Source organism: Castor canadensis, chromosome 1, assembly GCF_047511655.1.
Source record: "Castor canadensis chromosome 1, mCasCan1.hap1v2, whole genome shotgun sequence".
Taxonomy (NCBI): domain Eukaryota; kingdom Metazoa; phylum Chordata; class Mammalia; order Rodentia; family Castoridae; genus Castor; species Castor canadensis.
The window spans coordinates 118,401,221-118,473,309 of record NC_133386.1 but is presented as its reverse complement, the minus strand read 5'-3'; positions in this window follow the sequence as shown (position 1 = coordinate 118,473,309).

The window sequence follows — 72,089 nt, the reverse complement described above, 5'->3', positions numbered from 1 at the left end:
AAAATTATGTTTCATAAAGAATGCAGAGAAAGAAAAATTAACCACACATCCAGTATATCACCAACTTCTAACAATAAAACTACAGAGGTGTAAAATATAAACAAATTGAACAACACACAAATTTATCAGTCCTGAAAGAAAAATTACAGGCCAGCAGTCATTCTTTGAAGAACTAAAATTATTAAAGAAAATACATATTTACTACAAAGCTGACTATGAGTGTACTGGTATGTAAAATATGAAGCAGTAATTCTACATTAACAAGTTTTTCCACAATATACAGTAATCTCTAATCCTGCCTAGTATGAATTTACTGACTTTAATAACTGGCAGCCTAATTTCTGGCCTATAATGTGAAATGACATATAATTTCCTTAAATTCAAAGCATTATAAATAGTCAATTTTAAACTATCTACTAAAAGTGTATGCAAAAGCCTTTTAAAAGACACAGGCTATGTGAATATAATAAAACTAGTTTTCCAAGATTCAGTAATAAAATGGTCATATAAATGCACACACAGAACTTCCTAAGTAAAATCCATCAAGACAAAGATCACAAGATATCACCAAAAATGTCATATTTTTCCACCACTCATATTTGTCCCTAGTCATCATTACAGTCATCTAATTCAGTGAGGTCACTTTTTGATTCAAGGCCATACCTCTAAGTAGCTTGCTTTCTCTGAATGATATTATCCTACATATCTTCAAAGAAGTGGGTTTTCAATCAGGAAATTGGAACTGCAGAGGCCACTCTAAGTAAGTGTGCAGGTCTTGCCTAGACTTGCAGGAGCAGATTCTGGGGTGAGGGGTGGGGGCTCTAAACTAGGCCCAAAATATGGAAAGATACAAAAAGGTAACAGGGAAAATTGTGTAAGATCTCTTCATTTATGGCCTGCCTCCCTTGGGTCTGTATGAGTTCTGTAACAAATTAATTATGTAAAGGAGAATGATGAAGGGGTGAATTCAACTATGATACATTGTAAGAACTTTTGTAAATATCACAGTGTACCCCCAGTGCAACAATAAAGAAATTTTTTAAAAACCACATTAAATTATCTCTGTGATTCTTGTACTAGAAACATTTAACCACAGGGTAATTAAGTAGCTCCCTCCAGGAACATCTACCTTCACTAAAGATTTGGGGATGGAATACTCCTTTAAAATTAAAATAATCCGTATGGTGATTTAAAATCTCATGAGAAGAAGAATCAACATGATTTTCAAAGGGAAACTTTGTTTAACTTTGTTAATTTTCTGATTGTATCTTTGCTTTCTATTTCACTGTTGTGTTAATCAACTTTTCATTACTGTAACAAAATACCCAAGACAATAAAGATAAAAAATAAGAAAGGTTTATTTTAGCTCACAGTTTTAGAGATTTCAGCCCATGGTCAGGTATACTCATTGCTATGGGCCTGTGGCCATATTACACTGAGGAATAAGCTGCTTACATTATAGTGATCCAGAAACAAAAAGAAAGAGAGAAGGGAAGACAAGATCCCAATATCTCCTTCAAAGGCATGCCCTCATAGGACCTGAACACTTCCAACTAAGCCCCACCTTTTAAAGGTTTCACCAACCATCTTTCCATAGCACCACAGGCTAGGGACCAAACCTTTAACACAAGGGCCTTTGGGGAACACTAACTGACATCATAGCAACTGTTTTCTTTTATGGTTTTCTAAAATCTTTGAGTTTACTCTGTTGTTTTTCTAATTTCTTAAGAGAGACATATAGTTTATTAACTTGGAGACTTCTGGTGTAAGTATTTAAGGCTTATATTAGCAAAACCACATTTGCTATGTCCTGTAAGTTTTGATTTGCATTATTTTTATTTTCACTTAGTTTTAGTTATTTCTATTTTTCATAGTAATTTCTTTTTAAATTTTAGAGTTATTTAACAAGGAATTAAGATTTATCATTTTGGCCATCATTTCTGCTTTATTGAGTACCTGTTCTTCAAAGTTTGTTGGTGCTTTCTTCACAGCCTCATATGTGATCATGTCCCATGTGTGCCACAGAAAAACGTGTATTCTCTTTCTGGATGTTCGTTTGGCCAGGTTTCTTCATTGTTAATGTTTGTTCAGATTTCTCATATATATTCTTGCTAAAATTTTGTCTGTTTAGCCTATAAGAGAGTATGTTAAATCTGTGCTATGGTTTGAATATGGTTTAAGTTTGCAGTTTAAGAGGTGGAAAGCTAGGGAGCGTGGCTCAAGTGGTAGAGTGCTTGCCTAGCAAGCAAGAGGCCCTGAGTTCAATCCTCAACTCTGAAGAAAAAAATAAATAAAAAGGTGGGAGGTGAAGTCACTGAGGCCCTTGGAAGGAATTAATGTACTTCTTATTAGTCTGTTCCTATTCAGTCTCTCTCTGGCTTTCTGTTTCACCTTGTTATCCTATATTTATTTATTTATTTATTTATTTGTGGTACTGAGGTTTGAACTCATTGACTAATACTTGCTGCACTGGGCCCGTACCTGCACACCATTTTTGCTTTTAGTTATTTTTCAAATATGGTCTCACATTTTTTACTCAGGCAAGCCTAGGACCATAATCCTCCTACCTATTCCTCTACCTAACTGGGATGGCAGAGTTCCACCTTACCTTGCTTATTGGTTGAGATGGGTCTTGCTAACTATTTGCCTGGGCTGGCTTTGAACCCCTGACCTCTCACTTTTGCATGACTTCAACTGTGATACTATGTTCCATGAGTTAAAACAATTCTTTTGATGGCACTGGGCCTCATGCTTGCTACACAGGTGATCTTAACACTTGAGCCATACTCTGCTAGCTGCATTTTGTGTTGACTTTTTTCAAGATAGGGTCTTATGATCTATTTGCCCAGGATTATAGGTGTGAGCTACTGTCACCCAGTGGCAGGTCAGGTCTTGCTAAGGCCAGTATCATGCTGTTTGGACTTGCAGCCTCCAAAATTATGAGATAAATAAACCTCTTTTTTTTTTTAACAGATTAACCATCCTCAGGTAGTTCATTATACTAATGGAAAATGGACCATATGCTCTCTCACAATAATGGTGAATTTATCAGATTTTCCCTGTCATTCTAATCATTTTTGCTTCATCTATTCTAAGAGTACTTTATAACATGCACATGGTTCAAGTTGCTATGTCTTATCTAGCTTGGTAATTAAACCTTTTATCATTGTACTGTGACCCACACACTAACAATGTCCCAGCTTTCTTTAGTTCCTTCCTTCCTTCTTTCCTTCCTTCATTACCTTGTTCTTTCCTTCCTTCCTTCCTTCCTTCTTTTCCTTCCTTCCTTCCTTCCTTCTTTCCTTCCTTCCTTCTTTTTTTCTCAGTACTGGTGTTTGAATGAGGGTTCTGCACTTGCTAGGCATGTGCTCTACCACTTTCCATGTCTACAGCCCAACTGCAGCTTTCTTTTGGCATTTACTTGCTATAGTATATACTATCCTCCCTCCCCCTACATTCTTTATAAGATTGTGCTTTGGAACTATATCTTATGAACAGCATATATCTAGATTTTAAAAATTAAGCTAATGCCAGTGGTTTACAACTGTAATCCTGGCTACTCAGCTGGCAAGAGATTAGGCAGATGGTGGTTCAAGGCCAGCCCCAGGCAAATAGTTCAAGAGACCCTATCTTTAAAAAGCCCATCACTAAAAGGGGCTGGCTGAGTGGCTCAAGTCATAGAGCACCTGCCTAGCAAGCCTGAATCCCTGAGTTCAAAATAGTAGTTTGCTAACATTTATAATTACCATATTCATTAATATGAAACTTTTTCTGTCAGCTTAATTTGTAATTTTAGTTTGCTATTTATTTTTCTTACTGCTTGAGCCATTCTGCCAGCCCTTTTTTGTGATGGGTTTTTTTTTTTTTTTTTTTTTTTGAGATAAGTTCTCCTTAACTATTTTCCTGGGGCTAGCTTAGAACTGTGGTCCTCCTGATTTCTGCCTCCTGAGGAGCTAGGATTATAGGCATGAGCCACTGGTGCCTGGCTATGTTTTCTATGTTCATATGGTGATGTAGTGTGTGTGCATGTGTGTGTGTGTGTGTGTGTGTGTGTGTGCATTTGTGTGTGTGCATGTGCGTGTGTGTGGATTGGGAGCCATGAGCCACAATCTGACAAGGTCATTGTGGCTTAGCAGGATCCTGACAAGGTCAGAGACTGCAGTGCACTGTGTCTCTCACTGGGGTTTTGAGGGAAGGTGGAGTGGCTCTCTTTGTCTGGAGAAAAAAAACAGTAACCTGAGGTATTTGTTTATGACAGGTTAGGAACAGGGTAATATGTCCTTGACATCCAGGCCTAGGTTTTGTGTATATGAAACTAGATGAAAGGCATTGTTTCCTAGGCATAGAAGTTCTCCTTGCATTGTATAACTTCCTGCTTTGTATTGCTTATAAGCCTGATGTAAAAATAAAAAATTTGCCAGTTGGTCATCAGCCTTCTGTTCTTCTTGATTTGTGTCTTGTCTGTTCATTCCTTTCCTGAGCCTTTTCAGGTCAAGAACCTCTGCAATCCTGGTGTGTGTGTGTGTGTGTGTGTGTGTGTGTGTGTGTGTGACTGGTGTTTGAACTTAGGGCTTCATTCTTGCAAACAAGGCACTCTACCATTTGGGCCACATTTCTTGTTTTCTATTTTTAGAAAATTATATGTAAAAGTATCTAATTAAATAAGAATTTTTGTACATCCTATCCCTTTGCTTTCTAGTCCCATGAGATTATCTAACTCTCACTGACTCCAGGTTTTTAAGAATATATGTTCTCTTTAACCTTTGGGCTTAGCATTTTTTTAAACCACCTTAAACATTGCAAAGGTGTTTGCTCCCCTTCAAATATGGAACAGGAAGATTGTCTCAAAGCAAGCTGTAGAACACAAGAAATTGCTAGTTAAGCCATAAAATGAATTCAGGGCCAAGACAAAAGTTCCACATGGAGGAGATGACTGCCCATTCCAGCCTTCCTTTGTCTCCTTCTGTAAACAGACTTTTTGAAACAGGCCTCCCCTGCTGCTCCTATCTAAACAACCATGGGTCCCTAACCCCACTGCAAGCTCATCCATTAGTTACCAGCACATTCCCTGTAACCTGATATCCTACACTGCCCTTTAAGAATCCTGTGATTTCACTGCTGGAGGCCCAGAATTTTGAGTATGAGCTCATCTGAGATTGTTGGCATAAAATAAAATCTGAGTTCTCCTACTTCTCTGAGTGTCACTTAGTTTCTTGTCTGAAAATATTTCCACAACATTTCTGGAGGCCCCAGTGAGATACCAACCATTCTGGCCCCTTGAGCTGGCAGCTGGGCTGTGCCGGAGTAGAGAAGGACTTGGGACAAAATGAGGCAGCTTGCCACCCGATGGTATTCCAGGTCATCCTTCACCCTGGAGTTCCAACCCTCTAAGTAGTCTTCCCCAACTGGACTCCAAAGAGAAGTGGACCAACTCACCTGGCAATTTAGTCTGAATTCAGTAAGCCCCCGGGGGAAAGTCAGCCCTCAGTCAGGTCCCATCCCACTGGTGGAAGGGGAGTCTGATCAGCTCCCAGGAATCTCTGAGAGAAATTCCACAGGTCAGAGACTTCCCCAACTGTGGGGAGGGAAAACTGTAATAACTTCTGGTGGGAATGTGTGTGTGAATGAGCGACCTGATTCATCCTTGCTTCAGGCTCGAGTTTGTGGCTCCACGTTTAAAAGTCTGAGAGTGGGTCTGTCCTGTGGTTCTGTTGTGATCCTCATATGGCTTAGGGAGACATGAGGGAAACCGATCTAGAGTCACAAGGCTGACCCCACCATTGATGCTAAGAAGCACCTAAGTTCCTTTGGGATGTGGCCAGGCAGACACCTGACTGGTCTCTTCTCTTGAAGAGGCACCCACCCTTGTTTGTATTTGCACGACCAATGTGGGGGATGCGTATACATAGGGTGCATATAGAAGACACCTCTAACTGCCATGGATGGAAGTTCCTCAAAACCCACAGTCCTAGACTGTATGCTTAAACATTTTAAGAAGGGATTCTCGGGAGATTATGAGATCAAAATATCTCCCAGAAGGCCACACACACTGTGTGAATTAGAATGGCCCATTTTTGGGGTCAACTGGCCCCCTGAAGTTATCCTAGATTTGCCCACTGTCAGGGCCATTTATCAGATCATAATAGGAACACCCAGACACCCTGATTAGTTCCCCTATATTGACTCTTGGCTTCAGGTAGCTCAGCCCATGCCCCCTTGGATCCCATTCTGCTCCAACAAAAAGGGGTAGAGCAGAGTTTTTGTGGCTCAGGTAATGAAGCTTAAAGACCAGAAGCCAACTAAGCCTGTTCTGCAAGGGGACCCAGAAGATGAACCACCTGTGCCCCCACCATTCATTCCCACCACATCGCCACCATCAGAGCAGCCAGTGCCACCTCCCCCAGACAGTCCTCCACCTTGCTGTTTGCCCCGTAACTTGGCATTGGTTTTTTTCCTTTTGTTGCTCCTCTGAAGTTGAACTTGTAGGTGACATCTGGTAATTTTACTATGTCAGCATTTTAGTAGGAAGAACTAGAAATAATTATCTCATTTAACCCTCCTGATAATCCTAAAGTGTGGATAAGGAAATGGAGATGGAGAAAACTTACCCAATAAAATGGTGACTTCAAGCCACATTGATTTGACTCCATAGCCTATGCTATTTTCCGGTCTCAAATCAGCATGGAAACAGTCATGTTTCCAGCTAGGAGATTTAAAGACTTGAATTTGCCTTCTGGCTCTGATACATTTTTTTTAATGTGGAGTGGAATTTGAACTTAGGGCTTTGTTCTTGGTAGGTAGGCACTCTACTGCTTGAGTCACACTTCCAGCCATGGCTCTGCTACTTCATTGTCTGTGGAATCTTAAACAACTCATTAATCCTCAGAGTGCTTTCCATCACTAAAACTCATATTCCTCAATTATTCTGTTTCAGTAAATCCCAGTGAAGCTTTAATCCATTGTGGTGTGGTTTCTGCCACTATCACTCAGCTGCAGTTGTTCTCAGCAAGGCTAATATCTTCTTCCCATATATAATACATATGGGAAGGTTTTGGGGTTTTTGTTTTTATTTTATATTTCTTAATAGGATCATTATTATAGTTTGTTAACTGAGACAACTATCTGAAGGTTTACTTACAGCCACACAAACCAGTTTCATTTCTATGTGGTGGTGCTGCAGAATGTGTTAAAAGAAAAAAAATTGAGAGAGAGCCAGGAACCAGTGGCTTGCACCTGTAATCCTGGCTATTTGGGAGGACAAAATCAGGAAGATTGAGATTCAAGGCCAGTTCAAGCCTCTATCTTGAGACACTATCTCAAGACCCTATCTTAAAAGTACCCAACACCAAAAAAGGATTGTCTGAGTGGTTCAAATCCCAGTATTATATAAAAAAAGTGGTAACTTCCAATTTTAAAAATATTTTAAAAAATAAAACAGGCCTCAGTAGTAGAGTGCTTTTGCCTACTTTGTGCCAGGCTCTGAGTTAGAGACCCAGTACTGCAAAACAAAAAAATAGTCAATAAGCACATGAGAAAAATATCATTAGTCACTGTGAAACTGTAAGATTAAATGGAGATACCATTTTACATCTTCTTGAAGGATTAACAGTAAGACTGACCACCCCAAATGTGGGAAAGCACATGGAACAACTGGAGATTTTATACATTGCTGACAGGAATGTAAAAGGTTGTGATTTTGGAATACTGGCAATTTTTTTCAAGCCAGACCTACCTGGAATGACCCAGACATTCCACACCTAGAGTCCCCTCAAGAGAAAAAAAATATGCCCATAAAAACTTGTGTAGCTGTTTATAGGAACTTTTTTGTAACAGTCAAAAACGGAAATTGTCTGGGCACAATGGTTCATACCTATAATCCCATGTACTTGGGAGGTGGATAGGAGGATTACAGTTAAGACCAACCTGGGCAAAAAAAAAAGTTAGTGAGACTGTCTCAAAGAACAAGGCAGGTGTGGCACTTCACACATGCAACCCCAGCTATGCAGGAGGAATGGTAGGAGGATCTTGGAGGCATAGGTAGGCGGCTCCTGGTCTGAAGCCAGCTCAGATCAGAAGCAGGAGACCCTATCTGAGAAATAACTAATGCAAAAGAGGCTAGAGGCCTAGAGGCTGTAGTGAAGTTTGCTAGCCCTGAGTTCAACCCCCATTATCACCGCCACCCAAAAAAAAAAAAAAGAAATATAACCCAAATGTCCATCAAGATGTAAATGGACACAGCATTGAGTGGAATACTAACTGCAACAGTATGGGTGACTCCTGAAAACATCATGTTGAGAGAAGACCGACTCCAAAGAGGACCCATCATCTTCATTTTATGGAGACAGACAGACTGAGGGAAGGCTTCCTGGGTTGTGGGATTCTCTACATCTAATTGGATGACGTTTACACACTTGCTCACATTTACCAACACTCATCAAAACGTCCCCTTAACAGCCTTAGATTGTCACTGTATGAAAATGTTACTAAACAAAAAACGGACTTTAAAAATGAGTATGGAGATTTTGAAAACACTAGACAATGTTAGGAGGAGTTTGTGCTAGCCTTTTCATTAAATGTTAAGGAAACAAAACAAAACTCGTGCTGTGGGCATGGCTCAAGTGGTAGAGCACCTGCCAGCTTAGCAAACGGGAGGCTCTGAGTTTAAACTCCAGAATAGCCTAATAAGAACAACAACAATAATAGTAATAATAACTACTACTAATAATTACTATTCCAGTAAGGTCTGTGGATTTGGTGACTAAACAGCACATTAACAACTGCTGCAAACGGGAACCCTGAGGCACCGAGCCTCCATGGCTCCCCTGCCAGGACTAGGTCTTCTTGGGGACCTGGAGAGGCTCTGAGAGCCCAAGGTCACCCTGTGCCGAATCCAGCCTGCCACCCGTGCCCCTGGGTGGGCCCAAGTGCCCCTAGCACTCCACTCTTCCCCAGTGAGGACCCCGACTATCTTCCCCATCCTGGGAGCCATCCCTTTGCCTTTCAATCAATTCAAATGTAGCCCAGACAAAGCCTATCACAGGTCACGGGAGGGGAAGGGGCAGAGGCTTGCCCCGGAAGTGTTTGCTAAAGTCCTCCAATCAGAGGCCTGCTGTGGGAAGTCTGAATTTTGCCCCTGCGTAGATGGAAGGCGTTCCTGCGTAGGAGGTGACCCAGGTCGTCCAGGCCCAGAGAATTCCCCTCCCGTTACTTTTACTGAGGTTTCACATGAGAAGGTTCACTAGGTAGGTGAGTGCTCGGGCCCGGGGTAGAGACTGTGGCGTGCTTCGGTGGGCTAGAAAGGTCTGGGGACCTTGGCTGCGAGCAGGTGACCTTGTCACCTGTCCACTCCATGTTGACGGCACGATCCTATGGAAGAGCAAATGCTTGTTGCCATGATCTGTGGAGCAGCCAGCATTTCACCACCAGGGCATAAATGGGCTCTGGGGTGGCACAATGCCTCACGTGCGGGATTTTTAGCATCCCTGGACCTCACATAAGATTCCAGTAGCTCCTCTAAGATCCTGGAATACCTCAAAACGCCCCGGTTGAGAAAGTGCTCAAGCAAGACCGACGCCTTCTAGACTTTCAAGCTGGAAGAAACTCCAGGCAGCCAAAGAAAACCTTCTGTGTGTAAAAGCCAGGCTGCCTGATTTGGGATCCCCTAGCTTTTAGCAGTGCTAATGTTGGGAGTTAATTTACCTTATTTGTACAAAGGTGAAATGGTAACTAGTAACTACCTTGTGATAATTAAATGTGCCCTTAATGTTATCCCGCTCTCTTTGCCCAGTATTTAGATGAGTTTTAGCTTTTCTTTAATATTTAGCAAATGGATACCTGCAGGAGGTAACACAATAGAGAACTTCATGAAAAGCACAATGCATTGCCACTTCCCCAGGGTTCTTTAGGAAGGTGTTATTAGCATTCACTTTACATGAGTTTTTATTTATTTTGTAGCCCAGGTTGGCCTCCAACTCCTTTGCTTATACCTCCTAGTGCTGGGATTAAGGCATGTACCACCATGCCTGGATTCAATTTTTCTTTTATCTGGAAATTTTGTTTTGTTTTTGGTGTCACTAGAGTTTAAAAACAGGGCTTCAGGCTTGCGAAGTTCTATTGTTTGAGCCACACCTCCAGCCCATTTTGCTCTGGTTAACTATCTGAAAAACTATCTCCTTCTCCCCTCACCCCAGCACCCAGAACCTCCATACTCCCTGTGTCAGCTTCCCAAGAAGCAAAGTGATATTATCAAGTATATATATTTGGTCTTTGTCCTTGTTTTTGGCATACAACTCCTGAAGTCCTGGGGCTTACACTCTTTCTTTTTGTGTTACTGGAGTTTGAACTCTGGGCATCATGCTTGATAGAGCTGCCGAAGTAATAAGTCCTTTTTATGCTAATGAATTGACTGATGTCTGGCAGCCCCTAGGTAGCTTTACTTGTGGCTAGGTTACAGAAAAGACCAAAGTTATTTTAGAGGGTTTTTAAACCCCACCCTCACCTTCCAGAGTGGAGAGAGAGGCTGGAGATTTGAGTTACTTTACTTTGGCTAATGATTTAATGACTCATAACTATGTAATGAAGCCTTCATAACAACCCAAAGATCAGAGTTTTGAGAGACTTCAGATAGAAACTTCTGAGGTTCATGGAGGATGGTGTGCTGGAATTGGGCATGGAAGCTCCATGCTACTTTACACATGGCTTGACTTATGTATCTCTTTATCTATGTGCTTTATAATATCCTTTATAACAAACCAGTAGATGTAAGTAAGCATTTCCCTGAGTTTTGTGAGGTGCTTTAGCAAATTAGAACAACCTGAGGGGGTATGTCATAGGAACCCAGATACTGATACATAGCTGGTAAGTAAGTAGCACAGGTCACACTATCTGGGGCTTGTGATTAGCATTGGGCCTGGAGGCCAGTCTTGTGGGACTGAACCCTTAATCCGTGGGATCTGATGCTATCTCCAGGTAGACAGAATCAGCATTGGATTGACTTAAGAAGACATGCAGTTGGTGTTCACTGCAAAATCAATTACTTGTTTGACTGAGGTCAAGTGTGTTACTAGCATATAATGGTAGAAAGTGAAATTGTTTATTTCTATGTTCTTAGAGTGCCTGTAACTTTTTAAACTTGATCACAGAGTTTATTCTTTCATTTATTATTATTATTATTATTATTATTATTATTAATTTTTGGGTGATATGGGGTTTGAACTCAGGGACTCATGCTTTCTAAGTAAGCGCTCTACCACTTGAGCCTCTTCACCAGCCCTGTTTTGTGTTGGGTGTTTTTAGAGATGCTGGGGCTGACGTAGATCCTCCTGATCTCTGCCTCCTAGGTAGCTAGGATTATAGGCATGAGCCACTGGTGCCTGGCTTATTTATTTTTTAAACTGCCGAGCCTTTTATTCTGGAGAACCAGTCTTCTCACTGGTCTGGGTTCACTGTATCAGCTGTGTAGGTGAGCCATTCATACTTCTCATCCCATTTATTCTCCTCGGCTGGACACATTGTTAGGCTCTTGCCACTGTCTTTCTTGTCCTCCTTTGTTTTAAATGCATCCTCACAGATCTGTCTTTAAAAAGGCTGATGACAAGTAAGCTATATGATTCCTTGCTTATCTTTCTGGGTTTTCCTGAAAACCCTTTATTTCCATCATGTATATCCAATTCAATTGCCTGTTTATTATCTTACATGTCTAATAGGCATCTTGTGTTTTGTTTTGTTTTATTTTGGAGACAGAATTTCACTGTGTAGCCCAGGGTGGCCTTGGACTTACCATCCTGCTTCAGCTTTCTGAATGCTGGGATTGCAAGCTATAGGCTTGTGCCACTATATCCAGCTGTTTTTGTTATTTTGAATTGAGAAGAAATGATTTGGTACCATCATAAAGGAAATAGCCAAATTAAGAAAAAGAAACAGTCTCAGAAAAGGATGAAAATAGAGTGTTTTAGAAGGCAAAGGATGTTACAGGGAAGGAGGAAGAGAACTGAGAAATGACTTTCACATTTTAGCAGGAGACACTGAGTTCTGTGTTTTGCAGGCATTAGGAACTGGATGGGAGTAAAATAAAGCAAGGGTAAATACAGAATTATGGAAAGAGTCTTTTTTTAAAGTTTTATGAAGAAATGAGATGTCAAGTTATTTATCTGTTCACTGCTTCAGTTTTATCATTTTCCAAGACCAGTATGGCACATACAAAAACACCCAGTGTATTTGAACTTAATTGATTCTGTAAAGAGTGATATTGGGCTAATAGATTTCTGTCAGATTTATCATTTTGTGATTCTGAATGAATGTGAGGGGAAAAGAATCAGACAAAACAGTGTATGGTTTATGGGAGGTTTTTGTTGTTGTTGGGGGAGGGGTGGTTGTTTCTTGCTTTTGTTTTTTGAGACCATCTTAGCCCAGACTGTGCTTCCCAAACTGGCCTTGAACTCTAAAGTCTCTTGTCTTAGCTTCCCAAGTGCTGAGATTACAGTGTAGTGGAGGTGGGAGGCAGGCAACGTAGCAGGGAGATAAATTTTAAAGAGTCTGAAAGTGAGGAAGGTCACATAGCACTGAGGGCGAAGTAGCCAATAGAGATGTATACAACATATATGGGTTAAACTTTGCTTCTTGCTTCTGTAACCTAGTTGCAAGAGTGTACAAGGCAAAGCCCCTTTGTTCTTGAAGCTCAGCTTTTGGATGGAAATCCTCTGAGCCCCTGCGAGTACACTAATAAATATTGCTTTCTGAAAAGCCTTGGTGTTCCATTTCACTGCCTGAATATCCCATAACATTTCTGGGGGCTTAGTCCAGGATTTGGAGATGGTGTTTTCACCTCTTTGTTGCTGGGACTTGGCATCCCTGGCCCTTTGGGAGAGCATCCCACCAGGTGCCAGCAGACCTGTTGATCCAACAGAGGGACTCACCTTGACTGGTGCACTGGAGAGCAAGTCTTGGTTGCACAAAGGAGCCTGGAGAAGGCTTGGGAACCAATTGGGATCCCCACCTATCAGACTGGTAAGAACCTGGGTTCAAACAATAAGCTTGCCCTTAGGAGGCAGAAGGGGAGCTTGATCACCTCCCAGAGACACCTGAGTAGGCCTGCCTAGGGTGAAACCATGTCTCTCAGGTTCAGGTAGTGGGGCAAAAATGTGTGAGCATATATGTGTATGTGTGTGAGGGTGTGGCCTAGCTATGAAACAAGTGTGGAGTCCTGATCCACAGGTCTGTGATTAACTCATATGGTCTAGGGTGAGGCATAACAAGACTTCTGGTGCTGGGATTAATGGACTCACTATGGCTAAGAGATGCCTAAGTCCCCATGAGGGGAGCAGCCAGAAAAGGTGACCTAGGACCCTGTGTAGGTGCAGTTCCTGGCTGGGTGACCAAGTCCAGTCACTGATAAGTGGCACAAATTGTTCTTCCCTGTGTGTCGGAGAAGAGAACCCCTTACCTCTCTTCCAAACCCTCTACCCCTCCATGTCTGTTTTGATGTCTTGTAAGAGGAGGAAATGGGTGGAAATCAGAGTAAGAACACCCCCTTGGAGTGTATGGTTAAACACTTTAAAAGGGGATATAATGGAGACTATGGAGCTAACTCCTAACAACCTTAGGCCCTTTGTGAAGTAGATTAGCCTGCTTTGGGTATAGGGTGGCCCCCAGAATGGTCACTAGACAAAACTGTGGTTAGTGAAATTTATAGAGTAATTGTAGGGAAGCCTGGGCACCCAGATCAGTTTCACCATATTGATTGCTGGCAATATGCTGTCCTCAGCCGACCCACATAGCTAAGGTCCTGCCTGGAAAAGACCTCTGTAGGATTATGGTGGCTAGGGTGGCTGCAACTTCCAAGTGTAGAGAGAAAACAAGGAAGCCTATACTGGTTGAGGAGCCCTCAGAAGTGCCATCGCCCTATGTGCCATTTTACCCACCCCTGTCACTGGCACCCAGTTCCACACCCTTCAACATTGGATGGGGAAGCTTGAGGGACATTCACACTGTACAGTCTGGCCTGGAAGCTCTGGAGCCTCAATTCCCTTGACCTGCTTGAGTCCTTTGGACCTCATATGCACTCTCAGTCTGCTAGTTCTCACCCCATATTCCCCATCCCATCGGGGGGCATCCAACCAGTCTCCACAAGGACCCCTGCCCTCCTCAGACTCCCACTGCCCTGCAGATGCCCCTGAGGGAAGCCCAGGGCCCAATGTATTATGACCAGGGTGGCCAAATACAAAGAGGAAGGCAGACATTCGCCTATCAGCCCTTTACTACAACATACCTCCTAAAGTGGAAACATCATACTCCCTCCTTCATGGAAAAACTTCAGGCTCTGATTAATTTAAGGCAGTCCATCATCCAAACTCATAAACCCACCTGGATGGACTGTTGATAGTTCCTTCTGACTCTATTCAATATTGAAGAGTGACACTATATAATGTTGGTGACTCTAAAATGACTGGAAGATCATGTCCCTGATGGCACATTAAATGCCCAAGCCTATGCCCAGGCTCAGTTTCCCAAGGAAGACCCTTACCAGGACCCTAACGAGGTCAAGGGTACCAGTGGCTTAAATAGTACTAGGAGGCAGTATTCAGAGGCATGAAGGAAGGAAGGAAAAAGGCCATGAACATGAGCAAAACATCAGAGGTGCTTCAAGGGCCAGATGAGAGTCACAGCCAGTTCTATGAGTGTTTGTGTGAGGCCTTCTGCTTGTACACCCCTTTTGACCCAGAAACCACTGAAAACCAGCAGATGATAAATGTTGCTTTTGTTGGCCAGGCTCAAGGGGACATAAGGCAAAAATTACAGAAATTAGGAATTTGAGGAATGAACACCAGCCAGCTTCTGGAGGTGGCCACAAAGGTTTTTGTCAATCAAAATCAGGAGGCAAAATGGGAGGCCAATAGGAAGATGAAAAGGAAAATAGACTTCCTTACAGCAGCCCTTGTTGAACAGTCAGGCAGGCCCTGGCTGGCTAATCTGGGCAGAGGCAGGGGTACTCACCGTGGATGGTAACCAATTCCCCCAGGATGCCCTTACCCTAGGGAGAGACTAGGATGAAATCAATGTGCCTATTTTTGATGGGCACTGGAAGAATGAATGTTCTGAATGGACCAGGACTCCAGGAAGGACCCCAGACCAGAGGCAGAGGCCACATTGTCAAGGGAAAGTATAAGCCCACCTATGGGGAAATTGGCCCCTGGAGAACTATGAGGAACACTAGAACAGGCCAAGCTCCATTCTACTAGGCTCCCAGGAGCCTATGGTCTGAATGAGGATAGGGGCCATCCCATTCACTTCATGGTGACAGAGACCAAAACAGTTGTGACTTAACAGGTGGGTCCCCTTTCACAAAAGCATACAAATATTATTGGGGCTACAGGGGAGTAGGCCCACTGCCCCTTCCTAGTATCTAGACAATACAGTCTTGGGAGTCATGAAGTAAGAAATGAATTCTTTGATCTCCCTAATTATCCTGTGAGCCTGATAGGCAGGGACTTATTATGCAAGCTTATTTTGATTCTGATGGCATGGCAGCCTTAAAACCGAGAGGGCCTAAGGCAAAGGCTCTAAGCCTTGTGGTTGTTCAAGAGGAATGGCAGCTCTGTGCCCCTGAGCGAAGGCCTCTTGAGTTTTCTGAGCTTCCCTTCAAGATTCCAGGTGTATGGGCTGAAGATAACCTCCCAGGACTGGCTCGGAATGTGTTTCCAGTAGTCATGGAACTAAAGCTGGGAGACATCCCCATCAGCCAAAAGTAGCACTTCTTTTTCCACAAAGCCCAGGTCAGAATTCAAAAATTCTTTGATAGACTCCTAAAATATGGGGATCCTCTAACATTGCCAGCCATCCTGGAATACCTCCAGAAACTGGGGATTGAGGATTTCAGGGCAGTTCAAGACCTCTGGGCAGTAAATTCAGCAACTGTCACTTTGTACCCCATAGTCCCAAATCCTTACATGCTTTTAGTCCTTGTCCTAGCTGAGACAAAGTTTTTTACCTGCCTAGATCTTAAGGATGCATTTTTCTGCATCTGCCTAGCCCCACAGAACCAGCCTATTTTTACATTCCAGTGGGAAAATCCCAATACTGGAGAAAAGGGCAACTAACCTTACTCAGTTGCCACAAGGTTTCCATTCTAGCCCCAAAGACCTGTGGCAAATCAGAGAGTTCTGGGAGTTGCTGAATCTGTATCCCTAACTACTCCCGCTTGGCCAAACCCTTCTATGAAGCCACAAAGGGGGGAGAACAGGAACCCATAATATGGGAAGAGGAACAATAGAAAGCCTTTATAGAAATCAAATGGGCACTCTGAAATGTCCCTGCTCTAGGCCTGCCAGATGTGATGAAGCCCTTTCTCCTGTATGTCTGTGAACTAAAGGGGACAGCTGACAGGGTCCTGATTCAGTTACTAGGCTCCTGGAACTGTCTGGTGGCTTATTGTCAAAACAATTTGATGCTGTTTCCCGAGGCTGGCTGCCTTGCTTGTGTGCTCTAGCACCACCACTGCTCCAGTGGTGGAGGCAGACAAGCTTGCCCTGGGACAAGAACTCACTGTCTGAGTTCCCCATTCCATTCTAACTCTCATGGAGTATAATGGAAATTATTGCCTGATTAACTCTCAGATGATTAAATACCAGAGTCTGTTATGTGAAGACCCACTCATCCAGCTAGAGGTTGTTAGGACTCTAAACCTGGCCACCCTATTGCCAGTTGACCGAGGCCTCTTGGAGCATGACTGCTTAGAGGTTATGGATGAGGTTTTCTTGAGCTGGCTGGGTCTAACCAGTCAGCCTGTCATCCATCCGGATGTTGAATATTTCACAGATAGCAGCAGCTTTATCTGGGATGGCACATGTTTTGCTGGGTATGCAATAGTGACTATGGACTGAGGCATTGAGGCTCACCCACTGCTGGTTGGGACTTCTGCACAAAAGGCTGAACTTGTCGCCCTCACGTGGGCACTCCAGCTCACTGCAGGAGTATGGGTAAACATCCACACTGACTCTAAATATGTCTTTACAACCATTCATGCCCATGGGGCCCTATATAAGGAGAGGGGCCTCACTAATTCAGGAGGAAAATGTATCAATTATGGGCAGGAAATCCTTGAACTGCTGGATGACATATAAGCCCCTAAATGGGTGGCAGTTATACATTGCCGAGGGCACCAGAAGGAAGATACAACAATTGCCTGGGGAAACTGGAAAGCTGATAACGAAGCCAAACAAGCAATCCTCATGAAGGTACCAGCCCCAACTCTCTGACAGCTGTGTTGTTCCCATGTCCTTTAGCTGAATAGGACCCATGTTACACACCACAAAAGTAGGCTTGGTTTAAGACTGAGGAGGGAAATTTTCTACCAAATGGATGATGGAAGTTTGTCAATGGGCACATTGCCATTCCTGAGTCACTGTCCCCTACATTCGTCAAGCAGTTCCATGATGGACCTCATTCAGGGTGAAAAGCCCTTGAGACCACCCTGGCCTAGATCTTTTATGTCCCCAAGCTTTCCAGCATAAGTAAAGCAGTATGTGAAAGACGTAGCCTATGTGCCAAAAACAACCCCCAGAAGGGGCCAAGGGCATCTGCCCAGATGCAGAGCATTGGAGGAACTCCTCTTGAAAACTTGACCACGGACTTCTTTGAAATGCTCCGTGCTCAAGGTTACAAATATCTATTGGAATTCATCTGCACTCTCTCAGGATGGATGGAAGCCTTCCTTTCAGGCCCAGAAGGTGGCCAGATGTCTGCTAAAGGAAATCACCCCTCAGCTTGGAATACTTGTCTCTTGGGTTGACTGAAGGCTTAGGAATCACTTGGAAGGTGCACTTCCTCCAGAGTTCAGGAAAAGTGGAACATATGACTAGAACCCTAAAATCACAGTTGGGAATACTATGTCAGGAGACCCATCTGCTATGGGATAAATTACTACCCATATTGTTACTGAGGATTATGTCTAGTCCCACAAAGCAGACAGGGCTTTCACCTTTTGAAGTCCTTTATGGACGCCCACACCCCCTAAATCAAGGGTATGGAGAGACCTCAAAGAAATAGGGGACCTCCCTTTGAGACAGCAGATGCAGCCCTCAGGTTGATTCTCTTGAAAATCAATGACTGGGTCTGGGAGAGACTTCCTGTTAGCCTGACAATTCTTATACACCCTGACAGGCCACGGTATGTTGTCTGGGTAAAGGGATGGAATGTCTAACCATTAAAACCCCATTGGAAGGGCCCTTTCATTGTTTTTCTCTACCTGAACCACAGTTAAGGTAGCAGAGATTGCTCCCTGGATCCACCACAGTCTAGTGAAACCAGCTTCTACTGAGCAGGAGTGTATCCTTGATCCATCTCACCATGCAAGATCACCCTCCAGAATGCCTGTGTCCTTCCTTGGCAGGACTCTGCCTCCCGGAGGCAACAGAGGATTACAAAGGATGGAACAGCCCTGATCTAGTCACTCCAGAAGCTGACTATGCATGGTGAAAGGTTGAGGAGTCATCTTCTTCCCTCTCCAGGCATGGGTCTTTTCCATGTTTTCCTTTTGTTAAATTTAATCAGTCCCTTGCTTGGGACCCCAGATCTCAAACTGTGATGTATGTATATATAATACCCAGGCAGGAAATGTCACCAGGACTTTGCTTTTCCATACTTACTATTCCTGTGCAGGCACTGTCATCGGGTCATGCACTCACAACCATACCATCTATTCGGTGTGCTCCCATGGTAATCAGCATATCTGCCTGCTTCAACCCCACCTACAGCCCTCAGGAGCAATGACTGGAAGTCTAAAGCTTTCACAACAACTCATTAACCATATCAGGGTTAGCGACTCTAACAAACCTGTGCCCATAAACTTTGATGTGTGTGCTACAATAGCTAAAAACACCACTATGTGGGGCCACTGTGGAAGCTTAGCCTGGGAAAGGACCTAAAGGCTAAATGACAAATATATGTCCAGAGACCACCAGTTGGGTGTCTGGCTGTGCATCCTATGAGAGGCTATACTGCCCTTATTGGAGCTATGTGGTATGGGCGATTTGGCAGAGGAATGGGGCTACCACCCTTCTCCTCTGGAGAGGGAAAACAACCTTTAACTGTGCTCTTGGCCCTTGTAACCCAGTAAATTTTATCATTTTCAATCAGTGAGCCAATTGAGGAATTGGGCAGGAAATTAGCATTTTAACTGATGGAAAAGGCCTTGACTCCAGTACTCCAGTACTTCAGGCTCATCACAATTACCCTAAGAGTTCTTAGCAAGTCTTTCATTCCTTTTATGAGGTAATGAAAAGTGAGATCCCTATATCTGTCAAGACCAAAAATTTCTTCCTCTCACCAGCTGAGTCTACAGCCCAGACACTGAATGTCACTTTATGCTATGTTTGTTTGGGAACCAACATAAGAGACCATTGGCCATGGGAAGCAAAGGAGATGAACCCACAGGAGCCCTTTAATGAGACTGCTTTCCTGAAACACAGGAAAGGCATTTGGCTCCTAAAAACTTCCATCATTGGAAATTACTGTATCTTCTGACTAAAAGGCCAGTTCTCCACCCCAGTGGGTGATTTAACTTGTTTAGGCCAAATGTTTTGCAGTGATACCGTCCCAAAGACCCAATGGTGTGGAGCTCCAAACCACACAGAACCCCAGCCCCACCCACTGGCCAACTTCTCTGGGAAGTTTGGAACAACCCTACCATGAACATAGATTGGTGGGCACATGGGGAGCTATATTGGATCTGTGGGAAGTAAGCTTATCGGCGCTACCCGGCAGCTGGTTTAGGTATGGTGTATTGGGCACAGTCAGGCCATTCTTCTTCTTGCTCCCCCTCAGACAAGGTGAAAAGCTGGGAGTTCCCATATATGAAGAGAAGTTAAGTAGATGGAAGCAGGGTGCTTTACAAATTGGCAATTAGAAAGACAATGGATGGCCTCCCTAGTGAATCATCCAGTATTATGGTCCTGCCACTTGAGCAGAAGATGGATCCTGGGGCTATCATACCCCAAATTATATGCTTACTCACATCATCAAGCTACAGTCTGTTGTTGAAATCATTAACTAATGAAACCTCAAGAGCCCTCAATTTGCTGGTGAAAAAAAGCACTAAAATGAGCAAAGCTATCTATAAATACCACTTAGCTCTAGACTACCTGCTTGCTTCTGAGGGAGTAGTTTGTGGAAAATTTAACCTAAGCAACTGCTGCTTATAGACTGATGATGAAGGAAAGGCCATAGAAGAAATCACAGACAGAATGAGAAAGATTACCCATGTCCCCATCCAAACTCGGAAAGGATGGAATCCCAGTGACCTGATAGGGATTCAAGACCCTGATAGGGACAATGATTCTTGTCTTGGGACTATGTTTAATAGTGCACTGCTTGGTTCCCTTGGTATTGCGGTCTATCAAGACCATTAGGGGGGCCCTATAGAAAGGAAAACAGCCCCCATGTAATGATGCTGTGGAAATACAGACCCCTAAATCAAGATGATGTTCTTTGATCCTAGAAGGGTCTGAACATCAAAGGAGGAAATAATGTAGCAGTCGGGGGGGCGGGGCAACATAGCAGGGAGATAAAACTTAAAGAATCTGAACATAGCACTGAGAGTGAAGTAGCCAATAGAGATGCATACAGCATATATGGGTTAAACTTTGATTTTTGCTTCTGTAACCCAGTTGCAAGTGTATTTAAGGCAAAACTCCTTTGTTCTCAGGGCTCAGTCTTTGCATGGGAATCCACTGAGCCACCATCAACATGGTAATAAATATTGCTTTCTGAAAAGCCTTGGTGTCCCATTTCCCTGCTTGAATATCTCATAACAACAGATATGCACCACCATGCCCAGCTCATTTTTGTTTTTGAAATTTCTTTTGTTGATGAAGGAAAGGTCATAGAAGAAATCACAGACAGAATGAGAAAGATTGCCCATGTCCCCATCCAAACTTGGAAAGGATGGAATCCCAATGACCTACTTGGTCATTTCTTTTGAATTTTTTTTGGGGGGATGATGATGGTACTGGGGTTTGAACTGGGTCTGGCACTTGCTAGACATAGCTCTACTACTGGAGCAACATCCTCTTCCTTGCTTTTGTTTTTGATGTGAGATCAGTATTTTTTTGACAGTCAAAGGAAATGAGCTGGTGGTCTCCTGGGAGAAAGAAAAGCATAACATCTTTTAGGAGTTGGAAGAAAATGAAAACAGAGACATACAGGAAGGCCTTGAAAAATCTAAGCATTTCTTTGTCTGATAACTGAAAGTGTGGAGTGGCTAATAATTGGTAAAGATTGAGGAATAGTTTTAGGGTGAATAGTGTAATTAACTCAAACTTGGACATATTACATTTGTCATAAATATTAGTCATGTAAGGGAGATGATAAAAAGTTATTTGAGCATACAAAGTGAGTTAGGGGATAGTCTGAGCTGGAAATATAAACTCAAGAGTTTTTAACATTTATGTGGTGTTTTGAAGCTGTAAGACTGGGTGTGATTATACAGAGTTCTGTGTGGAAACAGGAGAGGAAAGAAGTAAGCACTCCAACTTTTATAGGACAAAGATATGAGGAGAAATTATTACAAAAACTGAGAAGAGCAAAATAAAGTAAAAAGATGCCCAAAAGAGTGCAATACCCTAGAAACCAAGTGGAAAAAATGCATGTCAAGGAGGAGACACTGATTTAACTGTCAGTAGTGCTATAATATCAGCAGTATGACTTTGAACTTTTGCCACTGTTGGAAAGCACTGGTGATCTTGATGAGTAGTATGGGTGGAATGAAATTCTAAGAGTAAAAGCCAATCTTGCCCCAAAAAGTTGAAATTGAGCCCAATTAAATGCTTAGATATGATTTCCAGTTTATACAAAAACATAAAAGCTAGAGGAATGAGTAAAACACACATGGAAAAAAAGGTGTGTGTGTGGTTATTTTTTCTTGGAGGTTATGGGGTACGAACACAGGGCCTCATACTTGGTAGGCAGGTGCTGTACTGCTTGTGCCACTCTATTTGAGAAAGCAAATCTGGTATACAAATAGAGGACAAGAGCACATCTACATGCTACCCCTGCCCCCAGGTCTTAGGTGGACTTTTTGGCTGGATTTAATAAATTAATTAATAAAAGCTGATACAAGAAAGGCATGAAGTTCTATAAAATTGACATATACATGCGGATGTTCATAAGACAGTAAAGTCCAAAAAATGACAAAACATGATTTTTTTAGGCCAAAGGACAATAAATTTGTAGAGGAATGACAGGACAAATGGTAATAAATCATAGGGATGCTGCTAGGGGGCAGAGGTGTAGAAGTTAGTGGAAGAGAATTTGTTTATTCAGATTCATTGCAGCCTTAGTCCCTGGTGACAAAGGCTATTTCCTAGCCTCTGTATGTGAAGGACATCTATTCCAAAAGAATTTGTGTGTGGCTGGGGATTGAACCTAGGGCCTCAGGCATGCTAGGCAAATGCTTTACCATTGTGCTACACTAGCAACTTCCCAAAGAATCTTGTTCATTTTGTGCTTCTGAGGATCAAAGTCAGGGCTTTGCTCATGTTAGGTAAGTGCTCTACAACTGATCTTCATCCCCAGCCCCCAAAAGAATCTATAGGGCATGTTGCATGTAGAAAGCACAGGACACATGGCCCTCTCTGATGTTAGGGCCTATAAGGTAGGGAGGAAGTTCTGTTTTAGATGAAAGATTTAAAAGGCAACCAAATACATGTGTAGATCTTGCTCAGATCCTGATGAACAAACTGATGGTTTTAAAAAAGATCTCTTTGAAAAACAAATAGGAAGATTAAATCTGGGCTGTAATAATGAGGAATGACGGGTAGTTTTGTTAGGTGTAACTTTATTGTTGTTATGAATGGAAATGTCTTTAGTTTGGGTGAAGCATGAGATCTTGTAAGTAGAATTTGTCTACCCCCCAAAATGTAGCTGAAATCTTCATAATTAGTTACTGAATCTGGGTGATGGGTACATAGGGATTATTAATTTCTGCTTGTGTGACTATCTGAAAATTTTCATAATTTTTGAAAAATTAATGGGTAATTGTAAGGGGTATAACTGATTCTCTTGAAGAATTTTGCCATAAGCAAGACTAGAGAAATGAAGCAAATAGCTACATGAGGACGAGGGTGTGGATTGAGAGAAATTGCTCCATGTTTATTTCATGATGGCAAAATTCAATAGAGAGGAAAACAATACATGAGTGATTGGGTACATTGCTGGAAGGCTGCTCTTGAGTAGCTGATGAGGAATGGAACACATCTATTATAGTGAATAACACCAAAAATTATAATGGTTACCTCAAAACTTAGTTGCTTAAAGCAACAGCAAACACTTATTATTTCATCTAATTTTTGTGGGTCAAGAATTAGACTGCATCTCAGCTAAGTGGTTCTGAGATGCACTTCAAGGCTTGACTGAGACTGGAGGTTCTGCTTCCATGATGACTGGCTCACATGACCTGCAAGTTGATACTGGCTTTAGGCAAGAGGTCTTAGTTCTTTGTCATACGAACATCTCCAAAGGGCTATCTGAACCTCCTTCATGGCCATTGGCTGTTCCCCCTCCATCATTTTCATAATGCTATTCTTCATCACACAGGCCAGCCCTATTCAGTATGGAAGGGAAAACACAAGGCATTACTACCAGGAGGTAAAAAAACACTAGAAGCCAGCTTGGAGGCCAGCTATTATATAAGTTAGTTAATTTAAAAATAAAGTAATACATGCCTAGTACATAACAGCAGTTGGTATTTGAACAAATGAAGGTACAAACAAGGAATAGAAATTTTAACAAGATTAGGGGTTGAAATAACTTGCGATTCGAGTGTTAAGGAATTAACAAGAAGTTATTTTTAAAAGTTTCTTTTTATTTTTTTTGCAGTACTGAGGTTTGAACTCAGGGCCTGCACCTTTGCAGCCACTCCACCAGCCCCCCACCGCCTTTTTTTTTTTTTGATGGGCAATTTTGAAATAGGGTCTCTCAAACTATTTGCCTGGGCTGACTCCAAACTACAATCCTCCTCATCTTTGACTGCTGAGTAGCTAGAATTACAGGGGTGAGCCACTGGCACCTGGCTTAAAGATTTCTTCTATTTTTTTTCTTTTTTGGTGGGACTAGGGTTCAAACTCATGGCTTCATGCTTCCAAAGCAGGCACTCTACCAATTGAACCACATCTCCAATCCAGAAAACATTTCTTAGCAGCAGTTAAAGTTAGACAAAACGGTTTTTTACACATTTGCCATACTTTTTATCTGAAATGTTTTATATACTGTGTTTTGATGATTTTCTTTCTGCTTAGAGTCAAAACTATTGAAAGTGATCAATGAAAACTAATGCTCCAAAAATACAAAGAAGAAAAGCAATTTTAAAAACTGAAAGAACACAGAAAAAGCTAAACAACATGTATTTAAAACAGGTATTGATAGACCTGATACACCTCACTTTCTTTTAACAAATCAGAATGCTATGGAACTTGAGCAGAAGGTAAACTTACAATCCTAACCAGAAATAGAGGAATAGTTCCTTTTTTTTTTCTTTTCTCCTTTTATTTTATCATTTTTACATTTACTTACATGTGTATACATTGTTTGTGCCACCTCCCCCCTCATCTCTCTCCTCTGCCAAACAGTTTCTGTGAAATGGAATATTGTTTGTGAGATTAAATGAGTAAAACTACCCCTTTCCACTCAGTCCCCTTATTCATTTAACTAGTTGGTAGGAAGTGGGAATGACAGACTAGTAACTCAGGAGAATGAAAATCGGGTTTCTTGATATACAACTAGAGTAAGGATAAAACTAAAGAGAGCAGGCAGAGCCAGACCAAACAATGCCATGCCAAAAGATTTGGCATTTATCCTGTAAGTTATGGAGAGTCAAGGGAAGCTTACAAATGACATAGTGCCATTATTGAATTAATAATAAATATTACACTGGCTTTGAAGATTATAGTCTGGAAAGTAAGCACTTACAGATAAGAAGATGATTCAAGAGACTGTTACAATAGAAGAGGTGAGCTAAGTGGATTTACAAAGCAAACAGTATGTATTTGATAGGAACTGTGACCAAGATGGTGGTAAAGGGTGAAGTCAGAGATATGATCATGCTGAATCTATTAGTTTGAATGACCATGTAAATTATGCTGCTGCCAAAAAGAGATGAGGAAAACAAGAAAATGAACAGGCTTGAGTGGGTGCATGTCTATAAGTTTTAAAAACTTATTTGGCCATGTAGTATCAGGCAACTGGGACTGAAAATTTAGAAAGCAGGATGAAGATGGATATTAAGATGTGCATTTAGGATATGATATAAAGAGTATAGGTGGAGTTTAATCTGTGAAACTACTTCAATAAAAATATTTAAAATTATGCAAAAGTATGAAGTCTACAGAGCACCTTCAGGTGAGCAGAAGTCAAGCACCAGTGTGGAAGGACTGATCAAAGTAGCAGAAATAGTGAATCATGATAGAAGATAAAGGAGGAGTATTCTAAAGAGGAGCACGATCAGTCAGTCCAGAAAGATGAAGGTTGAACAGAAGCATTTGGATAGTACATTACATGGACGCTGGCGATTGACTAAAGACATGTAACAGATCTCATTGAAAATAATTCATTTAAAGGGACTGGAGGAGTAGCTTCAGTGGTAGAGGGCTTTTGCCTAGCAAGTGAAAGACCCTAGATTCAATCTTTAGTAAAATAAAATAAAATAATTTATTTAAAAGAGCTCACTGTATATGCATTCACAATTTAAATAAGACTTGAATAAGATAAATTTCCAAAGTATTGTCTATTTTTCTGAACCTCATGAATCTCAATAATTCACCTAACAAATCTTTGGTTATTTATTTCATGTGCAGAATGGCCATAGGATAATATGGGAGAAATCAAAACTAATACATATACTTCAATGTAGAAAGATATAGATGAATATATTCTATATATATTAGAGAAAGGGAGGTTAGATTTAGAAGAAGAATAAGACCTCTTGGAAGAGATTAGATTTAAGTTGACTTTTAAAAATTTATAGTATAAATTAATTGTACAAAGGGGTTTCATTGTGATATTTACATCCATGAATATAATGTACTTTGATAAAATTCACCCCATCCACATTATTACTTTCTTAATGTCCCTCCCTCCTCCTGAGGCTGACTTTTGAAGAATATGTAGGATGCCAGTCATCTAAACCATAAACAGCTACTTAAAAAGTGTTTCGTGTAGGGGGAAAAAGAGGCACATCATTGCGTAAATAACAAGATTCACTAATAATTTTTATTGTTCTTAAACAATGGCATTTGCTGAGTTTGGCATCCTTTATATACATTTTAAAGGAAAGCCTAGGCTTTCACTGAGATTTGGAGAAATAAAATGGCCTCTAACCTAGAGAAGTCTGAAACTTTGGAGTTGACAATACACATTTGTTGCTTAACAAATGTGAAGCCCTGAGTTCAAACCTCAGTATCACTTGGGGACTTTACTGGCACTTTACACATCACTTCAGTTCACTGTTGCATGGTGTTGTCCTTGGTAAAATGGCGGCTCTTACACAGAGGGCTGGCTGTGCACTTCCCCACTCACCAATCCTCTGGATATTGCTGAGTCATCCCTATGCTTACCTTCAACCCCATTTTCACTCACTTCCTGTATGTGCCCACCAGCAGAGGACTGAGAAGTCCGTCACCCCACATACTTGTCAGTTCTCATCAGACTTCTAAATTTTGCTTTTCTGGAGTGTGTAAGTGTAACTTGTTGCTGTTTTAATTTTTAGCTCCTTAGGAGCTACTGAGGTTTCCTTTCTGGAATTGCTTGTTCACATCTTTTCTCGTTTTTTTCCATAGGGTTGTTTGTCTTAATTTTATTCAGGATCATAATTACTTACAATAATGTGAGTTAGTCCTTTTTCACTTATAGGAATTGCAGACATATTCTCCCTCTTTGTAACTTATCTTTTTTACTTTCTCTGTGGTATTAACAACAATGAAATCAAAATGATCAAGTCTGTCCTTTGTTATTTGTGTTTGATTTCTTTTTGTTTTTTTTTAGTGTGTATATTAATGGCACAAAATGGTTCAAAATAATGTGTTTCATACCAACATTTTCATGCATGTATATAATGTACTTTAATCATATTCACTCCTGTATTTTATTTCTTAAGAATTGCCTCTCTACAAGATGGTCTACCAAGTTTTCTTCTAAAAGTTTTACAGTATTTCATGCAAGTCTGTACTGTATCCATAATTAATGTCTGTGCATGAAGATAGAAAATTCCTTTTTCTTCATGGGTAGCCAATTGCCTTAGCTCAGTTTCTTGACCACCCTTGTGTTTCCTGTTAGTGTAATGAGACTTCTGTCAAATGGCAAGTTTTCACAATGGGCCTTTTCTAAATCAGTGTTCTGTCCCATTGGGCTGTGTCTACCCCTCACTTAGGTCTGTCGTTTTTTTTTACCATCAGGCTTTTTTATCTACATGAAAAATATTTATTGTTTATTAGTAATAAATCTTGGTATCTGATGAAACATCTCTGCCCACACCCCTTATTAATCTTCCATAATACTGCCTTGGTATCTTGGGCCTTCTCTGTTTCACCATAATAATTTTTTTAAATTTCTTTTATTCATATGTGCATACAATGTTTGGGTTATTTCTCCCCCCTTCCCCCACCCCCTCCTTCTCCTTCCCTACCCCCTCGCTACCAGGCAGAAACTATTTTGCCCTTATCTCTGATTTTGTTGAAGAGAGAGTATAAGCAATAATAGGAAGGAACAAGGGTTTTTGCTAGTTGAGATAAGGATGGCTATACAGGGAGTTGACTCGCATTGTTACCTTCTAAATTAATTCTTCTCAAATTAACCTTTTCTCTAGTTCCTGGTCCCCTTCTCCTATTGGCCTCTGTTGCTTTAAAGTATCTACTTTAGTTTCTCTGCACTGAGGGCTATCTAGTTTTTTGGGTGTCTTACCTATCCTCATACCTCCTTTGTGTGCTCACATCTTATCATGTGATCAAAGTCCAATCCCCTTGTTGTGTTTACCCTTGATCTAATGTCCACATATGAGGGAGAACACAAGATTTTTTGTCTTTTGGGCCAGGCTAATCTCACTCAGAATGATGTTCTCCAGTTCCATCCATTTACTTGCGAATGAGAAGATTTCATTCTTCTTCATGGTTGCATAAAATTCCATTGTGTATGAATACCACATTTTCTTAATCCATTCATCAGTAGTGGGGCATCTTGGCTGTTTCCATAATTGGCTATTGTGAATAGTGCTGCAATAAACATGGGTGTGCAAGTGCCTCTGGAGTAACCAGTGTCACATTCTTTTGGGTATATCCCCAAGAGTGGTATTGGTGGATCATATGGTTGATATATGTTTAGATTTCTAAGAAGACTCCAAATCTTTTTCCAGAGTGGTTATACTAGTCTGCAGTCCCACCAGCAGTGTAAAAGGGTTCCTTTTTCCCCACATCCTCACCAACACCTGTTGTTAGTGGTGTTGCTAATGATGGCTATTCTAACAGGGGTGAGGTGGAATCTTAGTGTGGTTTTAATTTGCATTTCCTTTATGGCTAGAGATGGTGAGCATTTTTTCATGTGTTTTTGGCCATTTGAATTTCTTCTTTTGAGAAAGTTGTATTTAGTTCACTTGCCCATTTCTTTATTGGTTCATTAATTTTTGGGAGAGTTTAGTTTTTTGAGTTCCCTATATGTTCTGGTTATCAGTCCTTTGTCTGATGGGTAGCTGGCAAATATTTTCTCCCAATCTGTGGGTGGTCTCTTCAGTTTAGAGATCATTTCTTTTGTTGAGCAGAAGCTTTTTAGTTTTATGAAGTCCCATTTATCTATGCTATCTCTTAGTTGCTGAGCTACTGGGGTTCCATTGAGAAAGTCCTTGCCTATACCAATTAGTTCCAAAGTATTTCCTACTCTTTCCTGTACCAACTTTAGAGTTTGGGGTCTGATATTAAGGTCCTTGATCCATTTGGAGTTAATGTTGGTACAGGGTGATAAACATGGATCTAGTTTCAGTTTTTTACAGACTGCTAACCAGTTTTCCCAGCGGTTTTTGTTGAAGAGGCTGTATTTTCTCCATTGTATATTTTTAGCACCTTTGTCAAAGATAAGTTGGTTATAGTTGTATGACTTCATATCTGGGTCCTCTATTCTGTTCCACTGGTCTTCATGTCTGTTTTTGTGCCAGTACCATGCTGTTTTTATTGTTATTGCTTTGTAATATAGTTTGAAGTCAGGTATTGTGATACCTCCTGCATTGTTCTTTTGACTGAGTATTGCCTTGGCTATTTGTGGCATCTTGTGTTTCCAAATAAATTTAATGGTAGATTTTTCAATCTCCTTGATGAATGTCATTGGGATTTTGATGGGAATTGCATTAAACATGTAGATTGCTTTTGGAAGTATAGACATTTTTACTATGTTGATTCTACCAATCCATGAGCATGGGAGATCTCTCCACTTTCTATAGTCTTCCTCAATCTCTTTCTTCAGAAGTTTATAGTTTTCTTTGTAGAGGTCCTTCACATCCTTTGTTAGGTTTACTCCTAGGTATTTGATTTTTTTAAAAGATATTGTAAATGGAATTGTTTTCATACATTCTTTTTCAGTTTGCTCATTGTTAGTGTATAGAAATGCTAATGATTTTTCTATGTTGATTTTATATCCTGTTACCTTGCTATAGCTGTTGATGGTGTCTAGGAGCATTTGAGTAGAGTTTTTTGGACCTTTAAGGTAAGTATCATATCATCTGCAAATAGGGATATTTTGATAGTTTCTTTACCTATTTGTATTCCTTTAATTCCTTCTTCTTGCCTAATTGCTCTGGCTAGGAATTCCAGTACTATCTTGAATAGGAATGGAGATAGTGCGCATCCTTGTATTGTTCCTGATTTTAGAGGGAATGGTTTCAGTTTTTCTCCATTAAGTATAATGCTGGCTGTAGGTTTGTCATCTATAGATTTTATAATGTTGAGGTACTTTCCTTCTATTCCTGGTTTTCTTAGAGCTTTTATCATGAAATCGTGTTGGATCTTATCAAAGGCTTTTTCTGCATCTATTGAGATGATCAAGTGGTTTTTGTCTATACTTCTGTTAATGTGGTGTATTACATTTATTGATTTTCATATCTTGAACCACCCCTGCTTTCCTGGGATGAAGCCTACTTGGTTGTGGTGAATGATCTTTTTGATGTGTTGTTGAATTTGGTTTGCTATTATTTTGTTGAGGATTTTTGCATCAATGTTCATTAAGGAGATTGGCCTATAGTTCTCCTTTTTGGAGGTGTCTTTGCCTGGTTTTGGGATAAGTGTAATACTGGCTTCATAAAATGACTTAGGCAGTTTTCCTTCCCTTTCTGTTTCATGGAACAGTTTAAGGAGGGTTGGTATCAGTTCTTCTTTACAGGTCTGATAAAATTCAGCAGAGAATCCATCAGGTCCTGGACTTTTCTTTTTTGGGAGACTCTTGATTGCTGCTTCAATTTCATTTTGTGTTATAGATCTATTCAGGTGATTAATGTCCTCTTTGTTCAGTTTTGGATGATCATAAGTTTCTAGAAATCTGTCCATTTCTTCAAGATTTCCAAATTTATTTGAATATAGGTTCTCAAAGTAGTCTCTGATGATTTCCTGGACTTCCATGGTATTTGTTGTTATATCCCCTTTTGCATTCCTGATTCTACTAATTTGGGTTTTTTCTCTCCTCATTTTAGTCAGGTTTTCCAGGAGTCTGTTGATCTTCTTCATTTTTTCAAAGAACCAACTTTTTGTTTCATTAATTCTTTGTCTGGTTTTTTTTGGTTTCTATTTCATTGATTTCAGCTATTTTTATTATTTTTCTCCTTCTATTTGTTTTGGGATGTGCTTGTTCTTGTTTTTCTAGGAGTGTGAGATGTATCATTAGGTCATTGATTTGGGATCTTTCAGTCTTTTTAATATATGCACTCATGGCTATAAACTTTCCTCTCAGGACTGCCTTTGCTGTGTCCCATAGGTTCTGGTAGATTGTGTTTTCATTTCATTAACTTCCAGTAACCTTTTAATTTCCTCTTTTATTTCATCAATGACCCATTGTTCATTAAGCAATGAGTTACTCAGTTTCCAGCTGTTTGCATGTTTTTTGTCTTTATTTTTGTTGTTGAGTTCTAGTTTTATTGCATTGTGATCAGATAGAATGCTCAGTACAATTTCTGTTTTCTTATATTTGCTGAGGCTTGCTTTGTGCCCTAGAATATGCTCTGTTTTGGAGAAGGTTCTGTGGACTGCTGAGAAAAATGTATATTGTGTAGAAGTTGGATGAAATGTTCTGTAGACATCAACTAGGTCCATTTGATCTATGGTATGTTTTAGATCTAGGATTTCTTTATTGATTTTTTTGTTTGGATGACCTATCTGTTGATGATAGTCTCCCACTACCACTGTGTTGGAGTTAATATATGCTTTTAGGTCCTTCAGGGTATGTTGATGAAATTGGGTACATTGATATGGGATGCATATCGGTTGATAATTGTTATTTCCTTTTGGTCTATTTCCCCTTTTATTAGTATGGAATGTCCTTCTTTATCTCATTTCATCAATGTAGGTTTGAAGTCTACTTTGTCCGAGATAAGTATTGCTACCCCTGCCTGTTTTCAGGGGACATGGGCTTAGTAAATCTTCTTCCAGCCTTTCATCCTAAGCCTATGCTTATTTCTATCAATGAGATGGGTGTCCTGAAAGAAACAAATTGTTAGATATTCCTTTTTAATCCAGTTTGTCCAATGGTGTCTTTTGATGGGGGAATTAAGTCCATTAACATTAAGTGTTAGTACTGATAGGTATGTGGTGATTCCTGTCATTTAGTTGTCTTAGTGTTTGAGAGTTTGATTGTGTGTAGCTAAATCGATGTTACTCTCTACTTTCTTGCTTTTTCTTTTCTTGTAGTTTGGTACTGCCTGCCCTTTCATGGTTATGTTGGGTTTTACTTTCTGTGTGCAGAATTCCTTGAAGAATCTTTTGTAATGGTGGCTTTGTGGTCATATAGTGTTTTAGTTTCTGCTTATCATGGAAGACTTTTATTGCTTCATCTATTTTGAATGATAGTTTTGCTGGGTATATATATATAGTTTTCCCAGGGTTGAAGTTATTTTCATTCAGTGCTCAGAAGACCTCACCCCATGCTTTTCTTGCTTTTAATGTTTCTGTAGAGAAGTCTGCTGTGATTTTGTATACATACCTTTGTATGTTATTTGTTTTTTCTCTCTTACAGCCTTCAATATTCTTTCTCTAGTCTCTGTACTTGTTGTTTTAATGATAATATGTAGTGGGGTAGTTCTATTTTGGTCAGGTCTGTTTAGTGTTCTGGAGGCTTCCTGTACTTGTATGGGCATCGTTTTCTCTAGATTTGGGATTTTTTCTATTATTATTTTGTTGAATATATTATGCATTCTTTTTGCTTGCACCTCTTCTCCTTCTTCAATGCCCATGATTCTCAAGTTTGGTCTTTTGATGGAGTCAGTAAGTTCTTGCATTTTCTTTTCACAGGTCTTGAGTTGTTTAACTAATAGTTCTTCGGTTTGTCCTTTAATTACCATTTTATCTTCTTTTTCTGAGATTCTGTCTTCTGCTTGTTCTATTCTGCTGGATTGGCCTTCCATTTTGTTTTGCATTTCTGTTTCATTCTTTTTTCTGAGGTTTTCCATATCCTGCATCACTTCCTCTTTAATATTGTCTATTTTTGTCTTGAGTTCATTTATCTCTTTATTGTGTTCTTTGTTTCACTTTGGTGTTTATACAGTGCTTCTATAGTTTCTTTTATTTGTTCTTGTGCTTTCACAAATTCTCTATTTTTGTTGTCTTGGAATTTCTTGAGTGTCTTCTGTACATTTTGGCTGACCATATCCAGTATCATCTCTATAAAATTCTTATTGATTACTTGCAGGATTTCTTCTTTCAGATTGTTCCTGTGGGCCTCATTGGGTTCTTTGGATAGTTTATCTTCATTTTGTTGGAGTCTGGATCTGGGTATCTGTTTTCTTCATTTCCCTCTGGTTCCTGTACTAATTTATTATTGGGGGAGGAAATGGTTTCCCTCTTTTTTCCATCTTCCCATCATTGCCCTTGCTACTGTTACTGTCCCTGTACTGTGTGTCTAGCTTGTAATAGTAACAATAATGATATCTAGAATGGAAGGGTGAGAGGAGAGGGAAAGCAAAGAAGGTAAAGAAAAAGAGAAAAAAACAAAACAAAACAGAGCCAAAGAAATAAACAGGGAGAGGTTGTGTACTAATCAATGATGAGCTAAACAGGCATTAGAGAGACAGAGAGACGATTTAAAAAATCCCCAAGTTAAAATGCAATAATGTTTCAGTCTTAATAGTTTCAGTGTCAGTCCTTCAGCATCTAGTCCTGGTGTTGGTGTCTGAGTAGTAGTTCTATCATTGTCTCATCAAAGGGGAAAAAAAAAGAGTCTGGATACAGCTTTGTGAATGTCTATCTGAGGCTGCAGCTCACCTGCCACCTACTGCCAGCCAGCTGCTGCTGCAGGCTTTATTTATTGCTGATCTCAGGAATGAGCTTTACATTCACCTAGCCCTGCAGGCTTTGTTTATTTAGAGTTCTCTGGATGCATAACCCTTTTGTTTTCTCCAGTATACAGCCCTACCTCCCTGTTGCAATTGCAGTCTTTTTTTTATTTAGAGTTCATGTGGGGAAGTCACCCTCCCCCACTTTCTGGTGGAGCATGCCACACTTTAGCTGCTGTTACAAGGTTTCTCCCCTCCAAGGTTGCTGGGCAGGTGCTGCCACTCCTGCCTTTTCTGGACAGCTTGTTTATTTACAGTTTGCATGAGGGAGTGCTTCTCTCCTACTCTCCGGAGCTCAGGACACCTCACCCTCTTTGCTACGTGTCTTTTTTTTTTCAACTGCTTGTTTATTATTCAATTTGGTTTTTTTCCTTTTTTCCCTGGGCAGAGGTCAGTCTGTCCAGGGGGGCTATACTGATTTGTCCCAGGATTGTCTGTGGGAGTACAACATGCAGTTTATTTGCTCACTTGTGGATCTGCCAAGCAGGTTAGGATCTGGCATCTGGCAGTGTGGGAGCCCTCCTGGTTTCTCCGTTTAATGTGGAGTGGGGATGCTATGTGCATGCTGGGGGTGTGGAGGTGTCAGAGTTTTGCCTCTTCTTGGTGGTTTTTCCTGCCAGATGTATCTCCATCATCTCTCCAAGATTTTACTTTAGGAAGCATGCTTTCTGCTTCCTCCCTCTAGTCACCATCTTGGAATCTCCTCACCATAATAATTTCAAGATCAGTTTGGAAAATTCCCACTTAGGAATTGCATTGCCTATATAAATTAATTTAGAACAGTTAACTTGACAATATTCCATTCTATTATGAACATACCTCTTTATTAGGGTCTTATTTTGTATACTTTATAAGAAATTGTAAGACTTGTAAAAGACCTAGCACAGTTCTCGTCATATTATATCCTACTGCTATTTTTTTGTTGCCATTGAAAATGGTGTTTATAATTCATTTATTAAAAACTGATTGCTGATGGGTCAAAGAATTCTTACGTTTTGTACATTGGTCTTGTATCTAGCAATCTTACTGAATCCTCCTCTTAGTTTATCACCAGAAAAACATTATCTTGAAATATGACTTGCTAGGATTTTTTTTCTTTTCTAGTCATTATAGTTGTTTATCTTATCTTACACAGAACTTGAAGATTAATATTAAATAGAAGTTGCAAATGTAAGTATCTTTATCTTCATACTGATTAAAGAGGAATGCTGCCAATGTTTCACCAGTAAGTGTAACATGTACTGTAGATTTTTGGTAGGTTACTAGGTTAAGAAAAGTCCCTTATATTTGTAGTTTACTAAGAAATTCACTACAAATGTGAAAGGCTGGAAGTGTGGCTCAAGTAGCAGAGTTTTGTGTAGCAAGCACAAAGTCCTGAGTATAGACCACTGCACCAGCAAAAACAAATCCTTTCATTAATGTGGGCATGGTGGCATATGCCTGTCAGCATAGCTACATGGGAATAGGAGTAAATTAGAGGCAGGTGTTCCAGACAAGCCCCAGTAGGAGAAAATGTGAGATCCTACCTGAAAACTGAAGTATAAAGGGCTGGGGGCATGGCTCAAGTGGCACAGTGCCTGCCTAGTAAGCTCAAAGCCCTGAGTTCAAACTCTAGTACTACAAAAAAAGGTTTAAATTACATAAACTTTATTTTCTACTGAAATGATTACATTATTTTCTCCATTAACTTGTCAGTGTGGTAGGTCTTCCTTGTACTCTAAGAAAAGTCTCAGTTTGGCAATAATGTATTTTATGTATTACTTGAATTATTTTACCAATATTTTCTTTAGAATTTTGTATTTGTGCTTGTGAGATTGGCCAATGATTTTATCTTATTCTGCTCTGAGTTTTGGTATCAAAGTTATAGTAACCTCATGAAATGAACTGGAGTGGACTTTTCCTTTTATTCCCCTCTACAATGGGAACAATTGAAAGAAATTAGAAAACATGTGTCCCTTAAAGTGTTGGTAGAATTCAGTGGGTTTCATTCATGTAAAAGAATGGGAAGGAAGCAGATACTTAATTTCTACCTCAATTTATTTATGGGATATAGATGCAGTAGGTTTTCTATTATTGTATCAGTTTTTGATAAGTTATAATTTTTCTAGGGTCCATGAAATCTCAATTGTCTTGTTTTTGTTCACAGGATTTCCTTAAAATTCCTGAAATATTCACCACATGTTTATTGTTTCTTCTTTTTCTGGTTAAATCTTTCTAGAGATTTCTTTATTCTATTAGTTTTTTTCAAATAAAGAGGTGTTGCTTTCATTTGCCTTTTGTATTCTTTTATTTCCTATTTTGTTATTTACCATTTCCATGTGGACTATGTCCTTTCTTATACTTTCTTTCAGCTTAATCTGTTGTATTTCTTAATAGCTATATTTCTTCATTATGATCATATCAATCAAAGTTTACAGATTTAGTTTTAAAAGTAAATTCCATTCCAGTTTGGTTAATTAAAATTACTAGCTCTATTACAATAATATCTGTGGCCATTATTTAGAAGTGGATTTAAAAATTTACCAATGTGGATTTTTGTTTTCTTATGATATTGGTTATGATCATAGTAAGCATATATTATATATGATAAGCATATATTGTATATGATATTATTACTATACTTTACAACTTCATATATCATTTTAGTTTTTTGCTATTTCATGTACTAATGACTACAGAAAAGTTTTTTTAAACCCCCTACCAAGATTGAAATTTGTAAGTATCTCCTTATAGTTTCCTTTTGAATACATAATTTTCACTTAAATTACTAGGCATTTAAAAGTTCACAATTCCCTGTCTGGGAGTTGGTACCAGTGGGAGGGGAGGGGATATAAGGAAAGGGTATATGAGGGTGAATATGGTAAAAATATTATGTACTCATATGAAAATGGAAAAATGAAACCTGTGGAAACTATCAGGAATGGGTCAGGGGGGATAAAGGAGAATGATGGAAAGGGTGAATTTAACTAAGATATATTGTAGGCACTTTTGTATGTCACAATGTACCCCCAGTACAACAATAATATGATAATAAAACTTTTTTAAAAGATAAAGGACATAATAAAATAAAATAAAAATTGAGAATTCTTCTGTCTTGTGTTGGCTTTTCCTTTGATCATTATGAAACAAAACTATTCTTAAGAGTATTTTTCAGTGTATCTTTTCTTTTATTGATATCATTCTAGCACTTTAACATTTTGCCTTTTGTGAACATTTCTTTGCCATTATGTTCTAGGTATATTTCTTGTAAACAGTGTGGGACAGAATTTTTAAGAACCTAGTCTAAACCATATATTAAAATTTATTACACATACTGAATTATTTGAGTATGCTTTTATCACTTTCATTTTTCATCATAATCATTTTATTTGATATAAACAAAATTAAGAGAATTCATCAGCAGCACATCTACACTATGAGAAGAATTAAAGAAATTTCCTCAGGCAGGAAGAAAATGACACCAGATGCCAATTCAGATCTGTACATGAACAAAGGAGGCTACGAAGGGAAATTATAGAAGACTTTCCCTCCATGCTTTAAATTTCTTTAATGATAATTGGTTGATTAAAGGAAAACCCAATATATTGTGTAGCTTATAAAATATATGCCAATAATAGGATAAAGAATGGAAAATTAAAGAGATAAAAATGTATAGTTACAACATTCCTAAACTGTATGTGAGATGATTTAATGTTACTTGAAAATGCACATTGAAGTTTGTGGTGTACATTGTAATTCACAAACCAAGCAGAAAAAAGGCAGGGGAGCATACATAAGCTAATAATGGAGATAAAATGGAATCATTAAAAAATATTCAATCCAAAAATGGCAGATAAAGAGAAAAAGAATATAGAACAGGTGGATAAGACAAAAAATAGACGAAAAAATGGACTATTAAAATGCAATGACAGAAATTTAAAAATATGTATGATCTAAACACTATAGTTAAAAGGCAGATATTTTCATATTGAAAAACAAGTAAGACAACTATAGCCTCTCCACAAAAAACCATGTGTAAAGTTACAGATAGGTTAAATGTAAAAGACTAGAAAAGCTATCCCATGCAAAGGTAGCCTGGAATGGCTATATTATTATCACACAGAGTAAAATGTCAGAGAAAAAAACCCATCAGATTATATGAGATAAAGAGGGACACTTTATAACAATAAAGAGATCAGTTCATCATGTGACTGCAACAAAATAAATGCAAATGGACCTATTAGCAGAGTTTCAAAACACATAAAGCAAAAACTAGCAGTGAAAGGAAAAATAGACAAATTCACAGCTGCAATTGGAGACCTTACTACTCCTTTCTCAGTATCTGTTAAATAGAAATCAGTAATTATCTAAAGTAAAGTACTTGACAATGCCATTTAACCAACTTAGAGAACAGTCTACCCAATGGAGGGATGGAAAATTCATTGAAAGGGCACAGAGATCATTCATGATGATCATTAATCCACAGTCAAATTCTGAATCATAAAACAAGCCTCAATACATTTAGAAGGAAAGAAACCATACAGAGTGGATTGAATTGAACAAAGTAAAGTATTCTCACAGCTGAGTAAATCAGGAAACCTCTTTGAATATTGAATTTGGAATTAAAAATTAAAGATAGGACTGTAAAATAGGGACAGTGTGGGAGGGTACTTGTGGGAGGAGGAGAGTGAGTGAAGGAGATGAAGGCAAGGGAATATGGTTGATGGGCTTCATATACATACATGAAATTGATGAGCCCTCGTGTAAGTGATATACGTGGGGAGAGAGAAAGTGGGGGAAATGGTGGAAATGATCTAACCGATGTACAATGTAAGTCTATTGGGAATTGACACAATGAATACCCCCTGTACAATGAATATATCCTAATAAAAGCAGAAAAAAATATGAAAGGTGGAATGATGAAAAGGAAAGTCTCTGTTCAGCATTTTCAGGAAGTACCAATGGAACCAGTCTGATTAAAGCAGAGGAATTGTGTTTTGGTGCGACGGTAATTAAGACTGGTGTGTTAGGTGTGAACAAACTGGCTTGTCTACAATGAAATCTAATTCTAGACTCAGTAATAAACAATGGTAACCTCCCCATCACCCCCCCAAAAAAATAGTGTTTTTCTTAGGCTCTTTCTATGAGGGTGCCTAAATGAGCTTTAGGACAATATAAGACAATGCCTACTCCTGGCCAAGATCTGGCCAATACCATGTAAATCTCTTCCCCTGTGGGTGGGATAAACTGCACATTAACCAACACTCTCCCCTCCCCAATCTCCACAGTGGTCTGCTCCACTGTCAGTGTTCTATGCAGAATTTTAAGTGTTTGTTGTCTATTGTGGACTTGGCAACCACTAAAGCAGACTTGAAGCTCTGGATGGACCTAAAGCTATCCCTCTGACACACTTGGGGCTGTTCCTAAAGGAATTTTAGGACAACAGACCCTGAAGAACTGAGATGAAAGCCCCATGATTTTTCATGGGAACCAGTGACAGGTGTAACCATTATTGGTCCTTTTTCTATTCCATTGTTTTTGTGGAGAAATTTTCAATCAGTTAGAAGCCAACTTTATGTGTAAAGAGAAAAACAACTTGCTCTAAAGGTTTCTAGACTAATTGAAGAAAAATGTGAGCTTCTTGGAAAAGCCTTGTTCAAAACCAGCATGATGGCTAACCGTCTTTTTTAAAGGAACCCATTTCAATAGAAGCACAGACCTTGGAGGCAGCCTGTGAAAAGCTGGACATACGCAAGTCTAAACTAGAGGAAGCACTCCTGCTAGGAACAGAGCTGACAGAAGAAAATGTAAATATTATACACAAGTTTAATCGAATTGTGGAAATGTCAAAAATGATCCAATCCATAGAAGATGAATCAAAATCTTTCAAATCAAAAGTAGTTATAGCCAAAACAACTTTAAAACTACTTCAAGTCAATGAAACACATCTTAAGGGCTCAACAACACAGGCTTTGAATGGAAATTCCCAGCTCCGAGAAGCTGCAGCTTCTAAAAGAAGCTAAAATGTGGAAGGAACAAGTGAGTGGACTTAAACAGAAAATAACACTTGAAGATGCTGAAACATCTGCATGATGAATTCTAAACGATAAGATCACATCAAGTCACTGACTGAAGGCATTCTAAAAATGAAAGTCTGGACCATTGTTCTTGGAGAACATATAACACATTATGTAACTTGGAAACAACAATGAACCATGGTTCAGGAAACCATGCTCACTTAGATAATCAGACCAAAGGAGCTTTGCAGAAATTGATGTATGGTGTGAAGTTAAATGCTTCTTTAAAATCCTTAGAACAAGAAAGAAACCAAGTTTATAGTCAGTTGGGTGAATTCGAGAGAGCAAGCAAAGACTTGACAGAGTATTAAAAATGTCCAGCGTGAACAAGTCATTTTGCAGTCTGAAAACACAGTTTGAAATTGAGAATGAGAAGCTTTGGCAGAAAATGACTGAACTGTTTGAAGAAAATGGAATGAAATTCTACAGGAAATTAATGGTAGAGGATCATTACCAGCATGACACAGAGGAGAAACTCCAAAGTAGAAGAAAACATCAGCCACACAGCTGAAGAGCTGGAGACTTATAAAAAGGTCACCAGAGAGCTCAAAGAAAAATTGGACAGAACCAATCATTATTATCAAAAGGAGATTATTTCCTATGAGAAGAAAACTAATTTTAATTGGTTGGTAGCCCAGGATGCTGAAAAATAGCTTGCATATCTTGGGCAAGTAAACAACAACAACAGACAAAAATGAATGAAGATGGAGTTGGAATTTAAACTTTCAGAAAAGGATATAAATGCATTTAAGATTTCAAATGAAGCATGTGGCAGAGAGCATTTTCCACATGGTACCTCACCGTTGGCTCAAACTTCATCTGAAAGGAGAGCTTTCTTCTCTACAATTGTGTGGGAAGGTCCACTCAGACTTCCAACTTTGCTTCAGAGGGGAGGAGGAAAAGACTCAAGAAGCCTGAATAATCCTCTGGACCATCACACTAGCAAAGAAAGAGGAGACTCAAGCTATGATGACTTGACTGGCTGGCCACCATAGAGCACATCCTGAGAATGGGTCATTGTTTCCTCCATGCAAACAGATGAAGGATGATGATCCCTTCATCAGGCCAACAATGTACTGATCCAACTCTTCCTCTATAGAGGCAAAATTCAAATGTGCCTGATTTATATGTGCCTGTTGAAAGCAAAGATGTGAGCCCTGATTTTGTTCCGCAATCAGAGTTACCTTGTTCCCAGTGGATCCAAGGAGCCAGTTCATGGGAAGAGATCTACCTTTTCCTCCTCCTCTTCTAGAAAACATGTCTATAGCTTTTGGAAATCATTTTGCCCTGAGAGATGTTTTCCCACTGGATATTAGGAGCTAGTTTCTGAGAGGGATGCCTCCTTTTCCTCCAACTCATCCAAGGAACGTGTATAGAGATTCTCAAAATAATTCTTTACTTGGGAATATGTCCCAGAGGGTCCAGGCAGCCACTTCTCAGTGGAGGGTGTCCTAATCCTCCACCTCCTCCAGGAAACATGTCTGGAGCTTCTCAAGATAGTTCTCCACCAGGGGATGTGCTCATAAAGGATCCAAGAAGCAAATTCATGAGGGAGGGTCTCCTGTTCCTCTACCTCCACCAGGAAACAAACTGGAGCATTTCATGATAACTTTCCACCAGAGTTCCCAAAGGATCCAGGCAGCCACTTTGTGTATGGAGGATGTCCTATTCCTCTGCCTTCTCCAGGAAACATGTCAGGAGATCCTCAAGTAATTCTCCTCCTGGAAATGTGTTCCCAGAGGATTGAGGTAGTCACTTCATTAGCAGAGGGCCTTCTATTCTTCTGCCCCCTCCAGGAAATGTATGGAGATCATCAAGATAATTTTCCATCAGGGAATGTGTTCCCAAAGGATCCAGGTAGCCACTTCATTAGTGTAGGGCATCCTATTCCCCCACTTCCTCCAGGAAATATGTCTGAAGATCCTCAAGATAAATTTCCATCAGGGGATGTGTTCCCAAAGGATCCACTTCATTAGTCTAGGGTGTACTTTTCCTCTGCCTCCTTCAGGAAACCTGTCTGGGTATCCTCAAGATAATTTTCCACCTGGAAATTGTTCTCAGAGGATCCAGGCACCTCTTCAGTTGTGGAAGTATCTGGATCCTCTGCCTCCTCAAGGAAACATGTCTGCAGATCTGCAAGACAATTTTCCACCTGGGACAGTGTTCCCAGAGGTTCCAGGCAGCCAGTTCATTAGTGGAGGGTGAAGAAACATGGATCCTCAAGAAAAGTTTCTGTCTTGGGTTGTGTCTGCAGGATCCACACAGCCACTTCATGAGTCTAGGGCATCCTTTTCCTCTGCCTCCTCAGTAAACATGTCTGGAGAGCCTCAAGGTAATTTTCCACCTGGAAATGTGTTCCCAGAGGATCCAGGCAGCCACTTCGTTAGTGGAGGGGGAGAAAACATGTCTGGAGATCCTTACAATAATTTGTCCTCAGGAGATGTATTCTCAAAGTCACCATGGAGCCAGCTGATCAGAAAGGAGCATCTTTTTCCTCTTCCTCCATAGGAGCCATGGCTGGGGCTCCTCAAGCTTCTTTACCATCAGCGCATGTATTCCCAAAGTCTCCCTGGAGCTAGTTTATGAGAAAAGGGCCTCCTTTTCTTCTTCCTCCTCCAGTAACCAAGGCTGGAACTTCTCAAGCGTATTTGCCATCAGAGGATGTGTGTCCAAAGTATGCACATTGCCAGTTCATGAGAAAGGGCCTTCTCTTCATCCATTCTCTCCAGGAGATAAGTCCCGGTCCACCACATCCTCTTCACCAATGAGAAATGTGTTTCACTTAGTGGTTTCCCCAATCATCTTCTCCCAAGAGCTGGATGTCCCCCACTGTACACACATTATCAAAGTAGAAGTGAGCATTCGTGAGGTCTAGTCCATCTTGAAATGATCCTGCTACTGAACCTCTAAAACAGGAGAAGAAACCTGGCAGTATATTGATCTCCTCTCAAAGTAGTTTGGACTGCTCTCCCATTTTCAGTTTAAATTACTGCTGTTACTAATTATTCTTTACCTTAAATTGAAATTTAATAGAATTAAAATTCTCAGGATAGTATTGTATATATGATTTAAATATGACTCTTATTTTACTTCCATTTTAATTTGATAGTATGTATTATTTTCATTTCATTCTAGGTAGTATAACCATTTTAATTTGATTATTTAGTCTACTATTAGGTAAACAATAATTGGAGTTTCATGTGTGTAACTTGTAAACTCCAATGTCTGTGTTTTCATGCCAAGAATGTATTTACTGTAATTGTAGGCCAATGTGAAAGTAAGATCTATTTTGAAAATACTTTTGACTTCTGTCTCATTTTCAGTTTAAATTACTACTGTTATTTAGTCATTACACTTTACCTCAAATTGAAGCCTAATAGAATTATAATTATCAGGATGGTATTTTATAAGTTTGTGATTTAAATATGAATCTTTTCATTTTATTTCCTTTCTATTTTGTTTACATAGTATATTTTATTTGCATTTAATTCTAGACAGTATAATTATTTTAATTTATCCACTATTGCTTGAATAATAATTGGAGTTTTATGTATATAATCTTTCAATGGGGCTATCTTCAACTCCAAAAGCTGTGTCTTTATGCCAAAAAAACGTGATTACTATATTGTGGACCAATGTGAAAGTAATGTTTCTTTTCAAAGTACTTTTGACTATTTTTTCATTTTCAGTTTAAATTAACTACTGTTATTTACTCATGCTTTATGTGAAATTGAAGCTTAGTGGAATTATAACATACAAGATAATATTTTATAAACATATGATTTAAATATGAATTTATTTTATTTATATGATTACATTTTATTCTAGACAGTATAAGTTTTAATTTAATTATTTAATCTGCTCCTAAACAAAAAATAATTGGAGTTTTATGTATGTAGTCTTGCAGTGGGGGATATTTTAAATCCAAAGGCTCTGTCTTTAAGCCAGGAAATGTATTTACTATAATTGTAGACCAATATGAAAATAAAATCTCTTTTCAAAGTACTTTTGACTTCTCTCTCACTTTCAGTTTAAAATTACAGCTGTTGTTTATTCATTACACTTTACCTCAAATTGAAGCTTAATAAAATTATAATTCTCAAGAATAGTATTTTGTAAATATGATTTAAATATGAATCTTATTATTTTATTTTCATCTTATTTTAATTAGATAGTATATTTTATTTTCATTTTATTCTAGATAGTGTACTTTAATTTGATTATTTAATCCACTATTACATAAATAATTGGAGTTTTATGTACATAATCTTGCAGTGGGGCTCTTTCAAACACCAAAGACTGTGTCTTTATGCCAAGAAATGTATTTACTATAATTGTAGATCAATGTGAAAGTAGCTTTATGCTTAATTAAATAAATTTTAATTGCATTAAAAAATAAAGGACAGAGATCATTCATGATGATCATTAATTCAGAGTCAAAGTTGGGATCATAAAACAAGCCTCAATCCATTTAGGAGGAAAGAATACAATTAGAAGGAAATGGCTTCACTGGTAAGTTGTACTATAGTGTTTTTTTGTGTTTATTATTTTTTTCAGTTTTTTAAAAATTATTTTATTGTGTGGGGTAGGGGTACATTATGGTACTTAAAAAGGTTCTTACAACATATCAAATATATCAGATTTGAGTTTACCCACTCCACCACCCTTTGTTACTCCCCCTCCCCCATTCAAGGAATAGTTTCAACTGGTATCTTTGTTCTATTTATATTCATGTATACACAATATTTGCACCATATTCACCCTCCTACAACCTTTTCCCACTTCCTCCCCTCTCCCACTGGTTTCAACCACACCCCCCCACAGGACCTGTTCCTCCCTCTTGTTCTGATTTTGCAGAAGAAAGGAAAAACAAATGACATTTTTGCTAGTTCTTTCTATTTTAGTCCCATTCTTATTGTTGTTTCAACCAGCTAAAAAATTCTATATTCATTCGAGTATAGAGAGTACATCAACCACATGCACCTTAACTTCCTTCTTTTATTCTCCCTGGCTCCTGTTTGACCTCCCCTAGGTAGGTCCTCTTTTTATAATATTGCTACATTTGTTTCAGGTCTATATTTGGCATATGAGAGAAAACATGGGCTTTTGACCTTCTGAATCTGGCTAACTTCACTTAAGATGATGTTCTCCAACTGGGCACAGTTGACTCAGATCTGTATCCTGTATCTCAGGAGGCAGAGATCAGGAGGTTCGAGGTTTGAAGCCAGCATGGAGAAATAGTTTGTGAGACCCAATCTCGAAAAAACCAGTAACAAAAAAGGGCTGGTGGAGTAGCTTAAGGTATAGGCCCTGAGTTCAAACCTCATTCCCCCTCTACCTTCCCCACAAAAGCTTTCTCTTTTTGCAAAACAGGAGTAGCATAGTATTGACTGTTATTAGGTTTTTTGCTTTCTTTTTCTTTATTTTCAGTATTAGGGTTTGAACTCCAGCTAGCTACCACTTTAGCCACACAACAAGTTCAGTAATGGCCTCTATATGAGTCTGATAGTATATCCTTGGTCAGTACCAAAAGCAAGTGTCATGGAGTAGAGGTTTGGCTCAAGTGGTAGAGCATCTGCTCTGCAAGCATGAAGCCTTGAATTCAAATCCCAGTACTGCCAAAAATAAAGTCAAATGTCATTTCAAGTAAGATTCATTACAAGTTTCTTGGAATAAAAATAATAATGGGATGTAGAGTTAAAAAGGAATGGTACTTTAGGATAGGGTCCTATTTTGATTTAGAGACAAGGTGTGTTTGTGTTCAGTGATGATCTAATAGGGAAGTACATCTTTATTCATGATTCAATTCTGCCATTAAGTAATTATGAATCATTGAGCAAATACTTTACATCAGTATGTTTTCCAATGTGTACACCAATGCTTTAGTATTGAGTGAACATCTTTAATCTTCAGGACAGATGAGATCACTCAGCTACTCAGAATGCTGAAATCACTGTTCAAGGTCAGACTGGGCAAAAAGTAGGCAAGACCCCATTTCAACTTGTGGACCTATGACCCTAGCTACAAGGAAGGCATAGGTAGGAGAATTGTGGTCCAAGGCCAGACCCAGGTAAAACAAAACAAAACAAAAAAACCTACAAGACCCTATCTGAAAAATAAATAAAAGCATAGAAGGGCTAGGAGTGTGAGTCAAGTGGTAGAGTACCTATCTGAGTTCCATAGTTCTTTTTTCATCTTCATAATAAAACTGCTTTTCTTAAAAACAAAACAAAACTACCAAAGTTTGCTTCCATGTTCATCATTAGAACTGCTTGAGGCCAGGCATTGTATCTTATTTACTTATGTCATTTACACAGGCAGACACAGCCCGTGGAACTTAATAGGTCTTGATGGATGCATGTTGAGTTAAACACCACAAAAGACTTAAATGTGAAACGACCAGTTATCCAAATCCAATAGGTCATCTCACTGATTAAAAACATGCATCAGTACAGGCTGGATCCTGGCTTACATGGTAGAGCACCTGCCTGCCAAACACAGGCCCTGAGTTCAAACCCTAGTACTGCCAAAAATACACGTTATATATACACATACATGTACACATACATACAGATGTACATAACATGTTCTATCTATCTATCTCCATCTGTAAATGAATACAAGTTAATGCTACACTTTGACTAGCTGTGATTTGTTAGGACTTTCCAACCCCACATCGCTCACCATTCATTATCATTTGATTAATACCTTTCTAGAGAATTAAAAATGACTGTGGCAATTAAGATAGTGCACCATTAGGCCCGTATCCCAACTTACACATGTGAGGACTGGTGGAGTGGCTGAAGTGGTAAAGTGTCTGCCTAGCAAGCATGAGGCCCTGAGTTCAAAATCCAGTACCACAAAATAAATTGCACAAGTAAAGTGAATTGAGATCTTATAATCTCCTAGCTTCCAAATAGACACAGAAAATGTCTAAAATTTATAAGGCCATTATGGTAATTATTTTATGATCATTCTTAAGACTGGCATTATCATTATAATTGATCCCATAATTTTAAAGTAATAGCACCTTTGTTTTTGCAGGGCTGGAGGTGGAACCAGGGTCTCAGATACACTAGGCAAGTGCTCTACCACTGCACTACAATTCTAGTAAACTGTTAAACATTTAAAAGAAAAGAGAAAAGAAAAATGTCTTGGGCTGATGGAGTGGCTCAAGCAGTAAGAGTGTCTGCTTAGCGATCATGAGGCCCTGAGTTCAAACATGGAAAGGAGAGCTAAGATGGAGGAAGCAGCCTTTACTTTCTCTTCTTGGAAAATAGATTTCTTACTTTCACCTTGCTAGAGTTTTCTATCAATTCATTAATGCCTTAGCAAACAAGAACCTGCCTTGGCTGAGTACAGCACACCTGTCAACATCAGCGGCAACAAAAACAACAAAAAAAATATGGCTCATTCTTTTTTACTTTTCTTAACATTGCACAAATATTTACCTTTCATTTAATACTAGTAGATTTGCATTTTATGCTGTTCTTTGGCTTTCCTAATTAATACTTTTAGTGATTGCATAATATGCCATCAAATAGATTAGATTCTTTGTTACAAACCACTTTCCCATTGCTGACATTTAAATTGCTTTCCGATTTCATTGTAAGGAAACTGGCAAACATCTTTAGGCGTAGGATTTCATGATACATCATTAGATATAGCATTTTGGGGTCAAAAAGCTCTGAAGTTTCTATGTTTCACAGCATCTACCACCAAATGGTTTTTGAAAAGGTTTATGTTAATTTACTATGTACCAGTTATGTAAAAATAGCTAAACATACACCTGCATTACATGTTATAAATGTATTCTTGACATAATTTTCTTGCCATGTAGAAAAATCAATTTATTTATAACATTCTTCCTTTTATTTATCCATATTACTTTTCCCTCAAATATCATGGAATTATACATTTTTAAGTGGCTTTATTATCTCTTTTCAACAGTCTCTTTCTTGACCCCTTTTTTTTTTTTTTTGACAGTATTGGAGATTAAAGTCAGGGCCTTGTGCTTGCTAAGCAGGCAATCTACTGCTTGAGCTCCACCACCAGCCTTAAATATTTTTAAATTCTGAGTTTATATAATTGCAACAATTGTTGATTCATTAATTTTCATTCTTTTTTTGTGCTGCTGGGGATTGAACCCAAGGTTTTGAGCATGCTAGGCAAGTGCTGTACCACTCAGCTAAATCTCCAGCCCCTCATCCATTAATTTTGAATACTGAGATGCAGTCTCATTTTTTAGTCATCATTATTTTAGGATAGAACATATCATAATGCTGTAGTTAATTTTTTGGGGGCACTATGAGGTTTTGAACTCAGGGTCTCACACTTCCTAGGCAGGTGCTCTACCACTTGAGTCATGCCACCAGCTTGTAGTTACGTTTTTTTATAGAAAGAAAAATAATTCTGCAAACCTATATTTATTAACTAAAATGTTTAATTGGGAAGAATGTGTCCTCTGAGGCAAAAAAATCTCAACAAAGTTAACTGATATATTTGCCAATTTCATTGCTTGGTTTAACCTAGAAGATCTTAAAGATAAAATAGATAAATAAAATCCCATAGAAATCCAGTAAGTCCTGTTTTTATACAAGTTCAATAACTTTCTCTGTTTCCTTCAATTTCTATCTAATTTGCTGGAACCATTAGCATGATTTATGAACTTGATGTCAGCCTTTTCTTGGGTTTTTTTTTCACATAGGGTCTCATGAACTATTTGCCCCAGGCTGGCTTTGAACTTTGGTCCTCCTGATCTCTTCCTCCCCTCTTCTTGGGAGCTCTATTTGAATACTTTTCAAATCTAGTTCGCTAACCTGAAAGTTCCATTTTTTTTATTTATTTATTTTTTTTTGTTTTCTTTTTCTTTTTCTTTTTTCTCTACACCAAAGCCTTTACAGTACAGCAAATGGACTTTTATGTTAAGGGTTTTCTAGGAAAATCTACACATTAAACTTTTACATCAATGTGTATAAAGGTACATATATTGAACATTATAAGCACTTCATGGTTTCTATAATTGGCAGAAACATACTGTGTAAGACCTATGGAATTTTACATAACACATAAAGTAAAAGAATAAAAATCAATACAAACCAATATATTAAAAATGCTCTAGTAGTATATTTTAAATATTATGGTATTTAAATAGCCAGGAAACATCCTCGTTTATTGGACAACTAAGTGACCTGAAAAGTAAATTTAAAGCATCTCTTTATAAGACAAAGTAGACAAAGCTTTCACTCACCAGTCAGAAGTTGAAGATCTGTCAATATTGAGGTCTGCAGTACCCCAGTTCTGCAAAACTTGCCAGCTGTTGCTCCGGTCTTCTCTGGAGAAGGGTTCTTTGGACAAGAGAGCTCTTTACGTAACTAGACTCACTGAAGACCACACCTTCCTTCCTGCCTTGTGAAATGAGTAGAAATGGCTGGTTGGATTAGACTAATTAGGGCCATGAAAGATGGCAAACAGAACTAGATGAGATTTGGGGTAAGATGCAAGAAAGTTAACACAACACAGTTTGCTTAAAGAGATATTTTAACTCAAGCAATTATTTCATTAAATTGTTTTTTATTCTACAAGCAATTATCTCCTTGCTTTCTTTTATATTTTTGAGAAAGAGTGTCTACGTAGTCTAGGCTGACCCCTAACTTGCAATCCTCTTGTCTCTGCCTCCTGAGTGCTGGGATGACAGACCTGAGTTGTCAAGCCAGGCTTGAAATTTGCTTTCTTATTCTAAGTTTCTAAGTTTTTGAAACTTTAAAATCTCTGATTTATTATTATATTTTAGATTTTTCATTTATCTTCAATAATCAATGAAACATTTTCATAACATGTTCAGCTCCATTATTCACAGCATTGAAAACACATTTCCAGACTGAAAGCAGATATTCTCAGTGGTGTCATCACTAGCTAAAGTGTCCTTGTCCCATATATCTGAGTTTAGGTTGATCATCCAGTGATTACTGTCACCCCTATAGAACTCTTGAACCAAAAGCATTCCATTCTCGGGCTGGTATTGTGGCTCAAGTGGTAGAGTGACTGCCCAGCAACACTGTAGGCCTTGAGTGCAAACCCCAATACACCAAAAGTATTCCATCCTCATTAGTAATCTGACATGGAATTTATTGGAGGACACATTTTGTTCTGAGCTCTTATATTAGGCCCACAGGTTAAACATCAAAATGGGAGTCAGCCCTGTGGGTCAAAAGTGCCCTAATCCCTGCACTGTTGATGCTGGGACAGGAGTACCTGCAGCTTAGGCCATCCTTGGAAACATAGGGGGACCCGATGTCTCATAAAAAGGGAGGGTTGAAGACTTAGGTCTGAGCCTGGCTTGCCCACAGGAGGCTTTGGGTTCCATTCCCAGCACCGAAAAAGAAAAAAAGAAAACAAAATAAAATCAAAATGGAGAGGCTGGGTATGTAGCCCAAAGTTTGAGTACTTGAGGTCCTGGTTTAGATCACAATGGAGCCACACCTGTGAAGGTGAAACTGAAAATAGTCTGACCTCTTTAGTAACAAAGATTAAAAGGGAAAGGGACAAATTTCCCAGAACACCAGTTCAATCAGCTTGATAGTGAAACTCCCTAGGCCTTAATCCTTCCACAGAAAGGCAAGCTAAGTACCCTGCTATTAACACATCCTGACTTTCTCCTGGTCCCCACATTACATAAGTAACTTTGAAATGATCCATCCCCTTTTTCTTTTGTTTCTGCTTTCTGTAGCCTTTTACTCCCTCTAACACCAGACTCTTCTGCTCCACTTGTTGGAACCTATAGTCTCTATCTTATGGAATGAAGTATTGCCCAATTCTGGAAACATTGTTCTGAAAACACAGGGGAGACTATTAGGGAGGAGGAAGGGAAGAGAAACGGGAGAGGAGTAAGAAGGAGTAATGGAAGGATGAATATGACCAAAGTATATGGGATGCACTTATTCTCTGTCTTATGGAATGAACTTGTAAAGACTGTATTCTCAGTCATGCAGGTGCAGCCTGTGAATGCACAGCTCTGGGAATGTTGTCTTGGGAACAGCACAGTCTGGAAAATGTAACCATGGAGACACTGTAATCATGGGAATGCTGTCTTAGGAATGTAACCTTGAAAATGCAGACATGAGAACCTAACCTTGAGCTATCAGGACCCGGCTAGATGCCAAAGTACACTTATGTAACAGTGTGTGTGTGTGTGTGTGTGTGTGTGTATGAGCCCAGGCTGTCTGGCTCTCTCTCTCCTTCCCTCCTGTTGTGTTGTTGCTTGGAATAAAGCTGTCTATACATTCAATTGCCTTCAGCTCAACGTGCATTCTTTCAGTTTTCCACTGGACCCACTCTGGCACCATTGGTCAAAACGGTGGGCATGACAAATTGGCATAGTTGGCAGAATCTGGTGGTAAGTCCAGTGGCAGAGCTGTCCATTCCCCCAGCAGATTCAAACAAAGGGCATGAGATTTGGCCCCCAACTAATTTGTGGTATCTGGTGGCAGCTTTGTTATTGCAATGGGCTCCCAAAGAGGCTTGCAAAATCCTGGTGGAGACCTCAGCTGCCTTGAAGAAAGCTGTCTCACATGGGTTGGACTCGCTCCCAGAGGAGCCTAAAATCAGCCTGCTGGATGGCATGGTTGTTTTTGTAAGCTATGCAGCTGCAACATGCACAGGAACTGGCTTGGCAAGCTCAGTTATGCCATATGAGGACATCACAGACTGTGTTGGAAGCCATGGTAACCAAGTTGGAGGAACAAATCCATGAATCAGTGCCTCTGTTTTGGATGGCTTACCCCCTCCTATCCCAGTAACACTGAGACCCTGGCCTATTGTTAAGTGCCATTTAGGGTATGACAGGCATTTGGATGAATGCAGCCAGCAAATGAGGGCTCCAGAAGTTAAGGGGCATACTACATATGTGCATTATCCTCCAGAGGACTTAAGAGAATTGGCTATTTAGTTTCAGCAAAAGCCTGGGGAATCTATTGTGGCATGGATGCTCTACTTATGGGACTATGGGGATGACACTTTGATATTCTCTCCTGAGGAAATGCAACAGGTGAGTTCTGTTACCAGCAATCATTCCCTCCATCAGCATATACAAAGTGCAGCATGATAGGCCCTGGATAACGTGGGAGCCCTGACTATGTTAAGGTGATTATTGGCCATTGCCCAGGATATATGGGCAAATGAAGGAGAGATACCAGTTACTCGCACCAAGTGGACTTCATATGCTGAACTGGTGCAGGTGTTGCAGGAAATGTGGACTGCAGCATTTCTGATGTCACTCAGACTGTTGCTAGCTTGGGTGAAGTGGAGATAAAACAGAAAAACAAGGGAGTGCATAATGAGCAGTTTGTTGAAGAGAAGCCAGGAGCTACAAAAAACAGACCTTGGCAGGTCCAATAAAAGTGTCCCATCATATTATGTGGACTGACTTAGTTGAGGCTGGGGTAGATCCTGCAGATATAGATGGGCAAACTACAGCTATGCTGTTTGCCCTGTCGAAGGACCTTTCCACTGAACAAAAGCACAACAAATGCAAGGAGGGGCAAACAAATAGGAAGGGGAAAACCCGGGTGTTGATCTTGCAAGACCTGTTAGACAAGGACAGATGGGATGGCCGGGATATACAGGTAGCAGAGGACCCGCATGACCTATGGCCTCATACGGAACTGCGTGTATATTAGTCCCCTTGAGATGTACAAAATGTGCTTGCATTGGTGGATGCAGGAGCCGAACGGCCTTTGTTATTCTGCAACCCTACAAAATTCCAAGGCCCCACAGCAGTAATGGATGGTTATGGCATATGCTTCATTCATGTTGTGGAGGAAAAAATGACTTTGGGAATTGGACGATTGGCAACTCGGTCATATAGGATGTATATATCCCCGGTGCCAGAATACATCCTGGGGGTGGATGTTCTCCAAGGATTGTGGCTAGAAACTACTGTGGGAGACTTTTACTACATGCGTAGTAAAAATGGTGGTGTAGGGGCATCCACACCACTCTCCAGTATGTGTGCCAGCACCAGCATAGATAAGTGCCTTTGAAACAATGCAAATTGTCAGGAGGCCATGAAGAGAAAACTATTGTGGCACTACTGTGGAACTGGAAAGACAAAAGTTATCTGCCCAGCACACAGCCCTTGTAATTCTCCCATTTGGCTGTATGGACACCAAATGGAACTTGGTACATGGCTGGGCACTATTGGGAGATTAATAAAGTTACTTGACCTTTACATGCTGCTGTGCCCTCCACTAGGAACATTCTGGACCAATTGACTTTATACCTAGGACAATAGCACTATGTGGTGGACTTGGCTAATGCTTTCTTCTCTATAGACTTGGTCTCAGAAAGTCAAGACCAATATGCCTTTACCTGTCAAGGTCACCAGTGGACATTTTTGATGTTGTCTCAAGAATATGTGCATAGTCCAACACTATGCCATGATTTGGTTGCCAAAGATTTGGCAACTTGGACACCTTCTGGTGTATACTTGACTTATTATGTTGATGACATTGGATTAACCTCTCGATCTCTTGCAGAACTGGAAGCAGCAGTGGTACTCTGCCATTGGCCCTTTCATGATGGGGTTGTCCAGTCAACACCACCAGAGTGCAAGGACCTGGCTACTCTGTAAAATTCTTGGGTGTTGTATGATCAGGTAATACTCAGGTGATTCCTGATGCCATTTTGACAAAATACAGATATTCCTGGTACCACAGGATAAATTACAATTACAAGCCTTCTTAGGTCTTTTGGGATATTGGAGGACATTTATCCCACACATGAGTTTAACTGTAGCTCCCCTATATGCCCTATGTGAAAGGCAAGACATGGGATTGGACTGACTTAGAACAGACTGCCTTCATTAAGGCAAAACAGTTAGTAACTCAAGTGCAAGTCCTTACTGCTATTAGGAAGGGGGAACCATTTGAACTGGATCTTACTGCAGAGCCAACAGGATATGGTTGGGGTCTCTAGCAAAAAGAAGATGGCACACGAGTGCCTACTGGTTTTTGGTCTCAATTGTAGAAAGGAGCTGAACACTGCTACACATTAATTGAGAAACAGATAGAGGCAATATATGTCACTGTAATAGCTGTAGGACACTTAATGGGGAAACAAGAGGTTAAGGTCTGGACTAAGTATCCATAGCAGGATGGGTAGAATTTTGGCCTAATACTCCCAGGATGGGAGTGAATCTAAGTTTCCTAGGATAGAAATGACTCAAATTCCCACACTGGCCAAGTGGGAAGCCTATTTGGAACAACGTGCCAATTTGCAGTCCAGTCTGTTAGAACAACTGGCAGCTGTCCTGGGACCATTAAAATTTATTTCTGGTGAAATTAATGTTCCAGATGTACTGTAGTCCACATCAAGAGGGAATGATACCCCTACCCTCACTACTTGCAATACTGATGGTAGTTGCTGGGGTGTGCCTGCCTTCTAGGTAGCTGTGGGATACCAGATGGAGCCCAAGGAGCTATGGTATAAACTAGACTATGGACAAAGTACTCAGTGTGCTGAGCTACATGCTGTATGGCATATTGTAAAAGAAGACTCCCTTATACAAATGGTTTCAGACAGTTGGGCTATGTATAAGGGATTAATTATTTGGTTGCCACAATAAAAAAGCCAAGACTGGTAAATGGGACAGGATACCCTATGGAATATGCAGTTATGGCAAGACTTATGGGACTGGGGACTTACCAGTAATAGTAGTAATAGTATCTTCTGTATTGTTATCATCTTTCCAGGGTGACCAGTAACTCTCTTCTGACTTGGGTACATATATATGCTCATGTGCACAACATCTCCCACTGCTGGGTATGCATGGTTACTGATGGATCCAGCCAGAGGACTACCATGGACTATACACCTAAATACCCAGGAGGATTAGAACCATCTGTACCAGCACAACTGTACAGGTTGGGAATGGGCTCAACAATGACAACAGATTGAAACTTTATTAAGACAGCATCATGACAATGTGCCACCCTCATTGACTGTGCTATACAGAATGGGTGGGGGTAGATACCAGCAGAACATATAGAATTACAAGTACAGACACCTATATGTATAGAACAAACCAAAGGAGACCCTAAGCAGGCAGCTGGTTGGCTACACAGAGAATTCTGCGATAGCATTATTTATCCTTCACCTGGACACTGGTAGAATAACCATTCTTATACCAGCACTAAATCAGTCGATTGGACCCTACTTGGGTATAAATGGGTATGTGGACATCATGGATGGCCATCTTCAAGGACATTAGGGAGGGCATTGAACCTGGAGCCATCCACATATATGCAGGACCATTCTGGCAACTTTGCAATAGGCTCCTGCCAACTGGGATGCTGTATGCCATAGGTGGCACAGGGCAAAGCATGCCCCTTTGTGGTTTTATTCCTTGGCTGTAACTCTGGAGATATCTATATTGAAAAGGAAATTGAGAGCCTCACGGAACACTTAGTGGCTGCTCTTAATAGCACTAGACAGCTGGGTGCTGGCGACTCATGCCTGTAATCCTAGTTACTCAGGAGGCAGAGATCAGGAGGATCGAGTTTCAAAGCCAGCCTGGGAAATAAGTTCCCCGAGACCCTATCACCCTATCTTGAAAAACCGTTCACAAAAACAGGGATGATGGAGTGGCTCAAGGTGAAGGCCCTGAGTTCAAGCCCCAATACCACAAAAAAAAGTACCCTACTTATGGATGAGACAACCCAGATAAGGAAGGTGGTCCTTCAAAACAATATGGCACTAGATTTTCTAACTGCTTCCCAAGGGGAAGCCTGTGCCTTACTGCATAGCAAATGTTATGTATATATCCCTGATAACCAAGAAGATGTAACTAAGGCTTTAAAGAAGTGGATAAAGAAATAATACAAATATTTGCCTTCACTGGTGACCCTTTACAAAGCAGTGGAGTAACCTTGGGTCTGCCTGGTGGTTGTGTAATGTTAGGATGTGCCAGCATAGCAGTACTCTTAGTGATAGCTTGTTATTCATGATACTGTTGTTATGCTTCTGGGTTCAAGAACATCCTTATGGGCCCAATACCACACAAGAATGCATCTGCATGGGGGGACAAAGTGTGTGGAGACCACATTCTCAGTTAGGAAGATGCAGCCTTTGGTGGGGGAAGGGATACAGCTCTGAGAATGCTGTCTTGGAAACAGCACAGCCTTAAAAGTGCAACCATGGAAACACTGTAACATGGGAATGCTGTTTTAAGAATGTAACCTTGAAAATGCAGACATGAGAACCTAACCTTGCCTTGTATCTGATCTGGGCCACTTTTGTTCTCCTTTAAGAGGCAGGAACCACCAGTTCTACCTGGTTCTCTCTCTCCCTCCCTCCTGAAGTCTGCTGTGTTGTTTGGAATAAGACTACCTATACATACAATTGCATCCAGCCCCACATGCATTCTTTCAACTTTCCAGCAGACCCACTCCAGCACAGTCAGCCAAAATGGTGAGCATGACAGAAGTATTGCTCAATTCTGGAAACATCATCTTGAAAACACAGGGGAGACTAGTAGGGAGGAGGAAGGGAAGATAAACAGGAAATGGGTAAGAGGGAGTAATGCAAAGATGAATATGACCAAAGTACATTGTATGAATGTGTGTAAATGTCACAATGAAACTCTTGTTATGTACAATTAATATACAGTGATAAAAGGAAAAGAAAAACAAAAAGAAAGCTCTTTTTCCAAGATTGGATTGAAGGAAACCAATGTCACTGATTCCCTCTCCATATCATAATGACATTTTCCTCCACCTTCAGTTCTCTCTATACTTTCTGCCCCTCTTTCAGAAAGATATTCCACTCTGATTTTCTAAGTTAAGAAAATGATTTATTTGTGCCCAACATGGTGGGTCACGCTTGTAATTCCACACTTGGGAGGCTGAGGCAGGAATATTGCAAGATTGAGGATAGTCTGGACTATACAGTGAGTGCCAGTCCATCTTCCCAAGTGAGACTGTCTAGAAAAAAAAAAGATACAATGGAAAAAAATGGTTGAGCTCCCAAATTAAACCAAAGACATGCTTGCAGATTTCTGGTTTTTATTTTGTTTTATTTATTGTTTTGTTTTGGTTTGAGACAGGGTCTCATCATATAATCATAAAATCATAGAAATTTCAGACTTATGTTTTTAAAATTTATATTGTATCTGTTCAATATCATGTATAGAATGTCACTGATTTGGACTGAGCTCCTACACTAAACTCTGGCATTCCAAACCAAAATTAAGTCATTCAAGCTAACGTGCCACATCGATAAACCAAAACCAAATTGTTCAAATCAGAAGATAAAATAATGACAACCAATGCCCAAGCAGGCCAGTGTTTGCCAACAAGCTTAGGAAGTTCTCTATGCTTTAACCTTTATAAGGAGTAACCTAAAGTAATCCATGTTAACCAATTTGCTTTTTGTCTTTTGCCATTTCCTTGTTTCTGCCTGTTTCCTTAAAAAAAAATAAAAACAAAAAACCAAAAAAACTCTTCTCCCATAGCCAGCAGCATATCACCTCTGTATTTTTATATTTTGCACCTCCCTATTTTCACATGAGATAAAACTCATGAGTTGCAAATAAAAGCCAGTTAGCCAAATTGGCTATACTTTTGTCTTTTCACAGATCAAAAGGAGAAATGTAAACTAAATCCAACAGTGTTTATTTGAACAATTTAACCAAAACAATAGGAAATAAAACAAAGCAAAGAAAAACAAGACAAAAACAATTGTCAAATTGGGCAGTCCTCAGAACAAAATAGTGTCAAGGAGCTCCAGCCAGTAGCTTAATGTACAGTATTGACAGAAGGCAGAAATGGGGTCCAGAGACAACTTAATTGCCTACAGCTTCATTAGTTAATGAGCTGCAGAGCCTCCTGCAATCAACTAAAGCTTAAATTGACTCTGTATTGGCTTGGTCTCTCAGGCCTTAGGCTTAGTGTGGGAGCTTAGTGCAAATCAGCAGCCTCCCAAAAACTTTATTTAGCAGACATATCTGTGGGGAGCAGAGTATGAGAAGCCTGTGAGAACTTGACATGGCTATGTCAAATAATATGCAGGCTGAGTTTGGCCCAGCCCCAGCCACAGAGGAGGGCAAAATGCAGCAGAGCTGCTTTTCCTAACATGATTAAGTTCAGAGAAATAGGACTGGCAGGTTTCTGTTGTTACAATGTCAGGCCCCTTACAGAGAATTGTTACTCTACTTCCTTGTTTACCACTGTGTATAAAAGTCTGGCTGAAGGAGGAAGATTGGATTGTTGAGGATTGGTTGAGGATTTGATGGATTGATTGGCTGGCTGCAGGGTGCTTGTGAAGCTGCTGCTACTGCTGACACTGCTGCTGCTGGCTGTTGTGCGCCTCCACCAGAGCAGCTTTCTGCACTGAGAACTTTATACACAGACTTTAAAAGTGCTATGCTAAAGAAAACATGGGCAGTGCAAATCTAAGGATGGAGACTCTAAGAGTTATGCTAATGCAGTTTTTGGATCAGGCAGCTGTTTTTCTGTGAGTCTAAAGACCAAGACTTTAGTCTCTAGGAGTTATGCTAGAGACTGGAGGAAACATGAGACAGTGCGAGTCTGAGGACCAAGACTTTAAGTGAGATTAAGGAAAACATGGGACAGTGCAAGTCTAAGTAAAGAGACTTTAAAGAATAGAAAAGAAGAAAGATTTTAAAGAAGAGAAAAGAAGTAAGGTTTTAAAGAATAGAGAAAAGAAGCAAAGTAAAAGAAGAGAAGAGAAGTAAAAAAGTAATAAGGCTCTTGTGTATCTCCATCCAAGCACACCTGATTCCAGCTTTCTGCATGTTTGCCTTCTATCCTTTGTCCTTTCTGCATCTCCAGTCGCTGCCAGTTAGGTCAGGAGAACAGGAGCTTGCAAGACTTGGGAGACATATCCAAACACATAAGGAAAAAAAGTCCAAAGATATATATGGGAATTAAGCACCATTGTCTCTCTCTCTCTCTCTCTCTCTCTCTCTCTCTCACACACACACACACACCACCGTTGAGTTGAGAACAGAAAAAACGCTTTCTGACTTGAAGGCAGTGCGGTTTCCATCATTTAAGAACAGTAGCACTATTTCCCACAATCTTGAGGCTGTGTTCTCTACGTGAATCAAAGGGAAGATGGCAGCAGGATGCCTTCCCCAAGTCTGCAGCTGGTTAAAACGACAGGTTGAACGCCTCTGGTACAACTGAGGGCATATGACACACTCCACGTGTGCCGTTCTCGTTGCTTTATTTTTCCACACACCATTTTCTTCTCTCTACTACATTTGTGAAGCACGAGTTCCTTTGAATACTTTCCCTTCTACAGTCTCATCTCCTTTGTTTTAACTAGACATATGTTGTGTTCTTCATATATTTTTGGTTTTATTTCTAGGAAGAACTAAGCTTCTGCCAAAACCCCCACAATTAACAGGTAAGTGAGTAAATAACCTCTTCTAGGGATGAGAGCAAGAAAGCCCTGAGGTTTATGTAATTGACAAGATTTCCAGTGCACTCACTTGATTTACCTTATCAGTTTTAGTCCCAGATTATAATAATTCTAACAGTCAGAAGTGACAAATATAGAAAGCAGATGTAATAAGTATTTACAAAAGCATCATTAAGATGAAAAATTCTTACTATGATAGCTGATAAAATTCACAAATAGATACACATCCCCTCCACTTCCAAAATCACAGGCACAGTTAGAATGTCCCCGGAAGTGGATTGTGCCTGTATGGACCAGTACATTCAGACGAATAAGAGTGTTAGCTATAAAAGTCTCTTTGAGAGAGAAGGACAATAAGATTGGTAACAAGATAATATTTAGGGCATGTTGGCTGTTGCCTACTGAAATTTTAGTGTCCATAGAAAGAGCTCAGGAGCGTTAGGGGAAACTGAAAGAAGGGTCAGATAGAAGGCCTGGAGGCGGGCATCATACAATCTGAGCTCACTTGGAGAGGCAGCTCACCAAAGCATTGTTGATAGATGTCCTTTCTTGGCTAATAAATGCTGCTTGAACCATGAGAGGGGAGAGATGTGTGAGATCTAGACAGCAAAAAGGATGGCAAGTTTCTGGTAAGTATTGTCATTGAACACAACCTCTTAAGTTTGTTTTTGTTTGTTTTGTTTTGTTGGCAGCACTGGGATTTGAACTCAGAACCTCTTGTTTGCTCGGCAGGGACTCTATGAGTTGAGCCACGCCCCAGCCCTTTCTCTTTCAGTTACTTTGGGAATAGGCTCTCATGTGCATCTTAGTTGCTGGCCTAATGATCCACAGAGACTTTGACTTACACTGATGGTCCGTGAGAAATGAGCCCTCAGGTTTGTGGATTTGAACACATTATAATAATGCAATTTTATTCATTATTTATACTTTGAATATACCACTGAGATGTTTTCTTTCTTTTCAACAGGTAAAACTATGTCATTTATTATAGAAATGTGCACTCTCTGTAACCTGTATTCTTCTTTAAGATGTAAAGATGTTTTGTATTTATCACATTAGAGATTTATGTCACCTATGAGGCTTAGCAAGTGATTTAATGCATAGCAACTTAACTCCTGACAGTCTCCATCATTCTTAGTCTTGATTTATGTTTCCTTATCACCAGAGATCTTCATATTCCTGTAGTACATAACTGTCATCCCTGGGGATGACAGGGATCAACCTTACAGAATAAAATAAAATTATTTTAAACCTCCAAATAGTGTAACTTCCTTAACATGCAAATCTGGAAATCAATCTCATTTTTGCCTTTTTTGATATTAACCTTTAATAGTTTTGTACTATTATTTCAGCAATTCTTTGGAAAATCTTCTTGATGCCAGAAGAGTATTTATTTATATTAACTCATCCTCATTTGAGAAGGAGAACATAAGGACTACACACACCTAGGGCATAAAAATTCATGTTAAGTACATTTTCATAAACATATCCTCTATAAGTAAAATGAAAACTAGCTTTAAATTGCTTTTTGCACAATTCAAATGCAGTGAAGTTTACTGTCAAGGTTAAGAAAAATGAGTGTGAGCATGAATAAAGAGACTGCATAAATTCCATTGAATTACCAGGTAGAATTCAGCATCCTCTACTGCAAATAAAGAGGAAGGTGGACTGGGCCTGCCACCAGCACTAGCGTTATAAGTCAGCTAATGATAAGATGAAGGAAAGTGAATACATACAAAAAAACAAAAATGGTAAATATAAGCACTTCCATAGAGAATGTTTTATCACTTGTAGCAAATATGTATTTAAGGACACTGTTTTAGATACCAGGATGAGTTCTTTATTTCCCTTATGTTACTTGACTTTCACAGTCACTGGATTGTGTCAGTTCATCTGAGACAGCATGGAGATTCCAGAGCTGAGCATATCTAGAGAACAGACATTGTACTTTAAGTCACTTTAATATCTACAGGCTCAATTTCTTCATTATAATTATTGTGCTGTAGGTGTTTATATTTAAACCATACAAGATACAGTTCCACATCAGCCACACAGTAAGAGTTCAATAAATGTAAGCTGTTATTACCAAGACTGATAAAATAACAAAACTGTGGCAAAGTGAATGTCTGCCAAGCTTTAGATTTTCATTTCCTATCAGTAGTAACAAGCATTTGTTAATTTCTATATTGCATTCATTTGTATATTTGATGGTGAATATATACGCGAGAGTGGCTCAAGAACAAAACAAAAATCAATGCATATTGTACCATGGGAAAATAAATGGTAACAGACAGTAGGCACTACATGTCTGCATTTGCTTTTTCTTATCTCTCATTGCCTGGAGGATGACTTTAATTTAATTAACACAAAGAAAATAAATCATGTATGACCATGGTTATAATACACACACACACACACACACACACACACGTGCACATGTATTCTCCCTGCTTCCCAATACCCAGATGGACATTTCTGGAAATAATTTAAATTGGTTAGGTTTAAAAAAAATCTTTGTGTCATTTTTTTAATCATTTTTATGGCAAACTCTGAACATTTAAAGCATTTAATTAATGTATCTATCTTTAATAGCGTAATAACTCCTCTCAATGTGACAATTCTCTGAGCTATTTGGTAATTAAATCACTCAACTGCTTGTTAAGTTCCCATTATGTCCTATTGGACATTCCCAATAGGAATGTGGTGGTGAATGTGAGGCAATTCTTTCTTATTTTGGCATTTATTATTATTACAAACAAAAATAACTAGCTGCTATTCTGTATTTACTAAAACAAAATTCAGTGCTTGTCCTGAGAAAATTCTATACAAAATATATGTCTACTTCTTCCCCTTTAGGGAAAATCAATTAGTAGGATGTATTATATAAAGAAGATAGATTCTTTTATTTATGGAGCCTATAGGGAAAACCCCAAAGAAACCCAACATTGTAAGAGCAAAAAGGGAACTACTAGGGAGCCGTAAGGGGAAGGGAAAGGAGAAGGGGACTGGGATTATAAAGGGTAACAGGGTGGTTGAAGAATATTATATGCATGAATGAAAATGTCATAATAAACCCCTTACTTTGTACAATCTAATACACTCTAACAAAAAAAGATATAGTAGTTAAGAAAAGAAGATGGAGAGGATTTCAAACTGTCGTATGCATTGTAGATAATGAGGTATAGATGTACAAATTCTTGTGCTCCTGCATTAGATCTTAAACTGAAATCACATAGCCACATTTCTGTAATCACAGAAAATTCACAGAACCAGCAATCATGGCATATATTATGGATAATGAACCAGTAAAGATGATTTTAGCTAAAAGAAACTTGATCAAGCAAAATCTTCCGTTTTATCCCATCTTTTTAAATAACAAAATAAAGTTATATCCAAGTAGAAACACGACTTTGAGTACAGTACTGCTGACTTGCTTCAGCTGAGAAGGGCTCCCTGAGATATGGAGTTCCCAGGCATACATTCAGGTTCTCAGTCCAGAATCTGATTGTATATGGGCAGTGGAGGGGAATAGGCCTGACAGGAAAATCGAAGGAGCCAGGAAGGTACCTCCAGACATCCAGATAAGGGAACTCTGGGCAACATTCAAAAAACTCTCAAAATCAAGAAACACACCTACCCGGCCCAGAGTGCAGAGGCTTCTGTGTATAGAAGGAAGCAATGGGGAGGAAGTCAAAAGATCATAATGATCATTCATCTGCTTACATAAAAGAAGAAATATGTCCTAAAAGATTCAATCACAGAGGGCTTCTTCTTCATCCCAGAATCCCTAAGTATCCCTAGAGCCCAGTCCCAAGAGTCGTCCATGTCCAGCTCCCAGTAATCCATGTCCGGTTTCCTAGGGGTGAAGCTCTGGGCTCCCCATGCAGCTAACCAGTTGCATCCTTCAGAATTCAAAGATGCATCTTTATGGTCACATCTAAGCAATAGATTGATATTGTGATTGTTTCATTATTGAAGGAAATCTTCACTGTGGAAAGAAGAGAATATTTCAGTCAAAATCTGTTTTGTAGTTCATATGAGACAAGAGTGTCTACATGGAGACTTACAGGAAAAAAATAGACAGACTTTAGTGGCCCAGCTCTCGCTGGAAAAGTCAGATTCACAGGCTACTTGTGAATCTTTGGGAAAAAACACCTAACCACAAGGAGAGAAAATTCCTAAAACTTCAAAGATTGAAAGCTATCTTTTGATCATTTTTCATGACACCTAAAAACCTGGAGACATGTGCATTGTTCACAGGTCCTTCGCAATATAAGTTACCTCCATTACATCTTCTCAGGGAAAAAAATACACATTAGACATAAAACAAATGGGATCACTTTACCAGGGATATAATGATATTCTAATTAAGGGAGCTTTATTTTTAGGGGGATCCCAAGATCTGGGTTAGCCTAGACTACAAAGTGAGATCCTGTCTACAAAAAAAAAGGGGGGGGGTTGCAGCTGAGGGAGGAGGACTAGAGGAGCTCAGCCAGGACCAGTCCCTGAATCCCAGCCCATCCCAGCTCCAGCAGTGCACAGAAGGGAACCAGGCCAATGTGCTATAGGACAGTGTGGAGCCCCTGGTAGCTGAGATAAGGATGTTCTGTTTCACAAGGGATGTGGAGCCTGATGTTGTCATGTTCCTGATGGTCCCCTTAGCCACTCACTGTGAGCATAAGAGCTGCATGTTGTCAGTTCACTATGGACACAGACCTTCCTCAGCATCACAGATGGCAACATGCCAGTGTCCCAGCTGCTAGCAGTGAGATACAGGCCTCCCTGCCTGGCCATCCAGGGATGAGGACCTCCTTCCCAACAGATGGCCATTATGGTAAAGACATTAGACTCTCACCCTCTCTCTCTCTCTCTCTCTTTTTAAATTTCTTTTATTCATATGTGCATACAATGTTTGGGTCATTTCTCCCCCCTTCCCCATGCCCCTTTCCTTTTCCCCCACCCCTTCCTCTCCCCCCCTTACCCCCTCTCTACCAGGCAGAAGCTATTTTGACCTTATCTCTAATTTTGTTGAAGAGAGAGTACAAGCAATAATAGGAAGGACCAAGGGTTTTTGCTAGTTGAGATAAGGATAGCTATATAGGGAGTTTACTTGCATTGCTTTCCTGTACATATGTGTTACATTCTAAATTAATTCTTCTTGAATTAATCTTTTCTCTAGTTCCTGGTCCCCTTCTGCTATTGGCCTCTGTCGCTTTAAAGATTCTTTATTAGTTTCTCTGCATCAAGGGCAACAAATGCTATCTAGTTTTTTGGGTGTCTTACCTATCCTCATACCTCCCTTGTGTGCTCTCACTTTATCATAGATCAAAGTCCAGTCCCCTTGTTGTGTTTACCCTTGATCTAATGTCCACATATGAGGGAAACATAAGATTTTTGATCTTTTGGGCCAGGCTAACCTCACTCAGAATGATGCTTTCCAGTTCCATCCATTTACTTGCAAATGATAAGATTTCATTCTTTTTCATGGCTGCATAAAATTCCATTGTGTATAAATACCACATTTTTTAATCCATTCGTCAGTAGTGGGGCATCTGGGCTGTTTCCATAACTTGGCTATTGTGAATAGTGCTGCAATAAACATGGGTGTGCAAGTGCCTCTGGAGTAACCTGTGTCACAGTCTTTTGGGTATATCCCCAAGAGTGGGATTGCTCGATCATATGCCTCACCCTCTCTTGTACAGGCTGAGAAATCATTCCCTGATATAACTTTTCCTTCTTGAATTTTCATCTCCAATTCAGTATTAAAATAACAGCAAGCTGGCCCCCTTCTCCCTGGGGGTCTCATGCACTGAAAGGTCTTGTGAGTTTAGGGGCTTCTTGCATCCCTCAGCTGCCCTAGACCTTGGACCACTTCTTCCTCTGCCAGAATGCCCACTGCAAGAGTCATAGCCTTGGTGGGGTTATGGGGAGTGGACTGGTTCCCAACTCTTTCTTCCTCCTCTCTTCAATCCTTACAGGCATCACAAAAGTCTTCTCTACATCCTTTCTGACTTTACTTTTTAATTTGCTGACCTTCTAACTAGGTATTTATGGACTAAAGCAGAGTGGGAATATGTGTGTGTGTATATACATATATATATATTTAAATAGCCTATTAAGAATTATTTTCTGTTACATACCTAACGTGGGTTGCTTTAAAAATTCTATTTTGAAATAATTGTAGATTCACATGCAATTTAAGAAATAAAATCTCTTGCATGATTACAATACCACAATCAGGAAATTAACACTTAGAGTCTACCAAATTTATACGTAATTTTATTATACTTGTATGAGTTGCTTTTTAGAGTAACTTTATGCTTAAATAATTTAAAAAATACTACAAAGTAAGAGTTTATTTGAAAAAGAACTGAATGAAGATGATTATAATTGCATGTAAAAAAAGAAAATCTTATTCTTAATCTGCCCAACCCATTTGCAATGGCAATTTAAAATCATCCCAGCTGTGGGTGAAGCTCCATGGTAATGCACAGGCTTAGCATGCTCAAGCCCTGGTTCCATCCCCAGAAGCAAAAGGAAGAATCCCAGGTTAGGGAAAAGTCTTTCATCTTATATTGAAACAGAAAATGAGAAAAGAAATAATCTTTATCCAAATGATGGCAGCTCACTGAAATAACTTAAGACAAGTAAACCTTATAAGACATTATATTTTTAACTTTGTCAATATTATGTTTTGGTTTAAAAATTCAGAAAACAAATATTTGAGTGAAACATCTCTTTATCAAAAGCTTTGATGTGGAAGTGAAAATGAAAGCTAAAAATAACTTTTAAGTTTTCTCTGCCTCTGGTTGAAAACAGCTTGCAAACTGAAGGTGTTTTACCTACACTGTTTTAGGCAAGGAGAAGAAAACAACTCCCAAGGAAATATTTTCAAGATCAGATCAATAATCCTTTCATTACAGTGAACTACAGTTGAAATTAAAATGCATTGATTAAATGATAGAATGCCTGCCTAGCAAGGCCCCCAAGGCCCTGAGTTCAAACCCCAGTACCACCATGAAATAAAAAAGCATTGATTTAATATCCATTATGACTCTGTGAACAGTTGGTAGTGCATGTGATGTTTCTAAGACTGAATGAGCTTTTTCTCTTAAAGAGTGTTTTCCCCATTTTCTAAGTAATTTATGATAGGGCTGGATCGTGTATATTAGTACATCAGCTTTCATTTATTTTTCTTTCACATTCTTATAGGGACTATACTAAATGTGATTATAAATGCCTAGTTAGAAACTGTTCCCCTGTGCTAGATGAAAGATTTAATAAAGATTGCCCATAGAAGACCAGTGTTGAAGGGCACAGTACAGCAGTTCTGTCCATCACAGGCCAACACTCACCTAGGAACTGGTTGAGCCTATTTATCAGTCCAGAGATGGGTTCAATCACTCAACTGAAAATTCTTTATCAAAACCATTTTATAACATTGTGGAACTCTACAATGAGGACAAGATTTTAAGGATTCCTTAAGGAATCTCTTTTCTTCTTTGTCTACTTCTCTCACCTATCATTGGGTAAAAACTATTCCATGTACCTCAGTGTGTTGACTTGTAATCTACAGTCACAGATAGCTATCTTCTAAATGCTTCTACCCTAAACTCAGCAACAAATACATCCTTCAGATACAGGGAAGAAAAGGCTAATTTTTATAAGGAACAAGAAATCATATTATGCATGACACAAACTCATATATGGAGAAAGTTCACAATATATTAATAAATACTTTCTTCACTTTGTCAGAAATGATTTGCACTGAAGAACAAACTTATCTTGCCAACGTATACTCTAAATCTTGTAAAGAAAAAAAAAGCTTAAACTTAAATCATAACAGCAGAATTGGCCACTCTTCAGAACAGGTTCTGCCAGGAGGCAGGGGGGAGGGGAAGGTGACCCAAATAATGTATACACATATAAGTATAGTAAAAATGATAAAATAAAAATTTAAAAAAAAAGAGTTATCCACTCTACCCTCTTAGTCTATTCTAGACTTTGAAAAATACCAACCACTGTCACCCCAACCCTCCTTATAAATTAATTTTCCACTCTAAAAGTGATCTCAAGTAAAACTTATTGCCAGATTCTTAATTTTCACTATTTCAAGAATGGGGGACAGGGGAATAGAAGAATAAGGAAGTATTCTATACAGCACATTGCTGTAACCACAAGTTGTCTGCCAATGTTCTTTGCAGGGACTTGTGCACACAGGTTAGCATGCCTCAAGGGCAACTCAAACTCAGGATAATTAGACAGAAGGAGGGCATAAATGTTAGCTATTTCCAAATTTCCTCATATTGTTCAACTGGAGACAAACGTGGACTATTCATGAATACTTACTTTCTGGGATTTAGAGAAGTAGTACACAAAAGAAGAAATGTGTGGATGTAGGATGGAATATTCTGAGAAACCTCCTGTTGCCATGCCCTACAGCTTGCTTGTTCAGGGAGGATAGGAGTTGGACTGCGCCTATACTATGTCCTACTGGGAAAGACCCCACCCAGATTGCAGAGAATAGAGGAAAATATAATTGGTGCCTAATGATGTGAGTAAGGTGTGGACTTCAGATAATTCCAATCTTTGCAAGCATGTTCTCAGATCTTACCTGGAGGAGCTCCACGTGTGGCTTTTGGCATGTTTTCATCACCTCTTTTTATATTTGTCTTAGGATGTTTCTGTTTTGAAGCATTTAATCTTTGTTTTTCGTAAGTTAATATAAAATCATTTTTTGCTCTTTTCTAAGAGTCTCTAAATGTTTTTCTTCCTCCTGGAGACCTGGATGCAGCATCCCTGAAGCATACCTGGTAATCTCTCTGTGCAGGTGCACATACCACAGTGGGAACATGGACTTCCTACATCACGTAACTGACTGACTACCTCCTCCATGCCAACCTCATCTTTCACTTTACTCTTGGCTTCTACCAATAAGCTACGAACACAAATTCATGTTCTCCTACTTGTCAGAAACCAGAGATTCATTCCTTTCTCCACTCATTTTACATTCTTTGTTAACTATGTGAAGAGCCAAACCTGTCCCCCTCTCCCCCCAAAAAAACCACTTTTATCTACCTCATAAAAAAGCTTTTCATTGATAATTTCTTTACATATTTTCTTCAAATCTGAAAGACTACATGCAAGCCATTGGAACTTGTGGATGATTCACAAATAATTCTACACAATCTTCTGATCTCTATGTTAATAAATGGGTCTTTAATATCAAATCTCCCTACTACACAGGCAAACCACACTCTCTGAGCAGCAATGTAGCACTGATTTTCATAACTAGAAGCCAGGAGAAAAGATCTTCCTAAAAATCTTTACCATGATGATGTCCACCTTTTGTGTCTCAAACTGACTCAGGAAGTACAGTCTCATACTTACAACCCATTGGTTGATTATTTTCCTCTCCTTGTTTAGATTTCTCTTGTTTTCTTGGGTCTTTTCCCATAAAGATCTCATTTGCTTTAAAAGCTTCTCCTGCAAAAGAAAGAAATTTGAACGCCAGTGAAGCAAGTAGATTCAGGTTGCAGATCCACAATGATGAAGAAAAATACTTTAGGGAGAATGGAAGGACCATGTCTCCATATTTGCTAAGCGTAACTATCAATTGTAGGAGATCTCAGACTGTAGAACTGTTGCAGGATACTCAAGAACATGGAACCCAACACCGAGGCTTTTCAGGGAGCAATATTTATTAGCATGCCGGCAGCAGCTCAGTGGATTCACATCCAAAGGCTGAGACCTGATAACAAAGGGGCTTGCCTTATATACCATTCTAGGCAGGTTATAGAAGCCAGAAACAAAGTTTAATCCATATATGGTTACATAACTATTTCATTAACTAGTTTTTTCTCAGTGCTAAGTGACTTTCTTCATGTTCAGCATCTTTAAGTTTTATCTCTCTGCTATAATCACAAACCTACTCTCAGCAATCCCGTATATCGGATCCAACCTAGTAGAGTGAATTTGAGGCGGCTTCCAGTATCTCGTAAATTAAATCACACAACCCATACTCCTACTTCCTCCCACATACTAATAAGATACCTGAAATAACCAACCATATAAAAGAAGAACTGACTTAGGACACAAAAGTTAATGTAGCTTATATGCCATCCCCTCCTTCCTGCTAATTATCAGAACACAGACTTGCTTGCTTCTTTTCTGGCTCTCCTCCCTGCTACATTATTCTCCCCTTTGATGCTGGGACCCACCTAGTGTCAAAGAGCATCATCTTGATTTAAGGGTTTATATTTTTATAGCATTATTATATGGGTGGCTGGGTTTTTTTCTCTATAGTGGCTTCTATAATGGTACTGATGGACTGCAATACCAAGGGGACCAGGCAGGGTAACATCAAACATGTCCCCAAGAAAAGACCATCACCCTGCTTACAAATGTAGCCTGCATTGTTTCCCTTATTCTGGGACTTCCAGTATCACTTATCAGCAACCACACAAACCTGGGGAGTATATGAGTTGATGTAACACCTGATCTGTTGGTGGGGGCAAGATGCAAAGTATGGCTGTGAAGAGGTCCCAACAACGACTTTCCTATAACATTCAGTACATGGGGGAAAACTTGCAAGTGCCAATGCAAAAGGTAAGAGTCCAAGTGTATATAGGTGTGCATTCCATGTTCCATCTTCCACTGTGTGTAGACTAGTCAGCTTCTGGAGTGACTAGAGCAGGGCTGTTGTACCATTGTTCTGGTCCCCTGTTTTTTCCTGGAAGTGGGGTCCTGCTGAGGAAGGGCACAGGTGTTCTAGAGGTGATCGTGCATGGTGAGGCTGGGTCAGGGAAGCACTCCCACTCAGGAGAGTCAGCTGTGGTGGATCCAGAGAGCATTTTCTGCTACTTTAACTGAAGTGGGGGTAGACAAAATAATGACAAAAGTGCCCCTCCAATAGGGTTTTAATGGTTGGACATTTTATTCTTTTACCCAGACAGTATCTCTTGGGTTTTTTTTTATTTGTTTTTTACTGAATAGAGTTACCATGGCAACAATATATTATCAGTACATATGTCCATATATGTCTATAGCCATATATGTCTATGTCCATATGTCTAGAGCCAGTAAAAATAGTTACTGTTTGTCTCTCTTTAAGTAGAAGAGCCCGTTTAAAAAACATGAGTTTGTGCCTGGAAGGGCTTTAATGCTAGATAGCCACACATGTATAAGAACCATTTCCTCAATCCTCTCAGCTTGGTTATTTTTGAGAGGTTTGGCATGAGTGACTCCATTTGAACTTTGATGGCAGCCCACCCCCCTTGTCTCTGAACTATTGTCTCTGAGCAGTCTCCTCTGAAGATTTTTCTCCCATCCAAGTACTAACCAGGCCTGACCCTGCTTAGCTTCTGAGACAAGATAAGATTGGGTGCATTCAGGGTAATATGACTGTAGTCTGAAGATCTTTTTCGATTGGTTATTTTTTCTTTCTCCACATGAGGATTTGTTCTTTCATGGATTTTTGTTTGTTTGGTTGGTTTTGGTCCCTCATTGGGGTGGAGTGAGGGGAGTAACAAGTAGATCAGGTGGGAGTCAGACCCTTTTGGCCAAATTTAAGCAAAAAAAAAGGCTTAGAAGGAGTGGCTCTTAGGCAGTGGGCTTCTAGACAGGATAATACATAACAAAATCCAACAAAAGCAGACATCCAAAAAGCTAACTGGTTGACACATAAGTACTTATTAGAGTCATTTTCCATGGACTTGATTGTAAATGCTCCAGAAGAAGGATCAGAACTGGAATGACAAAAGCTTAAAAGAACCATGGTTAAAATTCTGAGAGACAATTTAGCAACTAACAGAATAGTATATCAGTACCATTAAGTTTTTGTTACTGCATTTATCTAAATTATGTATTTTAGAAGGCTTGAATTACTTGAAAAACATAAATATATTTAATATACAAGAACCAGCAACAGCATCACAACTCTATAGAAGTTATATATACATATTAGCTTAGTTGTTGCTCTTGAAGTAAAACCTTAGATTTTCTCGTCAGTTGAGGGGTGATAACAGTGTCAGTGACCCCAAATAGCCCAGTCACAGGCAGACACATATAGGGTACCGACTGTATTAGAATCACTCACGACAATAGTGTTTAACCATAATTATGAGGTCATCCAGAAAATTTTATATAAACTAAATTCTAAATGAACTATTATTTAGTTATCTCAGTTACCCAGTAGTCAAAAACCTCACAAAAATCACCAGAGAACACAAGTAAATATTTATGGGAATTAAGTGTGGAGCTAGGAAACCTAATGGCCAAGAATCATGGCTCAGATGTTGATAAGGGATCACATCCCAGACTGTTAACATTAACAGATGTCTCATGCCATTCAGCAGGATCCCATTGACTAATGGAGCCCCCCTAAAATAATAGGACTAATCTGGCCATCCCAGGCCAAAAATTCCCTCTGCCTGACATGTGGAAGGAATAGGACTAGCATCACTACTTTGTTGACTCCAATAAAAACTGGAGGTCTTGACCTCCAATATAGTGCTCCTTTTGAGTTTTTTTTTTTCTTCATTGTATCTGGAGGGTGCAGAATGAAACAGGCTAAGGTCAATTTTTTAATTACCCAAATTTCAAGATTCCTGCCATAGGCTGTTCCCCACTTCCCTTATTTTTTCTCCTCTAAAATGTTAACACCTGAATGCCTGAATCCTAGTGAGACCTAATTGAAATCAGTTTGAAAACTGGTTTTCTTAAAAATAGCAGTAGAACAGAGTAAAAGTAACAATTTTTACATTGACTGTATAAAAGGAACCATCCTTAAGATGTTTACATGCTCATATGTAAAAAGCTTAAACAGTTTATAACAGAGATCTTTTTTGTTACCTCGAATACCACATTAACCTTATAATAGCAGGTTAAGAACCATTTTGAAGATGTTTACATGCACACACACATACACATACACATACACACACATTTTATAAATTAAGCATGCCAGAAAAAAAAGTCAACTTAAGTGCACATAAGATGAGCTGGAATTCCAGGAGCAAATTAAATTTTGCCCA